We start from the raw sequence: 72089 nt of genomic DNA, 5'->3' as shown, positions 1-72089 counted from the left end.
AAACTGAAAATGTTAATGCCTTGCAAACTAGTAGGCCTAGTAAAATTTCAGTCCGCATTTATTTTGTTTTCATTGTCAGAATAAAATTAGAAACATATCCAGCAGGCACTGAATATTCTCAAGTTACACGCGTTCCAGAAACTAGAGTTTGTTATCACAATCACTGAGCTATTAACATAATGCTGCCTGTATTTCTGATATCAGAACGTTAAGTTTAACAATACATAGTTAAAAGTTTATGGTCGCAGCTCTACACAGCGTTCTCGTGGACAATCATAATTAAACATCATACGAGTGTGGCTAACTCTGACAAATATGCACTGTAAAACATCAACGTAGTTAGCCTATGCTAATGCGATTATTTCGGGAAGTCCACCATTGGAGTCATTCTAAATATATTTTTGAAGTTTTAGTAATAAGAACGATAATCAACATTATTATTATTATTATTATTATTATTATTATTATTATTATTATTATTATAAGTAATAATAGTATAACAGTGACGGAGATAATACAAAGATAGTAATACAAATTAATTAATTAACAATAAAATAAAAATATTAACAATAATAAAATAATAACTAAGACTGATAAAATAAAACATAAAATCACTTAGCGAGAGTTAACACAACTTATACTGGGTGTTCAGTTCAAAGCGTGTCATGGCTCGCTGTATGTCGTCATATGGCTAGCCGATGAGCCTAGAGAATTCAATCTTCCTACACTTCCCCAGAGGCGTTTTACCTATGTGCTAGAGAAGTTGCCTAGCAAGTACGGCGTTCATTCAGAAGAGAACTTACCGATACGTAGGGTAACGCCGGTAGTGGCAGGAATGTGAACTGTTTGGAAAGACGTACTGAGGTGAGTTTTTTTCTTACTGTCAGGATATGGGGAGAGGGTTAAGACGATTACTTACGTACAGTATTTGTTGACATTAACTTCGACGGTCAACATGGACATGGAGCATTTGATTTGTGTTGTGGAATGTTGCCGTACGCAACCGATGATAACAAATAGCCTGCGTACGACTTGCCCGGGCAAAACACAGTTCGAAAGAGGTTATGGTAACACAGAGACTTTACAGACCGTCATCTGTTGCTACGACGTTCAAGTTATACCATACACGTTCTCAAGTTCAGATTGAACGCCTTGAATAATAGGCAACTTCTCTGACATAAAAGCTGAAATTCGCTTCAAATCGCTGACTTACAACAGTGACGTCACGACCCACTTCGAAATGAACACCCAGTATAAGCATATAATAACCAGAAAAAAAATAACGAACTCGAAATCAACAAAAAAAGTTCGTTGTATCGCAGACGACAGCAACCGCCGTCGTCACTTCTATTATTTATTTAAAAGCAACACATAATTGTATTACATTTTCCTTTAAGTTTGCTTTCGTGAAATAATCGTTCTAGTTTTTTGTGTAAATTTTGATGTCGTCTATAGTTTCTTATGTACTGAGAGATCATGGCTACACAGTCAATGAGGAGGTTTCTGGTCTGCCACAAATGGTAGTACTCCGCGCATAGATATAATTGCGTTTAAACCAAACTCCAAATTCCTCGCTAGTCAGTTTGATCTGTACAAACATCGATTGCAGCGCTTAAATAGCGAACTAAAATCCGTAATCACCCAAGAGGTTAGCCTCTCTGCTTTACACCGTGGCGACCCGGGTCCGTCCCCGTAATCACCTAAGAGGTTAGCCTCTCTGCTTTACACCGTGGAGACCCGGGTCCGTCCCCGTAATCACCTAAGAGGTTAGCCTCTCTGCTTTACACCGTGGCGACCCGGGTCCGATCCCCGTCTAAGTCACGAAGGAAAAGACGAGTGCGAGGCGTTTTCTCGGGAGTCTCCCGTCATCATCCCACCATACTCCACAATCACCCGAACCAGCAGAGTGCACTAGAGATTGCTCTGGTCTTCCTACGGGTTATAACTGAACTTGGTCTTGAGCTGAACTTTCTTTTTACAACATTTGGCACAATTCAATAAACACAAGATACAAAATTATTAATTTAATGTTTAGTCCTATCTACCAATCACCTAACTTCGGAACACTAAATATTTTAAAGGTCGCTTGAAAGGATTGAAGTGAAACTTTATGAACATAAAATAGCAGTAGTTTTATTTTCGTCTCACTGTAGTTACAGTGCGATGTTTTAGTTACTGTATTCAACGATCATCCAGTACGATGCGGTGTTTTACGCGTTAAGTTACACAAAGGATATATCGGTACGACGGTAGGAACAATTTTAGGGATTGCTCGCAGCATAGATAGGGGTTGCTCAGCTGAGCAGCCACTGGAACTCTCCTGATTATCCTGATTACGGCCCTGCGGGCCAGGCCTCCTGAACAAATAAAAATGACTGAAAGTTGTACACATTTCAATCAATGTTGTATACAGGGTGATTCACTAATGTAAGTTTTACCGCCACTAATGGAGGATTTTCCTGAAGTAGTTTGGAACATATTTTCCTAATAAAGTTGTTCCCTATCTCACATAATTCAGAAATAACAATTGAAGATCTCAGTACAATAAGTAGGTTATGAACCAAAAGGCAACTTTTCAGGAGAGCAAAAACAAGGTTTCTATACACTTTATTTTTTGGAACAGCATATTACATGAACTTCAGTTTCCAATACTACAAATGTGTTTATGAGAGAATCAATGACAGATTCTGATTCTATGAGGCGGGAATAGTAAGGAACTTATAAACTGAGGGTGAATCGGGATTTAAACCCGGACTCCCAGAGCGCTACACTGACCCATTGTTTCGAAAAATGCTTGTTTTTCATGTGCACCATTCTCGGATACATAATATAAACTATAGCCAATCAATATTTTAGGAGAAATCGCTGTACACAGAAAGCAGGAGGGCGGGGGAAAGGATGAGGAAAAAAAATTGTTATGAAGGATGCAAAAAAAAAAAAGTATTTCCGCGAAACTCTCAAAGTTGAATTTTTTACACCATCTAAATAATTTGGTGTCGTGGTGGATCTGAGATTCGTAGGTTCAAACTCGAACTAGGACGATGGATTTTACAAGGCGACAAAATTCTTAACATGGTTTTCTCCGATATGGAAGTAACGCTTGAAGGTTCGTGCTTTAGATATAAGAAGGCACTTAAAAGAACCCTGACCCTGATAGACGGCTCCATGCAAATGTTCCGGCCATTTCTCGCTCACGTTCAACTTCGACGGTAAATAATTTCTGTAGCTGAATGCGTCGATAAATAAAATATTACTCGTACTGATAATAATTTCTCAAAATTCTTATTAGGATAAAATAATAATAAAGGTGACAAGCTACTATCTTGTTTAACTGTCGAATGTATTACTGTTTTTACTACTGCTATTTAGTAGTGAGATATAATTAATCTTACATTTATTAAATGTTTGAATCTAAAGAAGTCAAATATTCATTGCGTAAGTACAAAAAACTATTACATTTTCACGCTACATTCAAGCCATAAGATATTCTGATTACGTAATAAGAATAATGAGAAAAGAACATCTGTTACATAGAGATTAATAAAAATATGCGCTATTAAGTTCTTATTAATAAATCAACCATTTAATATGAATTTTTAGTTTAGTGCATGACAGTATTCTCTCATTGCAATACAAAGAAAACTTCTAATAAAATTCAACACGGAAATATTATAATTTTTAATTAGAGCATTAGGAATGGCCAAAGATTTCCTTTTACCAACAGTGGGTACAGTAACAGGCAAATGAAACATAAATTATTATTTCTCAGAGACGATTTGAAATGTGGAAACTCAAAATGAATATTAAACAAATATTTGGTTATAAAAGAATAAAATATTTTTAGACAGCCATTCCTAAAAGTAGATCTTTCAACGCTAGGCAAGCGTGTTAAAAATAGACTATTATAAGGGAACGTGCAAAAAGTACCTTCAAAACTAGTGCGGTGTGGAAGGTGCTTTTAACACTGACTTTCAACTTTTTCCACCAACTGTCTATTGTTTCTCATCCAATGTTACACGACACGACGGCAGCAATCGCAGCCAATTAATAAAGCGGTTCAAAAATAATTGCAGACCTAGTTTGAAACATAACTTTTTGGTTAAGAAATGTACACAAATTAAATAAATTGCTTCAACGACGAATTTATTGTTATCTATATTAAACAAATAATTAACAATTAAATTTAATTACAAACAATCACGTGACACCCGGGTTTAGACGTTTTGATCTTCAGTCCAATGCTCTACCACTGAGCTATGACAACGCCTGGTTATAACGTGTTAAAGTTTCATTATTATAGTGAGCGCAGTGGAGAAGTCGTGTGAATTGTCTCTATGCCAGCACGAACAGCAGTCTAAAAAAATAGTGAATGATACACAAGAAAAACACAAGAAAAAAAATATTTTGTTCGTGGGGTCGCTCCACTCGGCTTACGGTCTCATTTCGCGAACCGAACATCCTAAGTCACAAAATAAAATGTCATTTTCAACAATTGTATCGTAAATAACTTATTATTTCACCATACGAAGTGTACAGAGAGTATTACTCGACCGAGGCCAGCGGAGTTCTGCAGCCCGCAGCGCCACTTGTACTGTTCCTGCGTTCGTATAGCGTCATTGTTATAGTTCACATTACGCCCGCGGCTCCACTCGCCTCGATCGAGTAATATTGCAATATTGCAAAATGTATGTAAACTTCGAGGTTTTCACGAAAACACACATGTATAGCTTTCATTTGTAGATTCTCTTGAAAAGTAGACACATTAATTATAATTATTTTTATTCCAAATAAATATGAGAATATTTGAAACTTTATACCAAAATTGCACTAAACAGTGATCACTTAAAATCGGCCCTTTAATACTTTCTTCTTTATCAGAATTCCAAAAAAATAGTAAATAATTTAATAACAAGAGCAGAAACTCCTTTCAAGCTAAATATATTAACTTGTCATAACGAAAACAGTTAAAATCTTACTTCTGATGTGAAAATTTAGTTAAATAATAACATTATCTTGTCAAGATAAAATTATGCGAAGTATGAAAACAACGCATTGTGATGCTGCAAGTAATCGACTTCGAGATTCTCCCAGCAAAAGTAGGACATAGCATTGCATCGAACATCAACAAATCGGCATTTAACACGAAAAATTATTGCAGTGGCCATAATAAGCACGCATCTTCCTCCATGTTTTTATCACCAGTAACCGAAGAAGAAATTTATAATATTGTTAAATCCTTAAAAAATAATGTCTCACCGGGAATCGACAAAATTACAAATAACACATTAAAGATTATCATTAAACATATATTAAAACCGCTTGTTTATGTATTCAATCTATGTCTCACCCAAGGAGTTTTCCCAGAATCTCTGAAAAATGCTGTAGTTGTACCGGTCCATAAGTCAGGGGAAAGAAAAAGTCTGAATAACTATAGACCTATATCCTTGCTCTCTAGCTTCTCAAAGATATTAGAAAAATGTTTAAAAAACAGATTAGTAAATTACTTAGAGAAAAATGAAATTCTCTCCAAACATCAGTATGGCTTCAGAAATAAATTATCTACGGATGACGCAATTATTGAAGTCACTGGTAAAATTATGCAGGAGTTGGATAACGGTTCTAAATGTTTAGGGATTTTCTTAGATTTAAGGAAAGCTTTTGACACGGTGAACCATCGTTTACTTCTGGACAAATTATTTGATATAGGAGTCAGGGGTATTGCGCATAAGTTATTTCAATCATACTTAAACAAAAGAACTCAGGTAACCAAAATTGATGATAATATCAGTGAAAATGTAAATATTGATATAGGTGTCCCTCAGGGAACAATTTTAGGTCCTATTCTATTTTTAATATATATTAATGATTTATTAAACATTGATTTGAAAGTACATAATGGCTCCTGTTATTCTTACGCTGATGATACGGTGGTGATTTTCAGTGGTTTAACTTGGGAGGACACTTATAAACATGCCAATGTAGGTATAAATTTTATCAAAAACTGGCTTGATGCAAATTTGCTATCTCTAAATATAACTAAAACTACTTTGGTGCCATTTTCTTTAACAGTCTCTGGATTGAACAAATTGAAATCACTTTCTCATTTAAAATTAATAATCCACAACTCATTTTGTAAACTCTCTACAACCTGTAAATGCCCTTGCCTGAAAGAATCTGTAGATGTGAAATACCTGGGAATTATTGTTGATCAGCACTTGAAATGGGATAGACAAATCACCTTTTTATGTAACAGAATACGTAAAACAATTTACAAATTTGTAAACCTTCGCCATTACTTGCCTACTCACGTATTACGTTTGGTTTATTTGGCTCTAGTTGAATCTGTTATCCAATATGGTATAATTGGATGGGGAGGCATTACAAAAACTGCTCTTTTTCCTCTAATTATGTTGCAAAAACGTATAATCAAAATTTGTTTGAAAAGGCGACTGGATTATCCAACAAATTTGATCCATTCTGAATTGAATGTTTTTAGAATTGACCAAATTTATGAATACTCTTTAATGAAATTCTATCATAAAAATAGAACGAAATTTGTAGCTCAGCCACATGCTCATAATACGAGACGAAATGAAATTCTTAAATTAGTTGAACCTAAATATTTCACATCTGCTGCTTTACTACACAGTACAAATTATGGTCCACGGCTATATAATTCGATAATAAAATTTCATCCAGAATTGACTACTTTAAGCAATGAAATTTTCAGATCCAGAATTAAAAAATTTATATGACAGACTTCCCTGTATATATATTATGTACCATGTATTGTAAAACAAGTTTATTTCTATCCTAAGTGTATTTTTCTATTTTATCTTGGTTACTATGTCAACATGACCTGCACTAATTATACTACTAATAATAATTTAATATTAATCCATCAATCTAAACATCGTCTCTTTTTTCACTCAGTTATTATTAGTATTATTATTTACTAATTTTATTACAATCTTTATGTGAGCTTTTTTCTTAAGTATTTTGTCTACAAAGTATGTGTATCTATGTAACGGAACTGTCCCCGAACACGAGCTTTGCTCTTTCGGGGTATTTTAATGTAACGTTTTTATGTATATGTTATTATTAAATAAATAAATAAATAAAAATAAAAAAATAAAAAAAATAATTGCAAAATAGTGGTCTATCTGTCTATGAAGGCCTACAACGGCTATTGGTCAGACTTTTTTAGTTATTTAATGATTCTGTATAAACTACTAAATACTTAGCGACGATGGCATGATGACAGCGAGATGTTATTTGGCAAGATGAGGCTGAGGATCCGCCATGGAATTACCTGACATTGGTCTTAGTTGGGGAAAACCTAGGAAAGAACCCAACCAGGTAATCGGTCCAAGCGGGAATCGAACCCAAGTTCGAGCGTAGTTAAATCAGTGTTCTGTGTTTCACATTAAAAATACACAATGACGAGTTAGTCCCAATTAAATCTATATAATTTCGTGATTTTTTGTATTACATAGAATAAACTGACAAATAAGACGGTGAAGTTAGTATCTACGAAAAAAAAAAAGTCAGAGAAACTGACTTTTGTGAAAATAATTATTTCTACTTTGTCACTCTGAAGTTTGTCTTTCGTGTTCGTAACTAAATAGGTACGTGAAGAATGTGTCTGTCAACAATGCCAACATAATAAATGTCCGCACATAATTCCATCTCCATTTAGATCGTTTCCAATTCACAGATTCTGCTTTTTAATCCTCTCTTGAATCCTTAGGCGTTTTGTTTTGAAGCCATGCTGCAAAAACATTTATTTAATTAATTTATTTATTTATTTATTCATTCATTCATATACATTAAAAAGAAAACACAATACTGTACTGATTTCTTATGCCCAACCTAATAGTTTCTAGTCCTTTCCTGTTTTATCATTTCATCTTAGAAATACAGTCTATAAACAGTCTTTAAGATTCGCAAGCTAGACGGCCGGAAGTCAACAAACCTACGTTCTCAGCTACAACAAAGGTGGATCGATTGCAAAAGAAGGAAACAACGTACAGTAGAGGAGGAAAGACCTGTCGTGTGACCTTATCATGCGCCGTGGCTGTATCACCAATGAGTGTGGAAGGGGAAGATAAGGCTTTAGTCAGAACTGAACTTTCGTATCTGTAGATTTGTGCAATATTATCGTTAACCGTCATGAAATAAACTCTCTTTCGGATCGTCCATTCTTTCCTCTCTCGCGCAATTCACATGCCAGGTCTCGTCTCCTGATCTGTACCGGCTTATCCTTTCAATAACTATAATGAATAATTACACTGAATAACAAAATAACACTTTCAGTGGACATCTTGGTATCCAACAAGCGATCTAAGACAACTGGAACATGCTGATTCCGAATATGCAAACCATTTGCCTCTATTACCCACCGTTCTTGAGATATACGACATCAACCATTATGTTTAAGAACTCACAGACAGGAATTTCAGTAGAGCATTTATTGCTACACGGAGTAATAATGAACATGGCTTTAGCTAAGAAAATGATGGAAATGTGCCACATGGCACATAATTATAATAATAACATAGTTGAAGGTATAATACACGTGTAAAATACATATGTATATATATATATATATATATATATATATATATATATATATATATATATATATATATACTTCATTTGTGCTGATCTTTGTCATGTCGCACTCAAGCGTCCAGCAGTAGTCAGCCAACATCGCTGCACTTCCATCGACCCTGATAGCGTGACTCCATCACCGAGATGTCTTAATGAAAACGTTCATCATGTTCGTCGCTGACTAAATCTAGGTTCTCGGGGAAGAAATCAAGATGTGAGTCGAGGAGATGCATTTTGAGGGACATGTTGCAACCTAGTTGTCTGTACGCACTGATGCACTTTTGGACAACATTCACATAGTCAGTCGATTTATTATTTGCAAGGAAATTGTCTACGACTGACTTCAATGCCACCCTTGCATCTCTTTGCGTATCATCCAGTAAGTCTTGGAAGTGGCTGTCAGCAATGATCTTCCTTATTTGTGGACCTATGAACACACCTTCTTTCATTTTCTCGTAACTCAACTTCGGAAGCTTGTTACACAGGTACCCAAAAGCATCTGAGTCATTGTCTAGTGCCTTCATGAAAGTCTTCGTGAGCTCCAGCTTTATATGAAGCTGTGGCATAATAACTTTGTCATGCTCAACCAACAGCACACGAAGGATTTTATTTCCTGTCTGCATTCTATCTCTGACTGGCCAATTTTTCTTTATATAGCGGTTCTTTCTGTCTCTGCTGTCCCACACGCAGATGAATTAGCTGTACTTGGTGTACCCTGTCTGCATTCCCATGAGAATTGTGATAACTTTTAAATCACCACAGATACGCCAATTGTACTTGCGATAGCGTATTTTTTTAAGAAGTAGAGATATAGTTTCGTACGTCCCTTTCAGTTGCGTAGAATATGCAACCGGTACTGAAGCATTTCTGTTTCCGTTGTGTAATAATACTGCCTTCAAACTTGTCCTATATGAGTCTATGAATAGTCGCCATGCTTCAATGCTGTGTTCCACCCCGAGACTTGACATAAAACCTTGAACGTCCATGGAGTAGCAAATAGTGTCACTCATTGCAAAGAACTTCACAAGTTTTTTGTGTCTGTGCCGAAACTGTGACTTCGTTGTGCAAGGAAATTAAATTGTTTAAGACGTACCGAGCAGTTCAGCTTGACCTTTCGTTAGTGCCAGGTCCCGTATGAGATCGCATGATCCCATATGAGTGTAACATTATTCATAAAATAAATATCTTCTCCAGGTTGGTAGTAATCAGAGTCTGAGTCGTTGGCAGGAGATGAAAGAGGACATTCTTCTTGCATTTCTTCAGTAACTGTGTATTCTCCAGATGCTGTTGGTATTGGACAAGTGACGGGATCATATGGAATTGGTTTAGAAACTGAAGAAACGTCAGGTTACTTTACAGATGCACGAGTTTTGGAGGAGAAGTGACGTTTGCCAAACAGAAATAACAGTCTGTGATGTGGTTGCTTCATTCACGCCATATCATAGGAACTCCAAATACCAGATGGTTGATCTTCTTTTCCTTACTTAACCAACCGCGCAAGTTGCATACACAGGTCGAACAGATGAACTGTGGTGCCTACGACTTACTACTATCCACCTTCTAATCAAAGTATAGTTCATGTGCTTTCTTCGCAAACGGCGTAAAAGTCTTCCGATGGGATTTGTCTATTACATAGCCGCACACGTAGAAAAACACTTCTCTTGAATTTCTACAACCTCTGGATGCCGTAATATCCACCGTCCACTGTCATTGTCAATGAAAATAAGTAAAAAAGATACAAATGAAAGTATATTAATGCAACAGAACACAAACGACGAAATTTTCAGCATTGCATTAAGAATAACGAAAAAGACAAAGAAATTCGACTGCGTTCCATATAAAAATCAAATTTCGTCGGTAATTTCAAAACCTGACGTGATAGAGCAAAACGGTTTTCAGATTTGAAATCAGCATGAAAAACTACATTAGAAACAGTAAACATCACTTCAGATATCTACCACTTGTTTATCAGTGTTATTGTAATTTGTGTTACGTATGAAGCATACATATAAATAAACAAATGAGTTTTTTTTAACTTCCCCCTGTTGTAGGACTCACATAATAATGTCTGTAGGAGAGGAGACGATTTTATGGACCACACACACTAGACTCCGACACATTATGTGAGCCTCCTCTACTCTCGGGTCAGCAGGGCGTAGGGAACATGAACGAATGACATCCATCCATGCTCGAGGAGGGATTTGGACCCACTAACCTTCGAACTGCATCGCATCGGTAGTTTAGATCGCAATTCAATAATATATTGCAATGAACTGATTTTGATTAGTTAATTCATTTTATGTAATTAAGATCATTGTTACAATTTTAGGTCATTTTCAATAATTTAAGTAAATTTATCTTACCCTACTTGGTTTGGGAGCATATCGAAATTTTACCAAAAATTAAAATGTAATAACAATAAAATTAGTATTCTATGTGGACCAAATTGATTTATTGATTTATTTATTACTAGCCGTACCCGTGCGCTCCGCTGCACCTGTTAGAAATAAATATAAAGTAATTACATAATTAAAATAGGACGTTTGATCCAGGGAACAGCTTTTACAACAGCGCAAAATAATCTGCTTCGCTCATTAACCAATTTTTTTGCATTGCATTTATTGCATATATATTTTATGTATTTTAACACGATTCAATTGAGCATAGTTAAAATTTGAATTATAAAATAATGGATTGCTAAGCTAACGTACTATTACTGCATACTAAATCAATACACTCTCGTTGTTCGTTAATTCTCTGAGATAAAAATGAATGTATACATAAAAATTATTTTAGGAAATACATGAAACGAATGTACACAATAGCCTATCAAATTTTCTGTGCATAAGAAGCTATTTTAATCTTACCTGTCCTCGATTTACTCAGACGTTACTGTAATAACATTATAGCATTATGTCCATCTAGAGAAACTACACTTTCCAATGGTGAAATAATAATTAATTATACAAATCGGTTAATTTAGCTTCTGATATTACTTCATACAAACACAGAAACATTCTCTGTAGGCTATGTTTAATAGCTTTCGATTGTTGATGTCCAAGGCCCCTGTTTCGATTGTTGTTGTCCAAGGCCCCTTATAGACGAAGTCATTTGTTTTTTATTTCATTACACCACCTTAGATGGCAGTTATTTTAATTTTAAAACTCATTTATCTCATTAAATATCAGTCTTATCAAAATTTTTCAAAGAATAAAACGTATCGGAAATGATTTTTAAAGAAACTTTTATTATGTAACATTTTTCACAAAAATCAATAATAAGCGAGATATTTCGATTTATTTAATTCGGGGCCCCTTATAACCCCCCTTTTTAATAAAGTATTTTGAATGCCATATAGCCTAAAATCTAAGTTACAATGGACTTAATTTATATTCCAATTTTCATATAAATCGGTTCAGCCATTATCGCGTGAAAAGGTAACAAACATACAGACAGACATACAAACAAAAATTTCAAAAATGCGATTTTCGGTTTCAGGTTGGTTAATTATATATGTTAGGACCAATTATTTTTGGAAAATCGAAAATTACCAGAAAAATTTCGGCTACAGATTTATTATTAGTATTATTTGCTAATAATTATTACATAACCTATAATATATATAGAAAAAACTTTAGCTCGCCCCTGAAAGAGGAGAACTCGTGCTCAGGGGCGGATTCCTGAATTGAAATTAATAAGTATACAATGTGTCTTATGTCTACTATGCAATTATAGTGTATAAATTTAAATTTACAATTTTTCAATTTTTATAAAATTCATACATAACTTTTTAAATTTAAAATAATTAATGACAATGTGTACTTTATGAAATATTTAATGTGTGCTGCGTATAATTTGTAAAATTATTCCATCTCTCACTTTCACTTGATCAACGCAATCAGACATCAGTCTCGTGTGTGGTGTGGGAGGATAACAAAGTTCCATTTTTTTCCTTCGTCCATGAAACATAACCGTATTTTTAAGAGTACTTTCGTAAATGACGAATATTTTTTTCTGAACCAAAAATAAAATACAAATGGAGTAAAAATTACTATTTTACCGTAGAGTTCACTAAAGGTTTTCATTTCCATTGTCTTAGATATCCGAGTCATATTACAAAGTGCGAAGTGCACGAAATGAATTTCCCATGATTACAATTTGCCCATATTTGTTCCCTGTGTTTCTTAAAATAATATTTATGTATGTATGTATTTATTTACACTGCAAGTGGGCATGCACCCGGTGGCAGTGGTATACGCAATATAAACAATACACAATAAAGAAATGATAAACAATATTTACAATACACAATACAATTATACAACACACAATAAGCCTACAATTTTATACACAATACAATAAGAATACACAATATAATTTAACACAATAATAAAAAAAACATAAATAAAATACCTAATTTTACATTACAACCTACATTATTATGTACAGGCCCTACATAAGTTTCAATAGTCTTTCACTTTATTCTCATCTCACTCACTGTAGTGGCACTATGACGCATTTCACTGACACTTTAGCACACATTTCACTGACACTATAGAACACATTTCATTGACGCTATAAATTATCACTGATCGGAACTATTCACTGCACTGTAAAACCATAACTTCACTGACTCACCTCGCTTCACTGATACAATAGTTCAAATAAGTCAAATAATTACACCCTTATGCATACTGTACTTATAAACAGAACTACATTTAAACTAAACATTTCTAGTCTAAGACCCACTTACACGCTATTTTTAAATAATTTACAATTCAAACCAAGGAAGTAACTCGTCAGGCTAATTAAATACATGTCACCTTAAAAAATGAAATGTTAAATGTCGCCTTAATTTTAATTTGCACTTTATACACAACTTTTTAAATTATTCTTGAATCTCCTTGAGGAAGGACAGCCCTCAAAGACCGCTGCAGGTAGGTCATTCCAATCATTTATAGTTCTATTTAAAAATGAGAATTTATCTACATCCGTTTTCTGTTTCCTACATTTGATTTTAAAATCATGATCGTTCCTACCATAGTACGTTGGCTTTTCTAACCGAGCCGTTATGTCTACCCATGCTTTCTGACCTAGATGTGCTCTATACAATGATTTTATTCTAGTTTTCCTACGTCTGTTTTCCAAAGTTTCCCATTTAAGTTCTTTTATCGTATCGTTCCCATCTTCTCTTTTACCTTTAACAAATTTAGCTGCCCTATACTGGATTCTTTCTAAGAAGTTTATCTGATATATTCTATAGGGATCCCAACATGTAGTTCCGTATTCCATTAACGGTCGCACTAACGTTAGATATGCTATTTCCCTCGATTTAGGGCTAGCCTTTCTCAAGATTCTCATAATAAAGTGAAGTACCCTCCATGCTTTACCCGTAACATTATCAACATGCTCTCCCCAAGAAAGTTTGGAGTTTAAATACACTCCTAGGTATTTACAACATTGTTCTTGCGGAATTACAACACCACTGAATTCGTAATTAAGACTAGTTTCCTCTCGGGTTTTACAAAATGTTATAGATTTACTTTTAGAACCATTTACTTTCATCCTATGCATTAACGCCCAGTTATAAATTTTATTCAAGTCTGTTTGAATAGCATCTACATCTGAATTATTTCTAATCTTTCTATAGATAATGCAGTCATCTGCAAATAGCCTCACATTTGATGTAATATTCTGGCATAGGTCATTTACGTATATTATAAAGAGTAATGGACCCAGAACGCTGCCCTGTGGCACCCCCGAACTTATATTTCCAATTTCCGATATGTCATGACCTACTCTAACTCTCTGGGTTCTACCTTTTAAGAATGCTTGGATCCATAGCACCACTCTTTTATCTATTCCTAGCCTACTTACCTTATCTATTAATATGTCATGTGGCACCAAATCAAATGCTTTCGAAAAATCAATCACAACTGCATCGATTCTTCCGCCTCTATCTACCTCTTCAGCTAGATCCTGAACCAGCGACGTAATTTGACTATCACATGAGAAGCCTTCCCTAAAACCATGCTGGCGGTTGTAAAACCAGTCTTTCGCATTTAGAACATGACGAATGTAATCCGATATCAAATGCTCCATGACTTTACATACGACAGATGTAAGCCTAATCGGTCTGTAGTTTCCGACATCTAATTTATTTCCACCTTTATGTATGGGTACCACTATAGCTGATTTCCAGTCACATGGAATAGCTGCATTGTTTATGGAAACATGACATATACGCATTAAGTATGGAATTATGGCCTCGGAACCTAATTTAAGAATCTCTGTAGCAATATTATCTGGTCCTCTAGACTTCCGACTTTTTAATTTCGTTAATCACTCCCTAACCCCTTTGGAAGTTATTTTGAATGTCGAATTTGATTCACATTCACGGTCTGTGACACAACCACTCCTGTCAGCGGGATTATTATTATTATTATTATTATTATTATTATTATTATTATTATTATTATTATTATTATTATTATTATTATTATTATTGAAAACCGAAATGAAATAGGAATTTAATAAGTCGGCCTTTTCTTTGTCATTAGTTATACTTTCTCCGTTTTGATTTCGTAAAAGCACTACTCCTTCATTTTTTCCTTTTCTCCTGCGTACATAATTATAAAACTGTCTCCAATTGTTACTTTCATCTTCTTTTAAAATGGTTTTTAGAAAATTTTCCTGAGCTATCCTTTTTTCACACTCAAGTTTCTTAATTAATTCGACATATTTTTCCCAATGCTCATGGCTTCGTTTACGTTTACTAAATGCGCGCCTTGTCTTTTTCTTTAAGTAGCGAATATAATTAGTGTAACATTCAGGGTCCGGATTTTTCTTAATTATTTTAGAAGGTACACATTTTACTATAATGCCTCGAAAATTATGCTCTTAAATTTATGCCATACATTTTCCATATTTCCTTCAGTCCTTAGAAAGTCATCATGCCTTTGTCGTAGAAACGTTTGTAATTCATGGACATCGGTTTTGTTGAAGTTCCAGACAGTCACTGGACTTGACCTCGGATTTACTGTGTTTTCCCAGAAGATTTCTAATAAGACGCTATTGTGATCACTTATTTTATGAAGACTTTCAGAGTTGACAAAGAGAGAGACAGGTCTTACTAGGTAAACATCTAAGATGGCATTGTCACGCGTCGGACCATTTACTACCTGCGTGAAATCTTTACGCCAGATAAATTCATTAACAAGAGTCTGTGCATCTGAGTTCGTACCTGAAATCCCGTTCCAGTTAATTTTCGGGAGGTTTAGATCCCCAGCAATTACTACGTTTCGGTCTTTGATATTGTATTAAGTTATTCATTTAGTTTGTGCAAAGTTAAATTGTTTAATTCACTGGGTGGTCTGTAACATGCTATTACATCTAAGGTTTCCCGCCCAAAGTTAATTTTCATTTGTTTTTATTTATTTACCAGAGCTTACTCAAATTAGAGGCTGCCATTAGACAAAGCATACAAAACAAAAAGAATAAATAGATGGTGAAAGATAACAGAGTAAAAAAATGACATACAAACAAACAAACAAACAAACAATGGCAGTTTACAGAATAAGAAAAGTTACAAGTAAAGAAGTAATGAAAGCTAATAAGAAAAAGAAAAATGATAATGGTGAGTCAGTTTTTTCAGTACACTGAATTAGAGTCCATATACTGTCTTCGCGCTACGAGTTGGCGCGGGGAGTAGATAGGCGGGACGGGGGAACTTTACGCTACACTCTGACCTGAAAACTTCAGTCCACTTAGGCTACTTGGCTACAAGGGAACGGAGTCAGACATAAAAGATTCCGCATCTTCGGTGTTGTCGCTATGACTATCATTATCACATTTTTCAAAATTGCTGGAGTATGATCTGTCCATGATAATCATCTGTTTATGTTCCAGCCGTGTATATTAATTCGAATCTCTCAACAAAGACATTAGCCCCATCCTGATGGACAACAATAAGTGTTCTGGACACATTTATGGTAGTCAAAACTCCCGTAACATTTTTATCGTGCCAGCACTTGGGAAACGTTAAATTGGTAGGCCTATCTATCCGCATCTCGTCAAGATACAAAATCGGTTTTTCCACTTTCCTAAGCTTTCTTATTTGCTGTAGATATCTTCACGTATTCTAATTTACAGTATTTTTCTCATTTTTTTTTTTTTTGCTGCACACTTCTTCCACCTGAAATCCTTTTTCTTCAGTATTCGTCTTAATGTTGTCTTTCATTTCAAATCAATTTTCCCTTGTGAAAGGGTAGAAGCTCGTTGCAGCTTGGTATTTTTTTTACTTGTTATTTAACGACACTGAAATAACTAATAGCTTCTTCAGTGTCGATTGAATTGATGATGGCGAGATGGTATTTGCCGAAATGAAACCAAGGATTCGCCATAGATTACCTGACATTCGCCTTCCGCTTGGGAAAACTTCGGAAAAAACCCAACCAGGTAGTCAGCGAAGCGGGAATCGAACTCACTCCCGAGCGCAACTGCAGGTCAGCAGGCAAACGCGCAACGTCCTGAGCTACGCCGGTGGCCCTCTTTCTTTTTCAAATAAAAATTCTCAATTATACCTTTTTTGTCAATCTCCCGTCGAAGTCCTCTACATTTGCGTTTTGGTAGTCGGGACGTTTCCGCTTTTTTTCTCCCTCAGGTGTCGACAACGCACTTTCTTCTGTGCAGTCTTTCATTTCATTCCTTATACGCCGTATTGATCTTGTGGATAGGTTAGAGTAATTTTCTACCTTTGCTGTAGGTTTCGTAAGAGGAATGCAAAGGCACTGTTGTTCTTTTTCTTCATCACATAATTATTTTGCACTTCTAATAATATTCCTTTCTTCGCTATAGATTGTCAATCCTTGTTTCCTCTTTGTCGACATATTTACAATAAACAAAAAACTGCTATAAACCTAAATAACAGTATACAATAATATAAATTCTATTAACTATATTATTATCAACACTATTGACACGAAAAGCAAAGGATAACTAAAGCAATACAAAGATTTGCGGTATACTGAAAACAATTGTCGTGTTGAAACTAATAAAACACTACAATAAAAACCCCACTATTATTTTCACAAAGTCGCAAAGACTCATAGACACGTGTAGTAGATGTTTGTGAAACAGGAATATTGCAGTGAACAGCGCGGTGCGCATGTGCGACTGTTTCCCCTGCGCCCCGTCTAAGTACTTCTGGCGACTTCTCCTGGCGTGACAACAGTAGGTGGTTCCGTAAGAGTTTGACTGACTCTCTAATAAAATTATGATGGTGCACAATGGGGCCAACATAGCCAGCCTGGGTGCGCATGCGGTAGAGGAACGGAAGGTCCGAAGGGTTGTGGGTTCGAGTCCCAGCTTGGACATGGGTGTTGTGTTCGTATTGGTTTAAGAAAAAGAAAAACAGAAAAAAGGAAAACAAAGAAAAAAACTTTGCGAACACGGCCTCTGCCGGTAAAATTAAATAAAAAAAAAAACACACACACAAAATAATTTTTGTACACAATCCATGCTATATTGACATTTGTTTGGTGTGAGTTATTAAATAATGTATTCAAGACTAATTCATAAACTTGTTAAATGAATTATCCTTGCACCAAAAACAGATGCTCTCTGAACCAAATTATAGTATTTAAATTGTTTTGATAAAGTAGCAATTAAGAAACATTTTAAAGGAATTATCCTTGCACCAAATGTATGCTCCCTGGACCAAAAATATTCAAATATCTTGGAGCAACAGTAACAAATATAAATGACACTCGGGAGGAAATTAAACGCAGAATAAATATGGGATATGCATGTAGTTATTCGGTTGAGAAGTTTTTATCATCTAGTCTTCTCTCGAAAAAGCTGAAAGTTAGAATTTATAGAACAGTTTTATTACTGATTTTTCTGTATGATTGTGAAACTTGGACCCTCACTTTGAAAGGACAGAGTTTAAGGATGTTTGAGAATAAGGTGCTTAGGAAAATATTTGGGGTTAAGAGGGATGAAGTTACAGGAGAAGTGAGAAAGTTATACAACGCAGAACTGCATACATTGTATTCTTCATCTTACATAATTGAAGAGTCCACTGCAAGAATGATGGATGTCACTTTCTTGTCGAAAATGAACCAAGACTGTCAATGCATAGCTTAAGATATATAGAATGTACATACAGAGTTATATAGCATTAAGACTGATAGTCATTGTCCAACAGGGGCGGACGCAGGATTTTTTTTCGGGGAGGGATTTGAGGAGATAGTAAAAATGGAGTAATGAGAAATAAGTTTATATACTCACAATTTGTTTCCGAGTTAAAACATTTACAAGTTGGCCTGAGTAGCGTAGTCGGTATAGCCTTCTGTGCTCGAAGTTGCGGGTTCTATCCCAACCCAGCTCGATGACATTTAAGTGTGTTTAAATGCGACAGGCCTCATATCAATCAATTTATTGGCATGTAAAAGAAGTCCTGAGGGAAAAAATTCCGGCACACCGGCGACGCTGATAAACCTCGGCAATTGCGAGCGTTGTTAAATAAACCATAATTTTTTAGAATAACTCTTCTCGGGTTCTCAGCCAGGTGAGTTGGAGATTAGCTTCCAAGCTTTCGACGGCTAGCTCTGCCATTTCTTCAGGGACGAAAGCTTGGAAGCTAATCTCCAACTCACCTGGCTGAGAACCCGAGAAGAGTTATTCTACATCAAACGCCGGGAAAGCCTCAAGTCATACATAATTTTTTAATTTTAGCATTTACAATGACTCCAATACAAAAACAATGACAGAATGACATTTACAGAAGAAGGGGACGAGGATTTTTAGACATTTCATCCAGTAGACTACTTCATGAGCTTTTACTTCTACATTTTTATGTATACACATCAAGGCCAGTCCATTTAATCTGCCTGCTCTCATCGTACTCCTCAAGTAAGTCTTCAAATACCGCAAAGTTGAGAACGACCGTTCTGGTGTTGCTGTAGTTACAGGCAACGTGCAGAAAAGTTTCAGTGCCTTGTGAGTGCAGGGAAAAATAATTTCATTGCACCTGTTCAAAGATGATATAAAATCAGTAGGTATTAGGTGAAGATTTTTCTGATCAAGGAAATTTCTTCTCCACATCTTCAATTCATTGAAGAAAGACTTTGGTGATGCATCAACATCATTGGGCCACTGATTTACTATAGCCTCAACAGCAGTTTCTAAATCTTCATCTGATGCTCGCACTATGTTTTTAGGCAACAAAGTTTGTATGGACTTTAGGATTCCCTTATGATTTAAAAACCTGTCCTTGAGCTGACTAATGAAATAGTCTAAGAAGAGAAGGAAAATTAAGAGCCTAAAATACTCTTCATGACTCTCTGTCTTGAAGTAAGAACGCTGTGTTTGTCTTCCTGCAGTTCTTGGAATTTAACATTTTAGCAAAGAGAATTTACGTGGAAAACTTTCTAATTCCTATGCACATTCACGAATTAAAATTAATATTATTTTTGTTCCTTGTTTCGTATTTTTCTCAAAATTTCGGGAGGGGATATATCCCCTTAATCCCCCCCTTGCATCCGCCCCTGTAATGTCCAGTAATGATCGGAAAATCACAGTTAAACTTTGAGCGCTAAGCATTTCAAACTTTCAATTGCTTCTCCTGCAAAATGTATTCCAAATGACATCCATCATTCTTGCAGTGTACTCTTCAATTAGGAGCATTAAATCCAGACGTTTGAGATGGGCAGGGCATGTAACATGTATGGACGAATCCAGAAATGCATATTGCGTGTTAGCTGGGAGGTCGGAAGAAAAACGATCTTTGGGGAGGCCGAGATGTAGATGGGAGGATGATATTACAATGGATTTGAGGGAGGTGGGATATAATGATAGAGACTGGATTAATCTTACTCAGGATAGGAATCGACGGCGAGCTTATGTGAGGGCGGTAATAAAACTCCTGGGTCTCTAAAAGCCATCTGTAAGTACTGTATTATAAATCATGTATGCGAATGGTATCATAGCCAAGTGTCAGAGCAGTACAGATCAACCATAAAACATGTAAGGACGTCACTTTGTAGAACTCAAAATTGGTAGGGGACCCACCTTAAAACATTTCCAGGGGCCTCTAGTTATGAACGCTAAAAGCGTGTCTGTGAATTCGAAGAATTATGCTACCAACAATTTAAATTTAAATATGGCAACTCTGTACGAATGAATTCGTTTTCATTCCCCTCAGTAACATGATGCCGCTACATAATGCTACTACGATCCTCCGCCATATTGCTTTCCGACTGCACCAATAAAAACACAGGGACGGTTTATTGTTTCAGTGTCGCAGAAATATGTTTATGGCGTCATGTATGCAAACTATAAAAAAACAAAACAAGAACGCTGCAAGAGACGCAAGGAACTGGCTCTCGTTTTATTACATTATCCGTACGTGCTTTCTAAGCAAGTTATTGTTTTCTACGATCAAATTACTAATCCACGGTTCACAGCAAATGTCACTTAAACATTGCCTTTGTCTCAAGATTAAGGCTTTATGCTTTTCATTTCATTAAGTATAGGTCTATTAAAAATGTCCTAATAACAAAATATGGATCTTACAAACAATGATATGAGTTTTCATTAAGTATTAATATTGATTATACAGTCGTCGTATGTGGTCCAATAGTTATTTATCATGCTCGTCAGTGGAAAAGAGGAATTCGTATGCATGCATTGTATGTATGTATGTATGTATGTATGTATGTATGTATGTATGTATGTATGTAGGCCTATGTATGTATGTATGTATGTATGTATGTAGGCCTATGTATGTATGTATGCAGTGGTTTACGCAGAATTTTGTCAAAGGGGAAGTCATTATTAAAATTGTTTACAATGCACATCGTCGGTATTTTAAATGCTGTGCATTATTATTATTATTATTATTATTATTATTATTATTATTATTATTATTATTATTATAGGAACTATAAAAATTGGAGATTTATCCTTCGAAGAGGTGGAAAAATTCAAATATCTTGGAGCAACAGTAACAAACATAAATGACACTCAGGAGGAAATTAAACGCAGAATAAATATGGGAAATGCCTGCTATTATTCGGTTGAGAAGCTTTTGTCATCTAGTCTTCTGTCAAAAAATCTGAAAGTTATAATTTATAAAACAGTTATATTACCGATTGTTCTGCATGGTTGTGAAACTTGGACTCTCACTTTGATAGAGGAACAGAGATTAAAGGTGTTTGAGAATAAGATTCTTAGGAAAATATTTGGGGCTAAGAGGGATGAAGTTACAGGAGAATGGAGAAAGTTACACAACACAGAGCTGCACGCATAGTATACTTCACCTGACATAATCAGGACCATAAAATCCAGACGTTTGAAATTGGCAAGGCATGTAGCACGTATGGGCAAATCCAGAAATGCATATAGAGTGTTAGTTGGGAGGCCGGAGGGCAAAAGACCTTTGGGGAGGCCGAGACATAGATGGGAAGATAATATTAAAATGGATTTGAGGGAGGTAGGATATGATGGTAGAGACTGGATTAATCTTGCTCAGGATAGGGACCGCTGGCGGGCTTATGTGAGGGCGGCAATGAACCTCCGGGTTCCTTAAAAGCCAGTAAGTAAGGAAGTATTATTATTATTATTATTATTATTATTATTATTATTTTACGGTATATTTATGAATATTATACTATGTAGTAATAGAACATATTTATGAATATCCTTATAAAATCTTTGAAAAGTAATTTGTTCACAGGCATCCAATTTTTAACAAGTTTTAACTTCTGTTTAATTTTTTTATAATAAAAGATGCTTGTGTCATTATTACACTTACAGTTATTTGTATACTCGTATTATAGGTAAATGATTATGGGTAAAAAAAATGCTGGTCTAAATATGCCATTTTTTTAGTTCGAGGATGGGGGTTCAAACCCGGTAACCTCCCCTTGCGTACATGCATGCATGCATTTATATATGCATGTATGAAAACATGGCCCTCGCCGCGCCGTGGCGTCGTGGTCTGTCTGTCTGTCTGTCTGTCTGTCTGTCTAATCCCTTAAAGAGCCGTAGTGCCAGGCATTATTATTATTATTATTATTATTATTATTATTATTATTATTATTATTATTATTATTATTATTATTAAAACATCATTTGACACGGTTACTTCAGAAGTGAAGCTGACTTTCCGTGTTGTAGATTGATCTTGTGCATGAATGAGGAGACATCAGATAAAATTTATTGTCCACTTTTCGCCAACGATTATCAAGCCATATTATTTTGATGGAGGGGAAAGGTAATGAATTTCGAAGTGTGTAAATTCCGCCAAGGAAAAATGGGGTATCTACCCGATAACTACATGTGTAAAACCAAAAAGATTTTGAATTGAATTGAATTGAAAGAGAGAGGGAAATGAGAAGAGAAAACTTAAAAGATGCGCGAAAATGAGTCCTGCAATGGAGTTCGGGGCTGAGAAAAACTGAATATGTGAGCTCCAAGCCTGTTGGCCACCTGTCTCACTTCAGGTTTCGCTGCTCCACTGAAAGAGCTCTAGAAAATTTTGGAAGGGTAAAAGCCGAAAATGGACGTAACTTATTGGCCACCACCTACGGGGTGAGGAGGAAGGCATTAGAGGAGCTGACTGCAGGATCGGAAGAAGAAACGCCGGAAGGTGTAAGTCTGCACATTGAAAGATACAATGTCCTTTCGCAGTGCGACTGGAGTCGAGTAATCTCGCTCATGTAACAGGTGTGATGTTCGAAGTCTAAGCTAAGAACGCCGGAAGAGACGCCGGGAGTTGTAAGTCTGCACTTTGAAGGGTACAGTGTCCTTTCGCAGTGCGAGTTAAGTAACCTCGCTCGTGTCACTGGGTAATGTACGAAAACTGAGCCAGGGCATCTACGTATGTCGAAAATTTAAATTTGGAAAAATACCGGAATCTTTCTGGGGAAGGGATGTAGGTCCGTGGCCCATTCTTTAGGGCTTATCCTGATATTTGTCTTAACTCCTTAGGAAAACTACAGAAAAACCTTAGGCAGAATGATAAAACGACTTGCTAAGAGACATAGTTACATATAGGCCAGTTTTACAACAAATCTGAAGTAGTTATTAAGGCAATCAGTCAAAGGTGCTTCTACTTACTGTTTATTATACGCTCACCCGTATATAATTTCTATTTTATACATATTTTGTTATTTTGTATCCCAATATTATTAATATCGGTCAGTATTATTCATGTTTGTTTCCTGCTTTTCATAAAAATATATTTATGTGCAATTTTAACCCATTAGTGCTCAGAACTATTTTCGTTTTAATTTTCTGTATTTTTTCATATATATCTGACCTATGCATCGCTCATGTAATGGAAAAAATACTAAAAAAAATTCTATAAGCATTAGAAGATGATAAAATTCCGTAACAACTTTAGTTGCCACTGAGCACTAGAGAGATAATTTTTATGGAGTTGAAAATCTGGCTCACAGTGAATAAATTATCATCTGACCTATGGAACGAAATGCGCACACTTCTGCGTAATGTAGTACTCACTGGCAACTAAATCTGCCACATGATTTCACAACACTGTAAGTTACTTACTTACTTACAAATGGCTTTTAAGGAACCCGAAGGTTCATTGCCGCCCTCACATAAGCCCACCAGCGGTCCCTATCCTGTGCAAGATTAATCCAGTCTCTATCATCATTCCCCACCTCCCTCAAATCTATTTTAATATTATCCTCCCATTTACGTCTCGGCCTCCCTAAAGGTCTTTTTCCCTCCGGTCTCCCAACTAACACTCTATATGCATTTCTGGATTCGCCCATACGTGCTACATGCCTTGCCAATTTCAAACGTCTGGATTTTATGGTCCTAATTATGTCAGGTGAAGTATACAATGCGTGCAGCTCTGTGTTGTGTAACTTTCTCCATTCTCCTGTAACTTCATCCCTCTTAGCCCCAAATATTTTCCTAAGCACCTTATTCTCAGACACCCTTAACCTATGTTCCTCTCTCAGAGTGAGAGTCCAAGTTTCACAACCATACAGAAGAACCGGTAATATAACTGTTTTATAAATTCTAACTTTCAGATTTTTGGACAGCAGACTGGATGATAGAGCTTCTCAACCGAATAATATCACGCATTTCCCATATTTATTCTGCGTTTAATTTCCTCCCGAGTGTCATTTATATTTGTTATTGTTGCTCCAAGATATTTGAATTTTTCCACCTCTTCGAAGGATAAATCTCCAATTTTTATATTTCCATTTCGTACAATATTCTGGTCACGAGACATAATCATATACTTTGTCTTTTCGGGATTTACTTCTAAAACGATCGCTTTACTTGCTTCAAGTAAAATTTCCGTGTTTTCCCTAATCGTTTGTGGATTTTCACCTAACATATTCACGTCATCCGCATAGACAAGAAGCTGATGTAACCCGTTCAATTCCAAACCCTGCCTGTTATCCTGAACTTTCCTAATGGCATATTCTAGAGCGAAGTTAAAAAGTAAAGGTGATAGTGCATCTCCCTGCTTTAGCCCGCAGTGAATTGGAAAAGCATCAGATAGAAACTGACTTATACGGACTCTGCTGTATGTTTCACTGAGACACATTTTAATTAATCGAACTAGTTTCTTGGGAATACCGAATTCAATAACAATATCATATAATACTTCCCTCTTAACCAGTCATATGCCTTTTTGAAATCTATGAATAACTGATGTACTGTATCCTTATACTCCCATTTTTTCTCCATTATCTGTCGAATACAAAAAATCTTATCAATAGTCGATCTATTACGCCGAAAACCGCACTGATGATCCCCAATAATTTCATCTACGTACGGAGTTAATCTTCTCAAAAGAATATTGGACAAAATTTTGTACGACGTCAACAAAAGTGATAATCCTCGAAAGTTACCACAGTTGGTTTTGTCCCCCTTTTTAAAAATAGGCACAGTTATGGACTCCTTCCATTGATCTGGTACAATTTCCTTTTCCCAAATGGCAAGTACAAGTTTATGAATTTCGCTATATAATGCACTTCCACCCTCTTGTATTAATTCTTCTGGAATTTGGTCGATACCTGGAGACTTGTACTTTTTCAGATTTTCTATCGCAATTTCGACTTCTGAAGGCGTGGGTTCGGGTATAAATGGCTCAGCAGTTTGTATTTCAATTTCGTCCCGATCATTTCTATTTGGCCTATGTACATTTAGTAGTTGCGCAAAAAGTTTTTCCATCTGTTTAGGATTGATGGAGAGTCTGCAAGTACCCCTTAACAATTTTATGGAAACATGTGATAGGAAGTAGGAACATTCTCTGTTTCTTTAACGTAATCTATCGCTGTGAATAGATTACAATCAGGCAAGAATAATTCGTTTAACATGTTTATTAATTGGAAGTGTAATTTAAATAATTAAAATACGATCATTTTGGTGCAAGGATAATACATATTCTTAATTTATAAATTATATCCAAATAATGAAAATATGATCATTTTGTCCAAGAAGTATCCGTTTTTGGTATAAGAATATTTCGTACTTCAAGTCTGTAAGTTACACCCACAATAAAACCCTTGTCATGAATTAGCTTTAAATTATTAAGTAAACATTCTGAAATGTATTTGAGAGAGATGTGAAATAATGAAGTAAAATTTAACAACAATTATTACATGTATATAGACACTCAAAATCAATACAGAATTTTGTCTCTGCACTCCATAACAATTGATTTTGAAATGCAGAATTGTGCCTAAAATGACGGGAACAAACACGTCTAGAAGAGCTTCCGTCACACACACAAAAAAAAAAAGAAATAGTGTCAACCTAATATTATATTCATTACAATTTTTTAAAACAAACGGTAACTGAAATTGTCACTGAGCACTAATAGATTAAAATTTTCATTTATTTTCATTTACGTAAACAATTATGCACAATGCGGCTAACATAAAAAAATTATCTTCGAACACAATCCACGCTATATTCACATTAGTTTGAAGTGATTTATTAAAGAATGTACCGATATTCAAGACTAATTTACAAGTAGAAACATGGTGAAGTACGAAATATTCTTATACCAAAAACGGATACTTCTTGGACAAAATGATCATATTTTCATTATTTGGATATAATTTATAAATTAAGAATATGTATTATCCTTGCACCAAAATGATCGTATTTTAATTATTTAAATTACACTTCCAATTAATAAACATGTTAAACGAATTATTCTTGCCTGATTGTAATCTATTCACAGCGATAGATTACGTTAAAGAAACAGAGAATTTTCCTACTTCCTATCACATGTTTCCATAAAATTGTTAAGGGGGACTTGTAGGTGAACATATGAGAAAGATCATTATATATTTGCTAATGTTTTAACTACAAATGCACAAAAAGTTCACATTATTTTATCTAACTTTTACAGCGTTATATTGGATCATTCAGGAATAGTTTAAAGTGTAAGACAATTTTATATATAGAGTTTTCTCTTTACTATTGCATTGCATATGAAAAAACATTCTGAAATTTTCTGTAGACTTTTAGAACTGAACTACGTTAAAAGTAGACTATTATTATGATACTTATATAAGACTTTCAAGTACTTTTACAGAAATTATGAATTGTAATTAAAATTATTTTTGATAACTAAGGAAAAAATGTTTCCGCGGAACTCTTTTCTCGGATTCCAAACCTAGTTCGCTCAGTAAATATAAGTGATACAATGATTCTCCATCTGTAAGATCCATCATAAAAACCGATAAATCTTTGATCTTTTAAATCACCTGTTACATATCTCAATACGACAGTCAATTGTTAATTATTTGCCACATCTGGAGTTTCATTCACGATTGTATAGATATAGTTGCTTTTCTCAACATTTTCAATTGTACCCATTTTTAACTTTGTACCTATTTTAATTATATGACCTGATAAAAATGTTTTCCCTTTAATAAAAATGTTGTTTAAAACACCTAAATATTCTTAAAAAAAATAACACGAAATCATTTAAAAATAACACCGATTTTCACCGAAAAGTAAAATGAAAAAAAATCCCTATTTATAAGATTTCTTGCGTTACACTATACAGAGTGATTCACGAGGATGTAGGGGCCTACCTCCACTTCAAATTCGTGTAACTCTGAAAATATTGAGATTAGGACACGTGTATATGACATTTTTTGCTCAGAATGTCTTCGGAAATAAGCTCTGTAAGTGGCGGTAAATCCTCATGAATCACTCTGTTTATATATAAGGAAAAAACAAAGAAAATTAAGCCACCGGTGTAGCTCGTCGGCTGAGGCACTTGCCTGCCGATCCCGCCTGCGACCTAACATAGATAAGTTGAAATCGGGAATGTAAATTGCGACTTACACATTAGCTACCCTTTCACGGGAGTATGTAATTTAGGCCTACTACGCCCTCTTGGGGACCATGTTAATTACGACTTGTAGGAAAACAAGTGAGCAAGTTCCTTCCCACTTTCTTCTAGACTCAGGATAGGCAGATTTAAAAAATCTGGTGTGCTTAAAAATGCTATAATCATTTTGTACAATGTCTTTCGCCATAAGGGTGGTATTGTCGCAGAATTACAAATGTCTAGTACATTAGTCTTGTGAGTTCGATCGAAGTAGGAAGCGTATTCACCAGATTCAATCGTGTTATCATTCCACTCCCGCATGAAGTCATTTTTTGTGTCAGGATATTATACCTTTCATCCAACCAGACCTTGACAGAGAGCGCAGAGGATAGATCCGATAGATGGAAAAAGTAAACAAGTCCTTTACAAGAAGCAATAGAAACCATAATCATGAAATCGACATACGTAAGTAGGACCAATAGAAAAATAGTAACAGTGCAAAAAGGAAAGCCGAAGATGACCATCTAAAATAATTCACAAGGCCATTTCAGAAAATCAGGATGTCTTGGGAACAATTTCTGAACGCGACGTTTCTTACATTCGCCGAAATGTTTACAACAGCAAACACAAAATAATGCCTAAGCCCTAAATTGCCTGCAAATTGTGAACAGACAATGGACTGTCTAGAGCAAATGGATTTAAGAACTTGCAGTCGGAACCTCTTATTTTGATAACTGACAGAATATCACACATTGTCATAATATCTTCTGACCTGTTACAGTTTCTGTGCCGGTACGCTAAAATTTATATTGATGGAACATTTGATTATTGCACAAAATTTTGGCTCCAGTTTGTGCACGGTTTAGCTAATGGAAATTATGTTCCGGTTGCGTTACCGCGTTTTCTTTGTCACCTGATAAAAAACAAGCTACGTACGTCAATATATATATATATATATATATATATATATATATATATATAATTTGAACTGGTAATGGAAATTACGGGAAAACGGCTGAACGGATTTTAATAAATGGCCCCTCATTTTGAAGCTTGAAACCCAAAGTTTTTCGGAAAAATAGTAGTTTTCAGTGAAATGTCAATTTTCCTACATAATTTTCCTATTTTCCAAAATCCATCTGTCGCCAGTTTTGAGAACTAGCTAATTGCATTCAGGAGAAGCGAAGCGAGCATCAAGTCAGCCATGTTGCATTTCAGAATAAAACAAAACACACACTACAGTAAACAATATTACACGAAGGCCATGATCTGCAAGAATGCTGACATATTTAGAGCTCAAATTAAATTGGTTATTAAAAACTTAACTTACTAAAACTAATTTACAGGTTCGATTCTGTGGTGTGTAATTTTCTGGGTACAGCTGTGTATTGGATATTAAAAACTACAAAACTTGAGATGGTTTGATGACATTATTACTATTAGAAATGAAATATTATTGTAGTTAATGCCGTGATGTGACTATTTTTCATTAATTATACATATTAATGCTATATTGATGATATCAAAGTGAAACGTTTTGGGGTTATATAAGTAGATGTAGAGAATAACTTAAATTAGATTTTGATTTCTATATTTTACTGAGTGGCGGCTATATAGTATATATAGTATATGTTACTGAAAGCTATAAAACTTACGTAAGATAATAATATTATTAAGAATCGAATATTTTTATAGTTATTAATCAAGTGAGGTTGGGTCTTTTTCATATATTTAATGGCGGTGTAGTCTAGATATTTATATGCGTGGTTCTCTTCAGTATTGGCTCGAGAGAGAGTATCTTTCATTATTATGGAAGCAAATAACTTTCAGAATGTCTGGTATTCTTCATTGAAAATAAATCTGAAAAATGTTTATTTGAACGTCTAATGAACTTAGTCTGCAGCATTTGCTGCACAAGCCACTAGTTTGAACTTATATTGAGAAACGCCATGAATTGTCGTACGAGTATATTTTATTGCCACAGATTGTTACTTTAGGCTATGGACAAGCTGTACACAACGTCATTAAATGCATATGACTGAATGCAACATTAAAAGAGTGTAGGTTCCATTTAGGTCAGGCATGGTATCGCAAACTACACAACTTGGCTTGTGTACAGAATATCAAGACGAAAACAGTGAAATAGGTCGATAGCTGCGCTATTTGTTTGACATAATTATGTTATCTTTCACCCGTAGAAATAGGCGACTGTTATACTACAGATTTCGCTGTTTTTCAACCAAGCGATGAAAGAGTTGTACAATTTTCCGATAAGTTAGTATACAATTACTTTGCAGAGTATTCTACATTTCCTCCGGAAATATGGACTAATGACAGCGAGTAGCCTACATTGAACAAACAACAAATGCTTGTGAGAGTTTTCACTCAAATTTAAATTCGCACTTTTACCATCCTCGCCTCAATTTATATGAATATATTGAAGTAGTGAAAATGTTTCACAGAAATTCAATTATCAAGTTGAATAGCATAACAACACTAAAGTAAGGCAAACTAGAAGAGTGGAGTTTTGTACGTACTAGCATTGAAGCTGAGAGAGTTGGGAGTACGTGAATTCATTGCGATGTCGAAAACGAAATTCAATTGAACAAATTTTTAAATGTACCTACGTTATTAACTTTATTCCACGAAAGAAAAAAATAACACAAGAAGAAATATATATTTTGAAGAGGCAAAATGCGACACAATTGCTGGCAAAAAATACATTCTTAATTATGGATTAAAAATGTATAATGGCATGATTTCGAAGCATTTATTTTTAAAACTCTAACATTTAAATTCAAATTAAAAATAAACTAAATATGTAGAACAGGTACGCTAATTAAATTACTATCATATATTTTTTACTTATATATTTTAACTATCTTATGATTTGATAACATTTCACTTTAATTCAATTTAATCTCAGTTTACTCTTTTATGATCAAGTTTACCTAGAAAACTTTCATTCAGGCTTCTTACTAATAATAAATTTGTATTAAATACAATACTCGAGTTATTTTCATTTTAAGTATAATATTACCTTTCTTTCTTGGAAATAATTAAGCTACTAAGTTTTACTCGTACGGGGGGTTAGATCTATATTAAATGGAACATATTGCTATCTAAAAGTTGTTTCGTTAATATTAATCATGTTATTTTAAGATAAGTTTTCTCTCAATCCATTAAGAGCAAATGCTGGTAACTTTCGGCGCTGAACCCTGGACTCATTTCGCTGGCATTATCACCTTCATATTAGTCATATGCTAGATAATCATAGCAGTTCATAAAGCTTGGTAAAATAACCCAATTAAAAAAAGACAATTTTATTTCTGTGACTTATACTTTATAATCACCAGACATAACATCTTGGGGACCGATGAGTTAAGTTGACTGCAATACGGAGTCTACACTGAGGCTTCGTTGCTAGTGGCAGAAGATGGAGATATACAGAAACATCAAAACTCAAGGAGCGTTGTTTACTGCTGAATGTGCGTTTAACTTGTAGTTCAGAATCAGGCTTTGGATTTTAATATTATACAGCTATGTTGGTCGTCTAATGAACATAAACACTGCTTGCAAGAAACGATGGGTTATATAAGAACATTTATAGAAAATTAAATAAATAATATATTAAACATTATACGTCTTGATTACACAACTTTTAACACTATATCACTTTGGAAAAGGTATTATATATCTTTCACGTGTTAAATTTTATAACACATGAAAGATATACTCGTATAATACGTTTTAACACGTGAAAGATATATAATACGTTTTCCAAAATATATTAAAAACGAAAATAACCTAAATACATCTGTCTTATTTAATATAATGTGTTATCGTAACATATTTTAAAATAATTTTGCCTTAATGTTATAGAGACTGGCAACTTTTTATTTGTGTATTTTTCAATAAAGACTTTAAAATTGAGATTTTGTAGTTCAAAGAACGGGATGCCAGCCATTACCATAATCTCACACAAATCCAGTTAAAATTGTGATTGTGTTTTGAAATGGAATTACCTGTTGGCAGATCTTCACTTTCGTTTTTTTTTTCTATTTTATGTGTGTTTTTTGGTGTTACAATGTCTCTGTACACATTGACGTTTGTCATCCCACATGTTTACGCTACACAGTTTGCAAGTAACATATTCCCTATACACTTCAAAACACTCGCCTCCAAATTCTGTCACAAATTGATGTTTCTTAGATCCCTTTTTCTTCCTCATAATGTACTACAGATGCACTATCTATGCAGATAAGTGCGTACTGACGGGTAGTTACAAACTATAAGTGTATCATAGTGCAAGTTTCACAACCATACAGAACAACCGGTAATATAACTGTTTTATAAATTCTAACTTTTAGCTGTCAAAAAATCTAAAAGTTAGAATTTATAAAACAGTTATATTACCGGTTGTTCTATATGGTTGTGAAACTTGGACTCTCACTTTGAGAGAGGAACAGAGATTAAGGGTGTTTGAGAATAAGGTTCTTAGGAAAATATTTGGGGCTAAGAGGGATGAAGTTACAGGAGAATGGAGAAAGTTACACAACGCAGAGCTGCACACATTGTATTCTTCACCTGACATAATTAGAAACATTAAATCCAGACGTTTGAGATGGGCAGGGCATGTAGCACGTATGGGCGAATCCAGAAATGCATATAGAGTGTTAGTTGGGAGGCCGGAGGGAAAAAGACCTTTGGGGAGGCCGAGACGTAGATGGGAAGATAATATTAAAATGGATTTGAGGGAGGTGGGATATGATGATAGAGACTGGATTAATCTTGCTCAGGATAGGGATCAATGGCGGGCTTATGTGAGGGCGGCAATGAACCTCCGGGTTCCTTAAAAGCCAATAAGTAAGTAAGTAAGTGTATCATAATGAACAAACAGTTGTTTATTTCATAGTGTTCCTCCCTACATACAGTAGTCTGTTGTGTACATGTGCCGCTCTTGCAGCAATACACAAGCTTACGCTCCAGCATTCAACTTGCATACTCAGTGTTCCCTCAATCGGTGCCTAAGATGCTATGCCTGATAATTACTGTATTTATGTCGCTTCTTTTCCTTATACTGTAATTCACGTGCATTTACAAATGCATGTTCTGATATTTGATAATAAATTATTATTATTATTATTATTATTATTATTATTATTATTATTATTATTATTATTATTATTATTATTATTATTATAAAATACTTTTGTAAATAGTATTGGTCTAAAAAAACTGTTTGTATTCTATCCAACATAATATTTACGTTTGTCCTTCAAGCGAAGATTTATTATTTTTTCTCTTGCTGGACCTATATTACGTATTACAACTCCATTCGACTGGCATGGTATGTGTATGAGGACAGGGACCTATATTACCAGTTGCTTTGTAAACACTGTTCTATCTTGTATGCACATAACTTAAGAGATACTGTGCCTCAACTTTGAACTCTATCACCATGTCATTTTCCCTCTCGGATGTCCCTCTCCTAAGTTTCATGTTCCGGCCCTATTAGAAGGTATAACAGGCGCTGTATTTTATATTATATAGGCCTAGGTATCTTATGTCATGTCATGTCATGTCATGTCATCATACTCACAGTACACGCACCGATCAAGCTTATGGTAATTCGTTGATAGATTAAACTGCCGCGCCGACTCGATGTAGGATAAAGTTGCCTAATGCTGTGATATCCCTAATCCTGTGATACTTTTTTTAAACTGAATGTCAGTCAAAGCTTTGCAGTTCGATCATTGCGCCAGACATTCTTCTCGAAAGAGTGCATCTTTCAGCTACTTTTGAGACATCGGTGAACTTTCAAGCAAGATACCCAATCCCGTGATAGCCAGTGAAAAAACCGTATCATGGAATTAGGGGTATCACGGCATTAGGCAACTTTACCCTACTTCAACCTTTCCATCTGTTAATGTTTTTACAGGGTACGTTCAGTCGCAATATACATGCAACAACAACGGCTCCACAGGGCGCGTTCAGTCGCAGTTTGCATGCTATTTCTTCGAATAACAACATCGAGGTAGTCGGAGATAATAATTTAAGTCGCAATCCTCGGCCTCATCTCGCCAAATACCATCCCGCTATCACCAATTCAATCGATGCTAAATAACCTAGTAGTTGACACAGCGTCGTTAAATAACTAAAAAAATAGTCTATTTGCGACATATTTACTGGTATCTCGTGGAACACTAGTGTGCCGCGACAGGCGGGTTGGGAATCAATAGCCTATCCCCACATGCTTAGCGACGTTCACAAAAAAATTGTATTAAAATAGTTCCAAACCTGATTAGTGTAATGTGTTACTAATCAGCTATGTATGAAATGGAGGGGGAAAGGAACCGACCACCCTACCCCATTATGTCCTGACTTAGTTGCCTCATAAGTGATGTCTAATTGGTGTCGCTTAAAATGAGGTTCAAACTTATCTTCGGACAAATGACTAAACCACCTCTATATCTAGCACACTGTAACAATTCATCTTCAAAGCCTACTTCACATCCACCATAAATTGAACGCAATTCAGACGTTGATTGCATATTTTTTATACTTACTTAACTTAACGACTCTGTATCAACTACTAGGATATTTAGCGTCGATGAGGGTGGTAATATTGAGATGGTATTTGCGAGATGAGGGCGAGAATTTGCCATAGATCACTTAATATTTTCCTTACGGTTGGGGAAACTCTGGAAGAAAAAACCCAACCAGGTAATCAGTTCAAGCGGGGATCAAATCCACGCTCGCACGCAACTCCGGATCGGCAGACAAGTGCCTTAGCTGACTGAGCTACGCCGGTGACTTTGATTGCATATTCTGAGATTTTCTAAGCAAATGTAATTTTCTTAACAGTCTTTGTTTTCCTTTCTCAAAATTTCCTTCCCATTTTCAATTTATTCTTTCATCGTCATTATATTCTTAAATGACGAAGCGAACAGGATTTCAGACTTCTATATCGAATTCTCCCTTCCCGTTCTCCATAAACTGATTTTCGGACAAAAAAAAAAAAAAAAAAAACATGTCACTGTATGTTTACCATCTCCATTTGCAGGACGTAACTATTCGTTAGAATTCACTTGAATAAGAATAAAGATGACAAGGTGCGTAGTAATCCAGAATCAATAACATCGGATGCTCTTTCGACTGGTTGCTATGGTGCGCGAAAATATGTGGCTACTCAACTAAAAGTTAAGAATTCAAGTTTCAACGCCCTGATAATAATAATAATGATAATAATATTGTCATCAACACCTGTAACAGTTATGGTGTACCATCACATTTCTGTATACAGGTTCCATTATTTCTTTCTATTACATTTTCCTACAATTAATATGAAAACCCGACAGTCTGTTTAACTAATAACTTCACTAATCCTGATATTAACTTAACTCCAAACAGTCCATTTCTCTTTACTGATCTTCAATATCCACCATCTGTTATTCCTCCCCGATCACATTCCACTCATGTTCCTTCCTACATTACCGTATATTCTTCCTAACATAATTTATCTATAATTACGGTCTTCCTACATGCCATCTTACTCTTCCTACTTTAGCCTTTTACATTTTATACGTATCAAGTCATTGCAACAATCTACTATTTTTCATACAGTACATTCTATTGTTCATTATTACTAGACTTCGTGGAATTGCCACGAGAATCGCAAGGTTTACTGCGCACGCGGTATAGACTGTATGAGAAGGGAGCGTGCAACGGATCGAGTATGCCTCTGATGTAAACACTGAGCAGTATACTGCGGTTACAATAAAACCTGTATCCTGTATTCAAGAAATATAATGAATTATCATTGAAGTAGGAACTATCTAAATATGTAAATACACAATTATTTCATAGTGAGATATATTAACTCTTAAAATTTAATGTAAGATACTCACATCATCCTTGAATATGTGCATTGCAGTGAAGAGTTACGTACATTTTGAGCGACTGCAAAGTAACCTCCTCCGATGGTCACTTAAACAGTTTTTATTTTGGGAAAATGTACGTTCAACATCACACGATGTAATACTGTAGGTGCATATTTGAAGAACGGGAAGTCGCTACTTTTTAGTACACCAACTTCAGACGTCTTGTCGTGACCTCATGGTACATCAGTTATAATACGAAGTTGTGAATAGGCAGAATTTTTAGCAATAACGTTTCTCAACTTACATTTCACTTTTTCTGAAATTAGTGAATTCTTATTTTGGATCACGGTTTGTGTTACTTTATCCACTATATTACGGGCTTCTGAGAATTGTAGTTTAGACGATTCTAACAGGATGATGCTTTTGGACAAGACTTTAAAATTAGAATCAATGAACAGAATATCTTCCAATAGCTGTTCAGAAGGTAATGATTTTACAGCTGCAATAGCGTAACTGTCTGAGCTATCCAATTCATCAATTACCTCCTTTATTTTGCCGTAATGTTCTGCATAATAATTAACAGCATTCAACTACGTTCCCCAATGGGTCAAGACTGGCTGCGAGGGTAAGGGTATTCCAGGGGAAATTATTTGGAACAGCAACACACTCATTGTAGTATGTTTGATTGAATTTTTGTCTGCACTGAACAAATGTTAAGCTTTGACTATTCCAACCACAGTAATGCAAAAACAAGTGCTTACATAGGTATACATTAGCTGTAGCTGCTCTATCTATTTGGACCGGTCTCAGCTCTTAACATGAACTGCTTATACTACGAGACCGGGCGGTCGCTCACCTCCTCTATACTACCGTACATCGGTAACCTGATTGCATGCTGCGTGTGGCAATTCAACGAAGTCTAATTATTACTTACTTACAAATGGCTTTTAAGGAACCCGAAGGTTCATTGCCGTCCTCACATAAGCCCGCCATCGGTCCCTATCCTGTGCAAGATTTTGCTGTGGTCGTGCCAGGAATCAGTCCCATTCTGAGGCTTATTGTAGGGATTCTAACAAGCTGTTTTTTACGGTGATGGGTTGTTAGCCCTTCGCCCAACCCCCAAGCTGGAGGATCACCCCTTATCGGCTGTCCACGACTGCTTATTCAATATATTCGCAGCTACCTCCATATCTGAAGGCCCGTCTCCTCTATCCGCAACCTGAGGACGCGCCATGCCGTGGTGATAGGGACCCACAATACATGGTTTGTTCATTAGGCCTATTACTCTTTCAAAATATCGTTCGTAGCCTAAATTTTAACTATATATCCTATTTAAAATCAGTGTAGGCCTACTAACATTTTCCTAATTCCCCTTCCTAACTACAAAAAAAGACAAAAAAATCGCTTTACCTATTTAACACTCAACCTTCACACGGTTTTGCCACTGGCATCCTCTTCTTAACACACACAATTTCAATAATCTAGTAAATCTTGACAGTCCGCCTCCTTGATCTTGAGATGGCCCGGATTCGATTCCCGGTCGTGAAGTCAGGGGGATTTAATTCGGACCTCTTCACGGGGACTGGTTGTCTGTCCATTGTCCCAGTGTGTGTGGTGTCTCGCAGTAGCCCCCAGCTATCCTGACCCAGTAAATGGGGGAGTGTGTGCACGTGTTCAATAGAGTTATGGGTCTAGGCACAATAAGCCTGAGGCTGCGATGCCGAAATTAGTAAAAAAAAATCTTGACATGATCTTCAAATTCACTTTATTTTGATCATCCATTACTTAACCTCAAGCAATACTCATAACAAACTATAAAAAAATGTAACTTCACTCACTAATATCATCTTTCAGAACTTCCCTACATACATTTTCTAAGATTTACTTCTTTACCATAAACTTCTACCGATATCTATATTACTTAACTAGCCGCCGTTATAAAATTTCTCATACGTTTCAATTCTTAAACTTCCTAACTGATCTCTATACGAAAGTTCTTCTAAACATACTTTCATCACACTAAACACGATTTACCATCATTACATCACCAAATTATTATATTACAATACGTTAATTTTATGTGTCTTTTAATTTATGACATTTTTATTACTTATGCCGCTCATGCACCAACTTCTTAGATGTTAACTTTATTGGCCCTTAATTATACCCGTTAGCGATAAAAGACTGCCTTATGGTGAAGAAGAAGAAAGCATTATTTCTTCTTTCCTCCTTCTTGTCGTATCCTGACGTCTTCTCTGAAAATTATCCGCACCTTCCCTTGACATCACTTATTCTTGCTTCGTGGCTTGTGCTTCCCACGGACTAATGTTGTCTCTTTCACCATATTATGTTGCTGCGTTGTCCAGTTCGGTCGACTACTCCACTTGGCTCAGCAGATTTCTGACTCGGTCCTGCTCGGTCGAGCATTTGTTCATCATCTGTCTGGTCTCAGAACACTCTGATATCAATAGAGTCTCTATCAGAGCATAGCTGTAAAGTTCTTTTCATTTTTTGAGAGACACATCAAATTATTGACGAAAGTCGCTTTCACTGTTCTAAAGTAACTTTGAAACCATTTTTTCCCCTCTTAACGTAAAAACTTAACAGCAACTGTGGAGATTACAGATATTTGTCCATATTGCATATCGCATAATGTGATAATTTCTCCTCTGTATAACGGTATTCCGAACTTCAAATAAATATAAATCCTGAAATTTAATTCATTTACACATCTAGGACATTAATTTTCTGATAGGCCTATATTTAGAGAAAAATATCTATCTTCAAGAAGGATCGAACCCAGTTTTTGACAGCTGCTTTAGATTCCTAGCCGAATGTGAACAATTAATGCCATTAACTTCTACAAATCGAAATAGGCCTACTAGGTGCATTATGTTATTTCTTGTAAGTCCATACAATCTGGAATAAAATCCACAACAGTAAGTTAACATTGCTGTTGTCCCGTCTCTTTGGTAAAAAAATCTCCATAAATCAACCTAATGATGCTTGAGTAGTGTCCGATAAAGTATAACAAAAAGTCTTAACGCTACTTTAATAATAATAATAATAATAATAATAATAATAATAATAATAATAACTATAAGCAGTAACATGGGCTGATGCCAGGAAGTCAAAAAGAGGATAGCAATGACAAAAGAAGTTTTTAATAGAAAAAGAAACATCATCTGCGGACATCTGGAAAGAGAACTAAGGAAGAGAATAGTGAAGTGCTTTGCGTGGAGTGTGGCATTGTATGGGGGAGAAACATGGACATTACGACGAAATGAAGAGAAATGGATAGAATCATTAGAAATGTAGATATGGAATAGAATAGAGCGTGTGAAGTGGACAGACAGAATAAGAAATGAAGTTGTGTTGGAAAGAGTGGGTGAAGAAAGAATGATACTGAAAACTGATCAGAAAGAGAAAAAGGAATTGGTTGGGTCACTGGCTGAGAAGAAACTGCCTACTGAAGGATGCACTGGAAGGCATGGTGAACGGGAGAAGAGTTCGGGGCAGAAGAAGATATCAGATGATAGACGACATCAAGATATGTGGATCAAATGCTGAGATTAAGAGGAAAGCAGAAAATAGGAAAGATTAGAGAATGCTGAGTTTGCAGTGAAAGGCCTGCCCATGGGCAAAACACTATGTAATAATAATAATAATAATAATAATAATAATAATAATAATAATAATAATAATAATAATAATAATAATTCACCCAGTAGTACTCTTAACAAATAGGATCATACCAAAGACATGTCCAGCAGTTGCACTCTCTACATATGAAACATATTTTACCAAAAATCAGTAATTTTGGACGTATGTCACATAGTCCGACGTCCCCAAATGCTCAATAATTTGTGATACTTGATATAAATCCGTATCATTAAGCCAAGTATAATTTTTTTCTTGCAGAAAAATTAGAAAAGGAAATTCACATAATAATAATAATAATAATAATAATAATAATAATAATAATAATAATAATAATAATAATAATAATAATAATATGCAATTTTCTGAGATAGCTTATAATTAATTTCTTTACAATTCATTGCATTATTATTATTATTATTATTATTATTATTATTATTATTATTATTATTAATTTATTATCATAATCAACATCATTATCACGTTAAAATGTAAAGAAGAGAAACGGTATCATCCGTAATAAAGTATCTATATCTATATCATTATTATTATTATTATTATTATTATTATTATTATTATTATTATTATTATTATTATTATTATTAGTCCTACATGAGTCAGCGATCGAGATATACGTGTGTGAAGCAGTTCTCTGGTCGTGTGAAGTTAATGCACTGAGGTCTCTGACAGACTAGTAATAAAACTCGTGAACAATGGAATTAGAAAACATCAAAATGGAAATGAAAGCTAACATCGAGGAAGTTAATAAGATGGAAGTGTTGCAGGAGGAAAACGAGCAAATAAAGAGTACATTAAAATATAACTAGTGGCTTGTGCAGCAAATGCTGCTGCAAACTAAGTTCGTTAGACGTTCAAATAAAAATTTTTCAGATTTATTTTCAATGAAGAATACTTGTCTTTTTAATAGTTATTTGCTTCCATAATGATGAAACCACAGTCTAGTATATACAGTCGCGAAGCTCAATACGTAGTAAATATGCAAACATTAGATAGTTGCTCACCACTAGGATCGCTAATATCGCCTCATTACAGGCAATGCAAAATAATACCGTCACAGTCTATTGTTTCTAGCACCCTCAAAACTCAAGCTTCGAGACTGTATATAGTAAACTGTGATGAAACATACTCCCTCTGAATGGATTTTTTTAGGCCAAATACTTTCTCTTGAACCAATCCAACTTCAGTTTTTGAGTTTCAACGCGAAAATGCAAGTATCAATTTCAGGACGATAGCAGTAGCTATTTCAGGTTATTGTGGATTGTAGGCGAAAGTTAAAAAAAGTCAGGTTTGCTAAGCTTTCGAACAATAGCATTTTCGTATAGCTGCTGCATGTAGAACTTGAAATGTAGAGCGTAAAATCATTTTAACCTACTAAGAGATCTTGCTGAAATGATCTGGAGACTACAAAATTTTCTATGCCTCTTATTTTATCAGTAAGTAATACCTTTTTATCTTTCCTTAGGAACTGTAATTTTTGCGCTCTCTCGAGCCGATACTGAAGACAATGACACATATCAATATCTACACTACACCGCCATTAAGTATATGAAAAAGACCAAACCCCACTGGACTAATAAGTATAAAAATATTTGATTTTTAATAACAATATTATTATCTTACTTAAGTTTTGTAGTTATGTATAGCAGCCACTCAGTAAATTATAGAAATGAAGATCTAAATTAAGATATTCTCTACATTTACTTACATAACCTCAAAACGTTTCACTTTAATGTCATCAATATAGCATCAATATTATGTACAATTAATGAAAAATAGATGCATCATGATATTAACTATAATAATATTTAATTTCTAATGATAATAATGTCATCAAACCACCTCAAGTTTCGTAGTTTTGAATATCCAATACACATCTGTACTCAGAAAATTATTATACCCTGCAGAATCAGTTTTTAATAACAAATTGAATTGAGCTCTAAATATGTTAGCAATCCTGCAGGTCATGGCCTTCGTGTAATAGCCTATTGTTTATTGTAGTGTGTGTTTTATTCTGAAATTCAATGAAGTCGGCCGTGATTCGATAAAATTAGTTCTCAAAACTGACAACAGATGGATTTTGGAAAATAGGAAAATAATGTAGGAAAATTGACATTTCACTGAAAACTACTACTTTTCCGAAAAACTTTGGGTTCCAAGCTTCAAAATGAGGGGCCATTTATTAAAATCCGTTCAGCCGTTTTCTCGTAATTTCCATTACCAGTTCAAATTATATATATAGATATGAAAGTGAATCAGAGGAAAAAGAACTTGGTAGTTTTTGGCATAACGGAAACAGGACTAGGACGAGAACAAGAGCTAGAAACATACGAGACAATGTATAAGTTGTGTTGGGAGATGTTTCATTTGGATGTGAGTCATGCTCAAATAGAAGAAGCTTATAGAATTGGAAAGGGGATTAACAGACCAATATTGGTAAGATGTAAAAACATGCTAACGAAGGAAAGTATTTTCAACAAACGAATAAACCTAAGAAATTAAAAAATAATACTAGAAATGGATTAAGACTACGAAATAAGATGTATAAGAAAACTATTGTGAAAACTATTATGTGAACAGCTAGAAATAACGGGCATTTTGCTAGACTGTACCAAGATTTGTCCAATTTGGAATTCTGTCTAGAGAACTTTAACAGTGCAGACTTGGACAGGAGATATTGATGTAGAATATAAACTATAACATTTTGCACTATTTACACTTTAAACATAATAGGCCAAAAACCATATATCAGTACTTATGAATATTATTTATATGAGTAGCCACCATGATGGTCTAGTGGCTAGAGTGCTTGACTTATAAGCCTGTGGACCCAGGTTCGATCCCTGGTGTGCCCCCGATTTATAACTTGTATTGGACAAGCCCATGGTCCAGATAACACGGGGGTTTTTTCCAGGAGCTCTGGTTCATCTGTGGCATCCCAACAAATCTCTATCAACATCTCTTCTCATCACAGGTGTAGCATAGACCAGACTCCTATGGTGCACCCTGAGCAATGACTCTGTCTAATGAAGGATGGATAGAACAGAGAAAAATTCTCTCTGGCACCAGGACTTGAACCCGAGTTTTCAGTTCTACATGCTGACGCTTTATCCACTAAGCCACACTGGATTCCAGTTCCGATGCCGGATAGAATTCCCTCAGTTTAAGTTCTACCTCTCAGTTTTCCCTTTGGTGGCCTATCCTCATGTACTGTGTCACATAATATGTGACAATGGCACAATGTCCAACGTACTGTGTACAGAAGTGTACTCATGACGAGTGACTAAGTGGCCGGGATCTGATGGTATGAGCGCCGTCTTGAATCACTAAGTGATTACTTACGCATATCATGTTATAATGATGTACCGAAGTACATATGATATTTCCGTGCAAGAATTCTGTTCTATCCATCCTTCATTATTTGGTAATGCAGAATTGTGAATAGTTAATTGTGAATGCTCACATTTAAATACAGTTATTTTAACATTATTTCCATTCTCGTTCTCTTTGTAGTTTCCATTCCCGGTTTATTGTGAACCAGCCTTTACCTGGTTGAGGTTTTTTCCAGGATTTTCCCTCAACCTAATTTGAGCAAATGCGGTGAACTTTCGGTGTTGGACCCCAGACTCATTCCACCAGCATTATTACCTTCATTTCATTCAGACGCAAAATATCCTAAGATGTTGATAAAGCGTCATAAAGTAACCTACTAATAAAAAAAAATAGAGCTCACTTGCACACAGTTCTACAGCAAAATAAAAAAACAACACAGTTGTTAAAGAAGGTTCAATCAAGTGGTATACTAAAGCCATTAAGGCAAAAAGGAATAAAGACAGTGCAGTAACATATTATGAAAATTGTTTAAAATAATTCTAACCTTTATCATAGAAAGTAAAAAAAATTTAAAGTTTAGCTGTTTTATTCTAAAAAACTAAATAAACATTACAAAATTAGTACATAATTCATAAAATACTTTCAATTTTTTAAGTTAACAACATACCTTGGGAGAGCCTGCTTAAATGTACAATTATTTTGATGTCTATCAGTCACTTAAAATTTAATAGAAATATATTTTTCATAAACTGGGCAGTTATGACTTGTACAGAATTGTTAAGCTTAGCAACCTGAACCCGTGAAATATTGGTCTGAAAGATAAATATTTATAGCCTATTCAGTCAGCGTTCGAGTTTGGAGAAATCAAGATATGGTCAACTTAATAATAAATGTTACTACACTTCTGATTAAGATTCTGGCTGATGTGTAGCTACAGTCTTAGAAAAAGGGTTTTGTCGCACAGATACTTTGTAAGTCTCAGAAAGGAGGCAGTACACATGATCAGACATATAACGAAACAAAACTAATTTTATTATTGTATTGTATTTATTTATTCCTTGTTCAATCTGTTCGTCATTACGCACGCGCACGCATGCACACACACTTACACACAAAAAATAAAATTTCTAGAATTTAATTTAAACATACTTAAGTTCTTCAAAGAAATAGTAAAACTACCAAAAGATACAATAAATAAGAATACATATAATAAATTTTAAGTTTACAAAGATATTAAAATAAATAGAATAATTAACATAGACTAAACAAGACAAGATACATAAAGAGATTACATGAAACAAAGTTATCATCTGAGGTGATTTATTAGGAGAGTGATTGGTCCTTTAAGAGCCAAGAGACTTCATCTTATTGATTATTCTATATATTTATTATTAATACTTTTAGGGGGAAAATTATGTGCAACAGTAATGAAGATATAGGTATTCCATTTTGTGGCTTTAATGTAAAAAATCAGTAATTTTGAAAGGCATGGACTTCAGCAAAATAGTTTTTACTCTGGTTCTGAAGCATTTATAATTTAAATGTTTAATATCTCAGGTATCTTGTTACATAATAAGATAATAAACTTAGTATGACAATATTTATATGCAAGTTGTTGGCAGCTCTAGTATTATGGTCATGAATTTCAGTATTCCTTTTAAAATAGTTGAGATTTTTATGATTTACCTCAACTAGTTGTTGTGAACCAAGTCGCTTGTACTCCGATCATGCGCACTGCCTTCTTTCTGGGACTTGTAAAGTATCTGTGCGACAAAACTTTTATCTAAGACTGTACACCTACTGTCATTGAAGAAAATTAGCAACAATGATAAGCACGGCATTTTAGTAAAGCCAGGAACATTTGGGACTCCCTCAACACATTTTATGAACCTTTCCTATTATCTCCTGGCTTGGTTGCTTTATAGGCGATGCCTTATTGGTGTCACTTATGAGGCTGAAACCTGTCTTTGGGTAGTTTAGATAGATAGATAGATAGATAGATAGATAGATAGATAGATAGATAGATAGATAGATAGATAGATAGATAGATAGATAGATAGATAGATAGATAGATAGATAGATAGATTTATTTGTTCCATAATATTCTTACATTTGCTTTACAGCATAGAATAAAGAACATGTCCAATTCTTACGTTTAACAATAAAATGCAATACATATAAAATGCAAATATGAAATATGTACTGAATTAATACCTTAATAACAATAATATTTTATACAATGTAATATGTTTACCATTTAATATTATTATAATATTTACACAGTAGGCCTACTGTGAAATGTCAAGAATTCATCTACAGAATAGAAATTGTGAGATATTAAGTAATTTTTTAGTTTTGTCTTAAATAATGCAGGGTTTTGGCTATGATTCTTAATGTCTTCAGGAAGACTATTGAACAATTTTATCGCCATGTAACGTACTCCCCTTTGAAAGCATGATAAATTTGATGATGGTGTATGAAAATCATTCCTTTTGCGGGTATTTATACTATGTACGGTTGAGTTAGTTGGAAAATTTTCTTTATTACTTAAGAGGAAATTTATTGTAGAGTATATGTATTGATTTGTTAAGGTTAGAATCTCTAATTTTTTTAATAATAATCTACATGATTCTCTAGCCTTTGCTCCAACTATTATTCTAATGGCTCTTTTTTGTAATAAGAATATATTTTTACTATCTACAGAATTTCCCCAAAATATTATTCCGTAGGACATAATGGAATGAAAATAGGCAAAATATATTGTCTTTAAGATACTGTTGTTTAGAAATTGTTGTAACGACCTAATTGCGAAGCATGCAGAGCTAAGTTTGGGGGTTATTTCTTTGATATGATTTTTCCAATTTATTGTATTATTAATATGCAAACCAAGAAATTTGGTTGTTGATGTTTCTAGTAGAGGTATATTGTTGATAGTTGTGTCCAATGTTTCAGAGACAACAACAACAATACATTTTAATTAACCTAGAAATTTTCATTTCAATCTACAGGAAAAGAATAGCCTCTATACCGGTACTAGTGATTTTCAGAATATAACAGTTGGCGACACTGGAGAAGAGATAAACAGTATGAGAATGACATTTACATATGGATTTTAGCGTCTATTATGTTACATTTGTAATCGTATAATTTTTGGAAAGTAATCAAATTGTATTATCTTTAACGAATGTTAATATTGTAATTCAACCTATACATCAATCACAGTTTGAAGGTACTCGTCAAGCCTGAAGACAGTGAATTGTACTTAAAAATTATAAGGTAAGGTTAAACACGATCATATCTTTCCATTTACATATCTGGCTCTTCGCATATCTAATGGATTGTTTTGTTGTTAAAATATTTAATTACTTCTAGCACCTTGGTATTTGTTCAAGCATAAATTAACTGCTTTTTCTTGTAAGTTTACAAACTGCAATCAAATTATAGGGCCTAGTTCTATTACATTTATAAAGAACAGTTTACGGTTACCACAATTAAAAATGGTTTGAATGGCCAAATTAAAGAATTTGAAAAAAAAAAAAATATATATATATATATATATATATATATATACACACACACACACACACACACACAGTGATTTTGTATTGTGCAAGAAATTAGCTGGAAATATTGGTAATGCCTTAGAGAGAGCCTTTTTCCACATAATGTTGTTTATGCACCTACCTCAGACAGATGGAGTCTTCTATTGTGCACTTAAGTCAATAATTCTTAAAATTTGTTCAGTGGGTAACTTTGTAGGCCTATAGCTGAACTATGTATTAACAAGTACAGCTTTTAAACCGTGAACACGCTGAAACAGTACGTATAATACCCGAATATTCCTTTTTCTGATGTTTCTTTGTCACCGAATTTTGCTACAGATTGAGAATTTAGCGGTAGCCTAAACTTCTTTTTCCCTCTTTATTAGGAATTAATCCTATCGTAATACAAAAATCTAAAGAACTGTTTTTACTGGTTAGAATCATGGACAACTTATTCAAATTTACTAGTTTGATTTGACATGTCGTAAAACTGTATATGATAAAAGAAACTGTCGCAATCACTTCTTAAATACTACTGGAGTAGGCCTATATTATGTTTCTGCTGTTCTGTTTCTGTAGTGGCGCCATTGCTCTTATTTGTGTGTGTTGTTAGATACAAAATTTACCAAAAGCTTAGGTAGACCTGTCCTAGAAAATTACCGGTACCTAAAGGTTTAGACAGTGACACCCACCGAAGAATTTTGTTTGGAAATAAAGGTTTTCGGGGGATGGAATGATGAAATAAACTGGTAATAAAATAAAATTTCAGAAAAGCGATAAAATTAATTAAAACTATGACCTCCCTTTTGACACTTTTATTTTGTGCGTATCCTCCTTATTCACTTCGTAGATATTAACGACTATCACGATTACATTACGTATGAAACTCAAACGCAGTTCATAGTTCTGCTATAATAAACGTGCAACCTGTATACAAACTTAACCTGACCTAATATAGTTTAATATGAAATGAATTCGTGAACACTTCGAAATTCCGTCTTTCGCAGATAAGCTGCCATGTAGAGTACGATTCAACTTACACGCTGATGAATGCATGCCAGGAATCCACAGTAAAACAGGTAATCATATTGTGCTTGAGAACAAGATCCACGGGTTTACTTTAATTGTAAAGAAGTAGACATTAAAACAGTGATTAAGTGGATCATATTACGTTAATCTGACGAAAACGGAACATACATTTTGGGCCACATGCATGATAAAAATTAATCTTAAAATGGAGCAGCGCTATTTTTAATTGAAATTGAAACTTTTTACAGGCACATCTGCAGTGATGTCTTTGAACTTCAGCCATATATGTCGACTGTGTATGGAGCGAGATGACTCATTTGTGCCTCTTTTTGAAAAGGGAGAATATCTGCTATTCAGAATCAAGACTCTTTCTCCAAAGTTAGAGGTTCATCTTCGTTCCTTTTTTATCTGACTCTTCTGGCAAGCAGTAGTTTGTGTCTTTACCTAGTTTACATTGTATTTTTGGTCAATCAGATTGAATAATGTTTTTATATTCATTTATTCATCATATTCTTCCACAAGTTCCCATCTTCTTTCACATGTAAGTTGCAATTTACTTGTCAGAGATGATGGTTACCTTTTGATAATTTCATTCGAAAACATTTGAGTGTTCACCTTCACCCCTAAAAATGCATCTACATGGTTCAACTTCTCTTTCAACTTTACGCATTCAAAGCAAGACATGCAAGATTTATATTTAATATTAATTTATATATGTAGCCTAGTGAAGATGACGTTCAAAACGGCGCACCATGTAGACACAAAATATTCATGCATCTTAATAATTGAATGCGCGTTTTGAACTTCATTCTTTCAATATTCTTCCCAGATTGCATGCCTACATGCATGGAAAATTTAACCATGTAGATGCAGCTGTAAGGTGCATATAAGGTTTCATATAACAGCATCATTAAAATTAACAAATGTATTAACTTTCAGTTGTCGTCTGATGATGGTCTGCCAGCTCAAGTCTGCCAACAATGTGCACAGCAGGTCACTACATCATATGACTTTAAGCTACGCTGTGAGAACACTGATGCAATGCTGCGACAGTATCTCAGGAAAATGCAGAGTAATCATAAAACGAATATACAGGTAGCACTTCACTTAAACTTCAATGTATCCAGTGAAATTACTTCCGTTCATTTTTCAGTATATGTTCTTAACTCGCCGTTGGTCGACGTGTGAGCTCTATGCTCACTTTTAGATTCAAATTATTATAACTCTGTAACAATCAGAGATAAACGTGTGAAATAGAGTTTCAGGAATCGGTCTACAATAATGTGACTTTCAGTTCCCGCCAGACTACCGTAACTTATGTATTGTCGAGGGACTGAGTGCTGCGTTCACAGGTCGACCAAACATGTTACTTTTATTGTTATTACTTAACACCATGATGGAAACTGTTCAGAATTCGAAAATTGGATGACGAAGACAAGAAGAATGATCACCAGGCTAATGATTCTGAACATTCAGATATAGAACTTTTGACGACTATGTTCATGACAGTGCAAGTGAAATTTCTGCAGATGACTCTGGTTCTGAAATTGCTGACTATCGTGGACCACATTAGTATATAGGTCGTGATAATGTAACTAAATGAAACATTCATCCACCTCCACGTAACAGACGAACAAGAAAGGGGAACATAGTAATTCATCCAGCGGGTGTAAAAGGAATCGCTAAAAGTGCTGATACCATTCTTCAATGTTGGGGACTTTTTTTCCCAGAACCTATGATTGAAGACATTGCACAATATACAAATATTTGCTTGCAAAAAGTAAAACCTATTTACACTCGTGAAAGTGAAGTGTTGGACACTTATATGCTTGAAATTAAAGCTCTATTAGGTCTATCGTATTTGGCAGGTGTGATGAAATCAAAATATTGAAGATCTCTGGTCAACTGATGTAACTGCTCCGGAATATTTTCGACTTGTTATGAAATACAACCGGTTTTATATGTTACTGCAAGCACTTAGGTTTGACAATATTAGAACCAGAAGTACAAGAAAGGCCTTAAACAAACTTGCTCCCATTAGAACGCTGTTTGAAGACTTCGTAAAATGACAATAAATACAAAATATTCATACATTATAAATAAATATGTAAATAAAAAATAAATAATGGAAAGCAATTTGTCATATGTTGTATATTAATTGATTGGAATTGTTCTATCATTTGTAAATTGTTGTCACTTCATTAGCTTGTAATGTAAATTGATATGATATTATGCAAAATTGTTCATGTGACAATTAAAATAAACAAAACATACTCATATATTATAAATAAATATGTGAATAAACAAGAAATAATGAAAATATTTCATGTCAAACAAAAAAAAAAAAACTCAGTGAATGCAGCGCTCACACTTCGACCAATGACATTACAAGTATGACATCGACCAACAATGGGTTAAAAGCAAAAGTAATACAAAATCAATGAATTTGGAGCAAAGAAGCAGTGCATTGTGACCAAGAGGAGTAGAAATAGAAGAGAGGGGGTCAATCGTATCTATTCCCTGTTAATCGCTGTTAATTCTATGGCACTGCCACGATGAGCGCTAACATCGCCTCTTACCAACATTCCGTCACTGATTTTAGACTCCTGGAAATGGAGAATGAACTTGCGTGCTCTTGGCTTAAGTTGTTAGTCCTGGAACAATTTCTTGCCGTATTTCAAGAACTGAAGAAGAAGACATATTGAATTTTCTTGCCTAGGCGAGGGAAGGATGGCCGGACGAATTAAATGCGAATATCCGTACTGCGGAAGTAAGAAGAGTAGTCACCACTCGAAATGTTTCTTCAAAATATCTGGGATAGTGACGAGGTGAGTTATCATTTACAATATGTAGCAATGTTATCACTTATAACTAATTTGATTTACTTGTAAATTTTGCTAGCCACGTGCATCATTTTAAATTATATAGGTTAGGTTATCAGATATTAATTCATACACACATATACAGAATTTGTAACATATGGTTACATATTAACAGACTTTTGTTATTATTTCTATTGATAGAAAATATATATATATATATATATATATATATATATATATATATATATATATATATATATATATAGAAGATGCATTTTTGTTTTTATTTTCGAAGCTTTTTATACAGTGCAGGAGAAACTTTGCTGTTTTGCGCACCACACACGGGAGAAAAAAAGTTATTTCAAACACTGAACATAACCAATAAAATTGCAGCAAACCACGTCGTGTCGTGTGCAGCTTGGTACCAGAGTTTCAATATTCCAATAGAAAAAAATTGAGTAATAGACCCTTTCCTTGAATATTCCCCGCGTGGTATTATTACTTGAGACCTTTACATATGTATAACATTTATTATAAAAATGATAGTAATATTTATAATAATAAATTGCAATAATAATAATAATAATAATACAAGTCTATTTATGATATAATTAAATGTTATATAGGCTATACTGTATATGTGTATGAAATTACCGTAAGCACAGGAACGTGACTTCGTGGCACTTTATAAAATCACTCTAATAGCCTATAAAGTGAAAGGGAACAGCTGCAGTGAGCTATGATGATTTAGCTTATACTTAAACCATTTTATGACATATTTTATCCACCTATATTTTATTTTATTTTTTGTTTCGCCTACATTGTATTTTTACAAATGTTGTCTTTAAATATGAATTTTTTCCTGGACCAAAATTAGGCCTACAATAGAAATGATGAGATAATTAGTATTTTAACGTGAAGCTGACTGGAGGAGTTTATTTTAATTTTTCTTGGTTCTCAAAGTGGTTTTATTAAGTGCCATGAAATTGTTTTCCTGTGCTCATAATTTATATTTATTTTACACTTTATTTCAATTTTTTTCAGATGCAAGGCATGCCTAGAAGCATTGGGCATATAAGATCTGATGGTCAAAGAGCCCAACAAACTGCACAACAGCTTTCGGGAGCCATACCTTGCAAAGTTGAAGCTATCTCCAATGGTCAAGGTAACTTACTTAAGTAACTGCAAGTCTTTTATATTATGCAATTTCAGTGCTTCATATCTATACCTATAAATTCTGTCGTAATTGCAAATTGTGAATGAATACATAAAGAAAAGCCATTCACACAAATAGTGAAGTATCAGGCTAAGTAGATCCCATAATTAAAGCTTTGGGGCGAATAATGGTCTGTATTGCAATCTGCTAACTGGGCAGGAGGAACGAAAATGTTACATCGTCATTCCACTCATAAATAACATACACCGTTATTCCATCAATATGTTTTGTACACTAAGCAAAGTATAGATTGTATGTTACTGAAAGTCATATTACACATCGGAGAAGTTTGTAACATTATGAACAGAATAATAATGAAGACAATGACAAACACAGTTTTTAAATGTTGACTATAAGAGAGTAACACATTTTAAACAGTTCCTTTCTGACATCAAGAGCAAGCTGTGAGCACATCTTGAAAGAATTTCCGCAAATCTGTTCCTGAAACGAAATAACTTGATAACATTCTAAGATAAAGTATAATGGCACAAATTGTAACATAAACCATTATTCGGCCCAACGCTTCAATTGTAACCTCTATCCTTGGTAGTACAGGACTACTTACTCTTGCTGTCAGTTCATAATTGTAACCTTTTGGTTGTTTTATTTTGTACGGGAAGAAACAGAGGACCCCCGCCAGAGAGGCTGGTGACCCCCCAAGAGAGGAGAGGCAGTGAGAAGAGGCTGGGGAGCCCCCAAGAATGCAAACCACGGCCACACCGATAGTAACACTGAAGAGGAGGAAAATTTGCAGTCTTCGAGTACAACTGCATCATCTGAGAGGAAGAGTCCTCAAGACCACACAGAGAGATCTGAAGATTGACATTGCCCTTGCAACTTTAAGGAAGAAGGTTCCCGGGCCATTATATGAATTGGTAAAAAATTGTGTCTCCTCAAATGCAAGGTATGTACAGAGAGTTCGGTGGTCACCGGAATTGAAAGCAAAGACTCTTAATATTTATTTACAGAGCCCAAGTGCCTATAGAATGATTAGGAAGTTATTAAATTTCCCTTCTAAGGCTACATTGCTTAGAGTTTTGCGAAAGTATACCACTGATGTTGGTTTTAGTGACAAATTATTCGACATATTAAGGAATGCCTGTAGTAAGATGACTCACACTGACAAAGTAGGTTGCCTTATGTGGGATGAAATATCTTTAAAAGCAGTGTTGACAAGCAATAAATGTCTGCAGCAACTAAATGGTTTAATGTCCGTGTTGCACTATTGAACATATACCAGGAGTAGCAGAATTTGCTAAGAAGTAATTCATTACCTGCTTGTAATAAAGACATAGACTACTCACCATAGACACAAGCATCTGATTTGCAGGTTTACCTGACAAGTGTTTTTCAAATCTTTGAAACCCATCAACAAAATCATCATTATTGTTACAAGCCAAGCTGATTTTAGTGGTATTTCATCGCATATGAGACAGCACAGCTCATCTATGTCATTCATTTTGTCACAAGCATATTTTAGCTTATCCAGTATTTTCTCACAAATCCCAACATCATTTGTATATAAGGCAAACTTTCGTAGAAGAGTGGCTTTACAAGGAATACTCAATAATTTTCTAACAATTCTGTTTCACTTCTACTGTGTAAGTAGATATTAAGGGCTTTACATTTGAATTCTGTTAACCAGGGACATTCCTGTACAAATCATGAACCAGAGGATTGTCTGCAGGATTGTATATGTAAAATAATATTAACATTACTTTTCAAATACAACTTTATCTTCGCTGGCACTCCTCTTCTTCATGTCAACGAGAACTGCAGATGTGAGAAGTTTTGCACCTAATGTGCTTGTGAAACTGGATGCAGAAAAGTGATGTGCACATTTACTGATACTGTGGTATTGTGGCCAAATGAGTATGTTTTCTTTGTGTATTTTTGATTTAAGATTTTGCATGTTTAACTTTAGTTGCTATTTATTGCTATTATTGCAATAATATATTTTTTTTTCTTGAAATAACATCATAATATCAAACACAGGACCGATGTTGTTGGCATATTTCAACAAAGCCTGTGAAATGTACTGTAGACTCTATTTACCATAATCGCAGTGTTAGAACATAAAGTTATTGTATTCTGCACTAGCATTTAGAATATTTTCATATTAAATGACAAATTATGCCATTGAGGAAATAAATACAGTAGTAGGTGCTACATATACGTTGGAATTCTTAAACCTGTACAACTTAACTGAAATCAACAAATGCTGAGTTTTTGGCAATAAACCCATTAACTCTCTTACTCTACTCTCTAATATTCCCCACAGGCAGCTTAAAATTTCATGTTGAAGTTTACATACAAACTGGCATAATGTCATTAAATATTAATTTTTATTGTTTTAATTTTATGTTTATCATGTACTGTGTATGATTTTATTTCTTCAGTTTCTTATATTTGTGTTTCTCAGAGAAATGGAACTTAAATTAACTAACTACAACACTAATGTTCGTAATGTTTGAACACAAAGTTACACTAGTGAATACAATATTTTCCAATATTCCCCACATATAGTCCAAAATGTAATGTAGAAGTTCATGAACAAACTGACATAATGTCATTAAGTGTTAATCTTAAAAAAAATATTTGTGCATGATTGCCTTCAATGTAACCAGAAGACTTTACACATTATAGCTACTTATTTGGAGACAATAAGAACACAGCATTGTAGACTCCAATTTCTACTAAGGGTGATTTGAAATTATTTTCCTTAATAACTAATGGTAGTATATCTGAAAATATCAGAAAATTAAGCGGTTAGCTGACTTCAAAGAGCAGAGATTACTTCATTAATAAATATGTAGAGTGTTAAGAATGTTTAGGTATGATTTTTTTCTTTGTGTAACATTTACTACTATGTTAATATATATATATATATATATATATATATATATATATATATATATAGTACCTATCGTGAGCTCACGATCTTTTCTCTATTACAGTAAAACATCAAACAGTTAATTTCAATAAAGATCTTTGTGTTTATGTACAAAATGAAATATTGTTAATAAATAAATCTGATACATTCCAACATAACAGATTTGCTTGGTCATATCTAAATCATTTCCAATTTCACAGTCCATTTCCTACCTCTACTACTCTACTTCATGAGATATCTCGTTCTGAAAACACTTATGGTATTGTAATTTACAAAAAAGGTTTCTGGCTAAAGATCTTAAAACAAAAAAAAAAAAACAAAAAAAAAAAAAGGAATTGTAATAGGGATGGTTACATTTCAGACATTCATGTTAATATGAATGTAACGGGAATGTGCAAAGAAGTATTTTGAAATTCCCGCTATTTCCGGTGCAGGAAGTCGTTTGAAAATACCGCCATTTTTGTGCATGTGGCGCTCCACTGCTGGTAAAAAGAAGCTTCTTGACAGATTACACTTAATCCGCCTCTTGAGCCCCTCTCTTCTATTCTACTCCTCTTGATTGTGACATACCTATGCAGAAAATGAAAATAAATTGAAGACAAGCTGACTAAATAGATGTACAATTACTTCAATGGCTAGAATTATTGCTTTCCATATCAAAGACCTCAGTTCGAACCTCAATAGGTTCAAATCAAATGAACATTGAATGGCTTCCTCTGAAAAGAATTAAAGCTGTGGGTTCACAGATTTACGGGTGTGTGATTTATTCAAGTATTCGGAAAAATATGGTAATAGTATACAGTGTATTATTATTATTATTATTATTATTATTATTATTATTATAGAATTATTATTTGTGCTTCTCCTAACGTCATACATGAAGAAGAAACCTGTCCACACCTGTGGAGTAATGGTCAGCGCGTCTGGCTGTGAAACCAGGTGGCCCGGGTTCGAATCCCGGTCAGGGCAAGTTACCTGGTTGAGGTTTTTTCCAGGTTTTCCCTCAACCCGATACGAGCAAATGCTGGGTAATTTTCGGTGCTGGAGCCCGGACTCTTTTCACCGGCATTATCACCTTCATTTCATTCAGACGCTAAATAACCTTGTTGTTGATACAGCGTCGTAAAATAACCCAATAAAAAAAAACCTACATAGATGCCAAGTGCTTAACACCAAAGAGCCAATCAGATGACATTATAAGTATACTGTTAACGCTGGTATTGATTGATCAGAAGCTTATTATTCTACATGTTGGAAGTGAGACAGGTTTATTCAAACGCACTGTTATGTTCAAATTTACTGTAAACAGGAAACACGAGATGAAAGTAAGACAATTAGCAATGAAAACTACATCCTCTGGTTACGAAAACTATCTAGCCTACACTAAATTTGCAACCAAAGTGAGTCATTATTGATAATGCTTCATATATTATGTAACACCCCATCACAAAAAAAAAGCACTTTCATTATAACATATCCAAAAATGATATTGTTGCTGATTGCTTTATAGAAATAATACAATACAAATAAAAACGTTTCAGAATGATACAGCAGAAATAAATCAAGGAGTCCGACAAGGGTGCCCCTTATCACTGACACTTTTTAACTTATATTTCGACGAGGTCATAGAAATTTGGCTGAATGATTTAATAGATTTTAAAATAAATGAAATAAGTTTTACAACAGTACTATTTGCTGATGATCAGGTTGTCATTAATGAAAATGAAAATACTTTACAAAAAAACATTTTCAAGTTGAATCAAATAGCGACTAGTTTTAACATGACAATATCTGTAAATAAAAGCAAAATAATGGCTTTTCTTGGACCTCACCCAATTAGAGCAAACTAGTTACAGATAATAAAATAATAGAACAAGTTAATACATTTAAATATTTGGGTTGCTCTATATCTTATGGAACAAAGTTTAAATTGATAATAGTCGATAAAGGTGAAAGAAGTTGGTAGATTGAATCATAACTGTCATTATGCTGGAAATATTATGAAAAGTTATTTTTGAGCTGTAATTCCCATTTGCAAGGGTAAGGCTGTATAAATTGAACATATTATGTCTTATTATTCAACCTAATATTATTCCAATCGTAGCTCAGTCAGCAGTCACTGAAAGGGACCAGAGTTTGATCTGGATCATATGAGAATAGTACCGGTAACTAAGAGACAGAGCTCCTGCAAATATTTTCGTTTCCACAGTGCTCCATTATCATGTTATCAAATAATGTGGAAATAACCTCTGTAGTTGGAAATAAATTTTAATATGGAAATGATAAAGTAATCCAATCTAAAAGTAGTTACAAGATAATATCTCTTAATATTATTCCACAAAAGTCCTTATTTTTTCCTATCTTTCAGTGCGATGAAATAAATTTCAAGATCATGAGGCACTGTTCTCAATATAGAAATTTCGAAAGAAAAATTCCCTTAATTAATATTTAAGTGTATTTCAACTGAAAGACAGGGTCTGAAATATTGATACAATGTTTTAGCTTTCAACATCTCTGGTATTTCATGTAAACCAGTGTCGATATTTAACAATTATTTTCTAAATTATACTTTTTCAGCATAACTTCTCAAGGATTTTGCATACCAACACATTTTTAAGCTGCATTGTTTCTATTGAATTGCAGAGAGACCAAGAAGCAAGCCGACAGTCTACAACACAATCCAACAGTGGAGATGAGGACTGGGAAGCCATGTCTATCAAAGTGGAGGTCAAGGAGTAAGCCTAAGCAGCAGTTAATTCTCTTTCTGTCATCAATTACCTTATAATGTTCTAAATCATCTATATGAGTGCTGGTCTCGCTGTAGATCAGTCCATAAATGTTATCACTTCATATTGCTCATTTGAAAATGTATGTAGTAGGGTCAAACTTCGTCGACTATGACTACTGTGAATATTGACATAATCGTGATCCCTTGTGCACATCCACCTTCAAAATAACCAATCCTTGCTATAATAAACATACGTCAATATTGATACAATTGTTGGAAACAAAACTTTTTTCGGAATTGACTGAAAGACAGTCACTGAAGCTGTGATAACGAGAATCTGCGCCCACAAAGTTGGTCTTTTGAATGGAAGGAACAAGAAGGAAAAAAAATTAAAATGAGCTATTTTGGGAAAGTACTGGAAATGTAGGAACACTTGTATTTTCCGAGTTATTATTTTACTTAACTCTAAACGAAATTTGATATTTACATGCATTCAAATGTTGACTTGACAGACTTATTCAATCACCCATATATTGTATTCGTACTTCATTATCACGCACATAAATTGTTTACTTTTTTTTTTACTTTTTTTTCAGGGTAGTCACAGACGAATATGCTCTATCAGATGATACTTGGAAGAACCCTCAACCAGGTACATCGGTTACATGGAACTCTGATGTCAAAGACCTACAACAAGTAGAACAATCGTCAGAAACCAGACTTGGCCCAAAGGGTCGAGGAAGCAGCAAAAGATTTACATGTCGTGATTGCAACAAAGTGTTCCCAAGGAGACAGAAACTCATCAGACATCTAAGAACTCATACTAATGAGATGCCATATTCGTGTCCAGAATGCGGTAAATCATTCCGACGTAGTAATATGTTCGCTAAACACATGCAGGCACATGCAGCTGGGGAAAAACCGTATAGATGTACAGAATGCGGCAAGAGTTTCTGCCACAGCCATATTCTCAAAGAACATATTCGTATTCATACAGGGGAGAAACCGTACTCCTGCAATAAGTGTGGGAAGAGTTTCGGACAAAGTGGAAATTTGACAAATCACATGCGAAGCCATACTGGAGAAAAACCGTTTTTATGTACAGTGTGTGGTAGGAGCTTTGGTTTCAACTCCACGCTAACAAAACATATGATGACACACACTGGCGACAAACCATATTTGTGCACTGCGTGTGGTAAGAGTTTTAGTCTCACTTGTACTTTGAAGAAACACATGAGAATACACACTGGTGAAAAACCATTTTCGTGTCGCGAGTGTGGGAAGTGTTTCAATCGAAAGGACCATTTGAAATGCCACCTCAAAACTCACACCAACTGTTCAACCATGCCAGGCGTTCCTACTGGTGTGACCCCATCTCTTAAACTCGATTCACATTGAACTACTATCTTTTATCCCACGTCCAAATTTTTATATTTCGTAAATGAAATTGTACATTTATCCATCAGACCTCACAGACAGTGAATACATCTTAGTTTTTCCTCATTCTATAGGACAGTGTAAAATGCTTTTTACCTAAGTGAATCGAAAGCTTTTAAGGTCTATGGCGAAAGTTATGTAAAGTCATGTACATAAGTATTTATACAGAACCAACTTAGAATTAAATATTCTATATCCAAAATAACTTTTAAATAGAGTCTTGGCTAAAGCAGTTGTGTTCCGATATGAGTGAAGAGTATAATCTAACATAACTGAGTACATGTGATTAAAATATTCTCTAAAAATAAGGGACAATATTTTAGTCACACTGATGTTTGACTGAACATAAATATTGATATATCAGGTAACGAACAGAAGAAAGGACGTAGAATCAATCCTTTACATCGTGCAGCAGCTTACAGTTGGTTACAGCATGCTGTATGTGTGTGATGGAATTGTTGGTTTGTTGTTCATGTGCTGCAGAAAATCGGAATGGAGCGCAAAGGAAAGGAAGCCACAGTAGAAGAGAGAGAAATTATTGTATTGTTATTCCACAAGACTAAATAATATTCCGAAATTGCAGACATAGTTCAAAGAAATCTTGCGACTGCAGGATATCAAGTAATATAAAGATACAAAAATCTTCATAAACGTTGAAAGAGTTGTTCATCCTGATAAACTTACTGCTAGAGAAAAAAACAGTAGTAGGACCTACCTAAAATGATTAACAAAAACCCAAAAATGATTAAATGTCAGTGTATGTGCAGATACGAAAATAAAATTTGGAGCTTCCTTATTGTATAAGTTTTGCTTAAAACACACTGCGCATGCCCAGTTCTCCAAAGTGGTAGTCTATATAGCATCGTTTTGTCAGCAATTGATGTCCTTCCATCTACTCGGGAATATTATCCGAAAGGAACATTGTTTCAGCAGGATAACTTTGCTGTACATACAGCGAGAAATGTTCAAGGCTGGTTTGTTGGGAGACCCGAGATCGAAGTGATCATCTAGCCTCCTATGTCGCCAGATTTGAATGTAATAGAGAATATGTGGGTAGAATTAAAAGAGAGAAGATGCAAGAAATTCTGAAACAATCTCCCTCGCAATCAGGATGACCTGTGGAGACAAGTTCTCGAAACTTGGGAAGACCTCGCCATGGATCAAGAACCCTTCTTCCACAGTCTTGTCGATTCCAAGCCTCGCCAGATCAGAGCAGTGGTAGAAGCAGATGACTGATGGACGAAGTATTAGATCCTCCAGTGTTTTTTTTTTATTTATTTTTTTTATTTTTGTTTCTTTATTATGATTAACTTTTTTTTTTTAAGTTTTATTAGGAAGACAAACTGGATCTTATGATATATTTTTTTTCACTGTTCTTTTTGTGGGGTCAAGTTTCGTGGGAAATAATTTATTCCAATAAAGAAAAAAAAACCTAACTGACACATCCGTCGCAATTGTCCAAAATAATTTTATGTTAAGACAAAACAATTCGCCATCCACGGGGACCGAACCCATGATCTTCTGCATGTCACTCAGACGATGCAAACGACTGAGCTGTTACGACGAGACACAAACTCTGTCATCTGCGTGACGTGTTGATGTCCTAAAGATGGTCCGGTTCCAATATTACAGGGATAGGGAACATAGCAATGTGCACCTCGTGCTGTAAGCATCAAGAGTAGCTCGAAATTTTATTTCCATATCTGTACATACACTTCAGAAAACAAGTTTCTCCAATAACTATTTGCAAGCTTTTCAACTGAGCAGGGTACAGAGCCAAGTACCTAGAAGAAAGCCAACAGCAGTAAAAAGAACGAGGGGAACATGAAAATTTGCTGGGGGTATGTAAGTAAAGGAATAGACTTTTGGGATAAGATGTTGTTTACTGATGAGAGTAAATTGAATAGTTTCCATAGCGACAATAGAATTTGGAAGCCCAGTACTGAGTTTGAGTATAAGAACTTCCAAGCAACAGTTCAGCACAGAGGTGGTAGAGTTATGGTCTGGGGCTTTATGACAGTCTCAGAAGTTTGGAAACTAAAATTTATTAAGGAAACCACTGATAGGTTTGTATATTTAGACTTCCTGAGGACACATTTGCAGAAAGAGTTTATGATTTGGGTGATGGAAATTGTAATTACTTTGAGCATGGCAACAATCCAAAACAAGATTGACCAGTTCTTGTTTCTCTGTCACACTCGTTAGACACTGAAAACTCCACTCAGCCCCCAGACTTAAATCCGATGGAACATCTTTGGAGTGAACTGGCTCGTAGAATAAAAAGACATGAAATAATTTGCAAGAATAGTCTGAAAGAAATACTTTTGCAAAAGTGATGCAATATAAAGTCTGAAGTTGCCAAGTCTCTTGTTCATTCCATGCCTAAGCAATTGAGGGCAGTTATAAATAGAAAGGGAATACAAAGTAATGTATTTAGGTAAGAGAATTATGTTCGTTCTCTTCTTAAAATGTACCATTATGTTGCTGTATGAATACATTTGTCCAGCGTAATATGCAAGTGTTGAGAATGCATATTTACTTACTTTTCGAAAAGCAAATTTTTTGTTAATTGATATGGATAATATACCGGTAATTCGATAAAGGGGCAGTAAATGTATAACAAACTTATATGTATATTTATTTTCTAGCAAGAGTTTTAGTTTTTTTAAACTTCAATGTATGAATATTTATGTCCATGACTGTATGTGGTCCTTAAGAGAAAGAAAACTACAATAAATTTTAAGCTGAATCATTGGCATATAATGTAATAGAACATTTGTTGAAGAGTTGTACACTTATAATTTCATCATATTTTTATACATTTGGCATTCCTAAATTCGTTAATAACAGAGTAAACATATTCAGAGTCTTGTATAACATACAAAATTGTCAATTATGATGACTTCAAATGTATTGAGTAAGTTATCAATGTCGGCTTAAAGAAAAGGTTAGTTTTCTTTCCTGAGACAACTTTAGCCAAAACTACACACTAGAATCAAAATTATTATCCATTGTACAATGGCTACGAACGAAAGTGTCTCCATATCTGTCTCTCTGAGATTTCTGAATATAGTTTTAATAAAAGTAAGAAAATTGAGAACTACATACAGCATTTGTTTACAACTACAAAATAAAATCACAAACAGAAAACTTTTTTTTTTCTAAGTAAAAAAGTATTTGCACACTAACATTGTGCCATCTACTGTGTCACTGTGCAATGAAAGCTCCATCGATGTAGCTATGGCAGGTAGAACACGTGTCGCCTTGCTTGCTTACGTTTACTCGTCTTCTCACTGCATAACGTGTAAAAATGGAGCATTCAACTCCAGAAAAGTCTAAACTCGCGGAATTAAGGCCCATTCACAATGAAAATTAAACATAACATAAGCGTTAACTTAAGAATATAAACGTTACGGTAAAATCAAGAAGTCATACCATCATTCACGATGGGAACATAAATATAACAGCAAACATACTTGGTAACCATGGAAACATAACAACGACGCCATTTCCTCATATTCTGTCGTATACTTCAGCGCTCCATGATTGTGTTCTGTTTGCAAATCACGTAAGCATAAGCATGAAAGTTTGGAATTTGCAAACTTTCTTGTTAACATCCTACGGTAATGTTTATGTCAATGCTTATGTGAATCATTGTGAATGATCCCATTTGGTAGCCTGGGCGCAAACTTCTGTGTTTATGTTATGGTTATGTTTAATTTTCATTGTGAATGGTCCTTCAATCTTCAAAACTGAATGGGAACTGCTTCTCTTTTTTATTTCGTATGGTAAGGAGGTGAGATGTTTACTGTGTAACCGGGTCTTGTCTTGTAAGAAAAAATTCACAATAAAAAGACACTACAACACGTTTCACAAGGGTGATTATGAAGTATTTGGTTGGCGACGAATGTCACGCAAAATTATAAGAGTTAAAGAAGTTGCATGTTGAAGAAGAGGAAGATACTTATTTTACTACAAATGAGGTATGTGCATTTTGTTTACAAATGTAATATAGGGGAGACTGCTGTACCTTTAGCATAGTGTACCTTTGAACAATTTTTTTTTTTTTTATTTTTATTTTTTTTTTTTATTTTTGCTGCTACCTAGAGGACTCAAACTGAAGTAGATTGTAGAGGAAGCCGCTAAGTAGCTCTGGTCGTAGTTTCGGTTTGAATTATTGCAAAGTGTGAGGTCTGTGGACAAAACAATTTTTTTTAGTACCAAAAGTAAACTTTTCGTTCATTTATATATGTTTTCTAACTTACTTACAAATGGCTTTTAAGGAACCCTCAGGTTCATTGCCGCCCTCACATAAACCCGCCATCGGTCCCTATCCTGTGTAAGATTAATCCAGTCTCATCATATCCCACCTCCCTCAAATTCATGTTTCCTGACATAAAACAAAATTGTATTTGTTATTATCAAGCACAGTGTGTTCCCTATCATCCGGTGAGCAAAAACATATTTTAATTTCCATGATTTATTCGAATCTCTGGTTTTGGAAGTCATATTTGTTTAAACGTGCGCCCTCTTGTACCTTGAACATAAAACATCTTGTACTATGGAACGTGTTTCGAGGTACATGACAATGTCAGTTTTTTTTTTTTTTTTTCTTTTATTTTAAGATCAAGTCACGAAGTAAGTCTGAAGTTAAGGGGACCCCAATTGATCAGGATGCCTTCAAAAATTATTTCAAGTATTTTTTCCTTTAAAAAATTTAATTTCCTAAAATTAAAAATGAATCAAATGTGAAACGTGTTTCAGTGTACAACAGTCTCAACTCGCTCGGGGAGGGGGGGGGGGTGTGCGCGTGCGTGTGTGTTTTTTATCTTAAATTCATAGTTTCTGGGGATTTCTTGATTTTCTCCTTAAATTAAATATTTTCTTTAATTTCATCCCTTATTTTAATGTTTATATATTATATATTTAAAATTTGAGTTAAATATTTTCTTAGAATGAAGTTTCCTAACAAGAATAAAACTGTGACTTCCCATTTTTTTTTTATTATAATCCTCAATATATATATATATATATATATATATATATATATATATATATATATATTTATTTTAGATTTATTATATGACGATTCTTCCCTGGGTGCTTTACTCATAGCTTTTTATCACAGGAAGTAAGGAAGGTGATTGGATAAGGCAGTCAATGTTGCCAAGTGGTGGTTTTGTCACCAGATTTGGTGTTTTTGGGAAGCCATTTGGTGCCAAAAAATGTCATTTAGTGACATATCGAAATTTTGTGATTTTAAAAGTAATTCTGGTGATAAATCTGTGATATTGGACTCACAAAATTAATATCTGATTTTATTCTGTTTTTAATTTAATTAACCTCAAATCTTAATTGAGTGGGAAAAGGTTGGCATCACTTAGCATTTCAAAAGATGTGTAATGTTCCCACGTGGGGATTCCCCTCCCTATAAACTCACAGAATGGGTTACGAGATCATGGGTATGAGGAAAGAGAAAATAGGAATGAAGTGGTACAGAAGTCAGTGGATCTTTGTTCTGTTTCATTAGCAGTTCGCTTTGTTAATCAGTTGTCGGAATTTTTCTCCACACAACAGACTTTGAAACTTTTATGGTACTTCATAAAGAAGTGCAGTGTGGATTTCAGTGTTACTGCTTGTGAAAATCCCTACACACTTGCTTTAACATTTCTAACTCTACCATACTCAAATTCCAATGTTAAACGCATGTTCAGTGTAGTAAATTTGACAAAATCTAATTTGCGAAATAGAATGAAAATTGAAACACTTCATGCTATTATTGTTGTTGTTTAGCCAATTGTCCGAAGACAGGTTTGAACTTTGTGCCACCAATAAGGCATCACTCATGAGGCAACTAAGCCATGAGATAATTCGACTTGAAAAGAGTCAACAAATGCTGCCATAGCTTCAGTTTACCAGAATATACAGTTAAACAAATTGGTACCCTTCAGTCATCTATGCCTGCAGCAACAACTTCTCGAGAGGAGGATGTCGTCTTTGAAAAGAGAGAAGAGAAAATGTTGTACTCCTTGAGACAGATTCTCCTTTTCTATAGGTACTGCCTTCATTATACACCACCTCATTCTAGTGCCGAGGTCATGGAAAGCATGGGGCTCTACCTCCATGCCCCCCAAGTGCCTTCATGGCATGTTACGGGGATACCTTTACCTTTTACCTTTTACTGCCTTCATTATGAGGAAACTATTTTTTTTATAGTCTGGCATTCAGGCAAAGCGGATTGAGTATGATGAAGTGATTTTGTGACTTCAGCAAATAATATATTTAAAATTAAGTAAGAAAAAGATAGATTTGTATGCATAAGTAGGCCTACTGGGAATTTGCTGACAATTAAATAACCTCCCCTTTAAAACTAAAGCAAATAAATTTTCATATGATTTTTTTTTTTTGTATGAGAAGTTATTAGTGTTTCAGCATTCCAAAAATGTATAGTGATGGGAGGGAGATTAGGAGTACTCATAGAATGAAAAGTTGCAAGTTATCCTTGGGTGGTAATACTTTATGACGGCTAATGAGTGCAAAAATAGTCTATTAAATGCTTACCAGTATATTAACTGTTTGTGTTCCATTTGTTATTATTAGTTATGTTAATGGGGAACAAAGGCTAATTGGAATTTCCTGGTGTCTGATCGGGTCAAAAACTTTGATAGAACTGATATTTAATCCTTGAGGTGAATTTCAGTGAAGTCCGGAGGGCCCAATTAGTCAAATCCACTTTCCTCACCTCCACGTTGGCACTCCCTGGGATTTTTTAAGATGCGAAAGAGAGAGAGGTGTGCGGTAAACAACGAGAAGCTACCCTATTTACCTTTCCCAAGAAAAACTCCATGATGAGTCGTATAAGTTGAGTTAGAAAGAGTGGGTGAAAAAAAGAATGATGCTGAAACTGATCAGAAAGAGAAAAAGAAATTGGTTGGGTCACTGGCTCAGAAGAAACTGCCTACTGGAGGATGCACTGGAAGGAATGGTGAACGAGGGAAGAGTTCGGGGCAGAAGAAGATATCATAATATTATGATAGACGACATTACGATACGTGGATCATATGCGGTGACTAAGAGGAAGGCAGAAAATAGGAAAGATTGGAGAATGCTGGGTTTGCAGTGAAAGACCTGCCCATGGGCAGAACACTTATATATGGGGTTAAAAAAGATTACTACGGTATTCAATCTTAAGCTGAAATTCTATTTTGAAATAGGGATTTTTATTTAAAACTAGGGGGGAAAAGGAGATATTTTAGGGATTTTTATTGTGAAAATTTTGGCGACTCTGGCAGTCATAGTGTAAATCAGCTGGTGTGTGTATATGTGGCGTTATTAGTATTGTCAAATTACTCTTATTAAAATTTCTGTTATATTAAATTGTAGAATGCTGAAACCAAAGGCTTTGACGCAAGTGTTGAGCCAGGCTAATACTGGTGGCGTGGAAAATGCTTTGTAAGTTCATTTTAAAATGCATTTGACCTATTTAGCTACGAAAGAATATCCTACAGTCATGAGACAATTACTGTCACACGGTGAAACATAAGTATAAATAAATAGTTCTTGTATTGTTAAATTAATAATAAAAATGGTGTAAGATAAAATAAATGTAGGATTAGGAAAAACGAGCGTTGAGGTAGTTCCGGTGATTTTGGAAGTGAAAATGGTCAAATTTGTGAGGGATTTGTTGAGGAGATTGATTTAAAAAGTTAAGGGCTGGTTTTATATATTTCAAGGATATAAAATATTGTTCGTAAATGTAGTAAATTACGTGTGAAATGAGAAATGTGTGGTACTGGAAGTGCAAATGTTGTGATTTCTAGTGAAGGAAAGGAACATAAAACACACTATACAATGTAATGTGAAGAACGTAAAACTTGTACCCTATTAATTCAATAATCACTGGAATATAGTGAAGCACAACAAATAATGAAATAGACATACAAATTCTATATTGTAACTTCGGTTCCACGTCGGTCATTACACTGACAACCACTAAAAAAAAAAAACACCAGGCTTTGAAAATCCTGCAGAGATTCGTATATGCAAGGCATAATAAGAGCCTAAACTAACCACAGGCTAAGTTTGGTTAATTTAGGCTATGGTGATCAGATAAAAAAACACTTATTAAAGTTAAAATGAATCAATATTTTATCTAAACATTTATTATTAGAGCCTACTTATGTTTATATAATGTCAGTGAGCAATAAGGTCCAGTTTTATTTATTTTAAAGTAATAAATACTACACTGTTTACAATAACTAGGCTATAATGACTATACAAGTACGTACATAGTAGAGTAGCATGGATACTTGGCTTAAGTCATTGTATTTATATTATTAGTCTGGATTAATTAGGTTAACTTATCTGTTTAAAAATATTTCAGATTAATTGGACCTTATATTATATCCATGTCACTATATTTTGAATTTGTTTCATAACAAAATTTTTTGCCTCTTATTAACTTTTAACTATTTTAACATTCTCCATGAAGATCAACTGTACAATCAGCATCATTATCTTTGATGAGTGAATTTGCTCTAGAAGTGTTAGCCTTTCCTTCAGGAAAATACAGAAGTCCATGCAAAAGACATTTTTGAAATGACATTTTGTGATTAACATGGCCTTTATTGAATTCATGACGGTGACATCTGATGGAAACAGTATAGAATTAAACACTGTTTTTACACGATTATTAAATAAAATAAAAGAAAAATAATAATTTTAACAATAATTTAGAGAAACAGAATGCAATTTAAAAAAACGGGGCAGCTGGCATCCCAAGCATACTTTTCTCAGGACAGGTGACAAGAGGCTGAAAAAAGGACAATCCCATTAAAAACGAGACGTCTGGCCATCCTAGTTTAGGCTTTTGTTGTGCCTTGCATATGCGATCAACTGCATATCTCCAAAAAAAATCCCTTATAAATTGAGAAATTTTCACTTCCAAAATCACCGGAATTACCCTCACTGCCAGTTTCACCAAATGTAACTCATGTGTTATTTATTATATTATTTTAGAAGTACTGTTAAACTTTTAACCTTAATCTTTTAAAATTCGTCTTGTATTTTGTAGGTTACTTAATCATGAAGGAGCCTTACTGGCATACAGTGGATATGGAGATAGAGATGCAAGAGTAACTGCTGCAATTGCAAGTAATATATGGACAGCATATGAAAAGAATGGGAGAAATGCTTTTAAAGAAGATAGACTGCAGTTGGTTTTGATGGAGTGTATGGTGTGTAATTATTAAAATATATTTCCTAGTGTACTGTATTATATTAAGTATTATTTTGTATGCACATACGGTATCTGTTTTATAACCCATAGAAGTGTAAGAGAGATTTTATGTGCGGTATTGAAAAGTACTCACATATTTGTATTTTCTTCTAGGATGGAAAAGTTGCTATAACGCAAGTTGCCAACCTATTGCTATGTCTTTATGCCAAACAAAATGTCGGATTTGGTCTTCTTAAGCAAAAAGCGCAAGCTCTGGCAGAATACTTGGATGGACCATTGAAACAAGTTGCAACATCATGATTGGTGATTTTAAGTGCTACTGTGATTTGAATTCGATAAACACTCAAATATAAACATTTAAGAAGTACTATGGATGTGATACATAAAACATTTGTCATTAATGTTAATCTCCTGTTATTGGTTATTATATATTTTTTGTAGCCAAAGTATTAAAATATTAAGTAAATGAAAGCCATGAACACTAATTTGAACACATATATCGCAACCCCAGTGCTCGAATTCAAAACTAAACACGCGAGGTAATTTGAGAAGATCTCTATGATTGCGTGTAACATTTATACAGGAAATAAATAAAAATTGCTGTAAGTTTTAAGCATGTCTAATGAACAAAATGAAATGAGTTTCCGCTCAGCTAAACTGGAGAATTTATGTAGAGCCATTGAACCATGCTATTAAGATAACTGAGTACACAATCTCAACATATACGTCGCCCTTATAATATTGCTTACAGCCACTACTACTGTTCTTGTAAAAGACGAACAATTGGAGAATGTACAGATACAAAAATACAATAATTATTTACCACCAAATTTGCCTTCATCAATTTAAATGGTAATCCCTGGACCACATTAGATTTCTTAATTTCACTGTAATAACATAATATAGATTTCAAAATCTGTATTTTTTTAGTACATTTAAAACACCGCCACTATACTCGCTAAACCTTGTACTCGACTGGGAGAGCATAGCATATGAAGGTTGTTGCTATTGTTTAGAATAAGATAATTACTCCTATGGATCGGGTATGAAAAAATGTATATGAACCATAATATGTTCCTCGTCCAATATGCAAATAAATACCGTACAAATGAATGTTGATGCTCCTTCTGCAGTTAATCCTTCAAAGATTATAGTTATGAATTTTATTAGCAACATACCACTTCTCTTTTATTTCACATGGCTTGGTGACGGTACAGCCCAATCACTAATAGTGAGCATAATTGGCGGTGGTGTACCTATACGTACATTCTCGAATTGTTCCATAAGCTTTGAAGAAGTTAACAGTCCAATAATAATAATACCGGTAATAATAATAATGCATTAAACCAGAATGTATTACGGTCGAGCCTCTATACAAGAATTTTCTTGGGACTATAAAAATAGTATTGTTAAATCAGGGTTTTGTCCTGAAAGAGAATATAGCAGAAATAAGTATAAAACAACATTACAAACTTACTATGAAATTAATAAGATGTATGCCTACTCACCACTTGATTTTCCTTCTCCAGCTATCACTTTATCGTTCTTTAAAATGTTGCAGCCAACCATTGGTTGCTTTGAAGTTCAAATCACTGAGTGCACTGGCAAAATTAAATCCTTTTTGACATGCAATAAGAGTCTGTTATAGAAATGTTAAATGCTCTTATTTCATTAAACCACTTCAAGGTAGCAATGTCAAGGTCTTCTACTGCAGATGTTTTTGAACACCTATGTTCAGGATTAATTTTACCACTTGCGGCACTGTTCTCTATTTCCTTGTGTTTGTTTATGAATGCTGCGAGTGTTGATTGTGCCAACGCATACATTTTAGTCACTTCAGTCTGCTTCAATCCTCTATCTTAATTTATTAAATGCATGTAATTTAGCTTCCATATATTCCAAGTGAGGAACATTGTGTTTTCCACAGTTACTGACAGAAAGAATATTGTTTGTATGTACAAATTAAAAAAAAACACTTGGATGAAAAAGTACCAGAACTTAACACATGAAGCCTTGTTTGGTCCACATAAAATACTCTAATTTTATACACTTCAGTTTCTTTTTGTCCACAGAACATAATAGTATTTTTAAGAGTTTTGTCGTAAAGATGAATATTTTCCTGGGACCAAAAATATAGCACATAATAGAGTAAAAATTAGTATTTTATCCTTGAGCTCACTGGAGCCGAGTTATTTTTACTAAGTGTAACTAAATAGTGTTCCTGCGCTCATAATTTGCCCATATTCGTTTCCTGTGTTTCTTAAAATAATATTTATGTGCTATATTAATTTTAATCTTGGAGAATTAACGAACGAGAGTGTATTGATTTAGTATGTAGTAATAGTACATTAGCTTAGCATTCCATTATTTAATAATCCAAATATTAACTATGCTCATTTGAATTGTGTTAAAATAGATAAAATGAATAAACTATGCAATAAATGCAATGCAAAAAAATGAGAATGAGCCAAATGAATTATGTTGCGCTGTTGTAAAAGTTGTTCCTCCTGAGATTCAAGAGTACCCACAACCAATAAAAAACTTACTTATCAGAGTACATCCATTATCAACACACTTTTTAAATAATACCTAGGTATAAGACAGTAGAACACCTTATTTCAAGTTGCATCGTTTGGTGCAAAACAAATACATAAATTCAATTCTACGCCATCATTTAAAGTTTAAGCATAGGCTTATCATTTAATTGGAAATCTTCCAGCTGAGAGTAAGAGCCTTCAGTTCTTAGAAGTATATTTCATTTCAGACGCTGACCAATTGTCTATTAGGTCTGATATAATATCAATCTTAAAAGAGAATGACTGAACAACTCCAGGAAGTATTGCATGACAGTAACAGTTAAATTCATAATTTTAAGTACAACTTTCAAAATAATTCAGGAGCAAACGACTTACAACACACAAAAAGCTATTATTCACTAAATAATTACAAAACTGCATTTAGATTTAAGTCATTTATTTCTAACAAGTGCAGTGAAGTGCATGGGTATGGCTAGTTTTTAATATGGTATTTAGTATCAAAATATATTTTGTCTGGGCCTATAATAATTAATACTGGAGTACCAACACGGCAATGCTGCATGCCACTGCAGAAATCTGACTGCCTAATTTGAGGCTTCTCAAATCGAAATTGAAGCAGGGAAGTCATTCAGTGTACTTTATAATGAACGTCAGCAGTTTTGTACCATAAAAATATTAGTTAATTCATTCAATGGAAATGGGATTTGCAAGATCAGTTACAGACTGCAATATACAAAACAGAATGAAGATATCACGGGGGAAACTAAATTTTTATATGAAAACAAAATCACTCTATAGGATGCGTGGTAGAATACTGAAAAATATATCAGAAACACAGTTATCTGAGAAGAATTCAAACTAACTTAAAAGAGCATAGAGATAATTAGTTATGCGAACTTGCAGCGAAAATTCTCAGTTAAGCTGGCCTTCTATGCTCAAGGTTGCGGGTTCGATCCCAGGCCAGGTCTATGGCATTTAAGTGTGCTTAAATGCGACAGGCTCATGTCAGTAGATTTACTGGCATGTAAAAGAACTCCTGTGGAACAAAATTCCGGCACATCCGGCGACTCTGATATAACCTCTGCAGTTGCGAGCGTCGTTAAATAAAACATAACATTTTTCTCAGTTAATTCAACAGTTTGAAAATTGTAAATGGAACATTAAAAGAGACATCGCATTTCCAAATAAACGCTGAAATGAGCAGATGTAGATTGCTACAGGAAATAAAATGCAGTGAAGGATGGAGATGACACAACGATAAAATTAAAAATTAACAAATAAAAATGACTAGCCTTTGTAAACAGACGACTACAAACAGAATTTAATTCAGAGTACTACCATATAAACGAGAAAAAAAAAACTGTAGATCTCGTAAGAGATCCTGGAATCATAAAGCATGGGACAGAATCCTACTGATCTGTATGAGAAAGAAGGAGAAATTAAAGAGTTCGGAAAGGCAATTTGATTCATTCACTTTTCTCTATTCTGAACTACTTTATAAAGTGTAGAATACTGAATAAAATCTGTAATCTTACGGCATATATTTTTAGAAGAAACTTCCATTGGACTTCTACCATTATTTATTTATTCTAATAGAGTTAAGGCCATCAGGCCTTCTCTTCCACACTACCAGAGGTGAAATACACAATGAAACAATGACAATGCTGGGAGAAAAAAATGCTATGGAAAATGCCCATCTATACCTCTTCAGAACAATTCACCATTGCTTTCTTCTTCATCTAGACCAAGCCTTATTTCTGTCATTGAGACTTCATTTAACAGGAAGAAATTTCAT

General features: G+C 34.5%; 2 protein-coding genes and 1 long non-coding RNA gene across 4 annotated transcripts; all 3 read left to right on the top strand.

The window, feature by feature from the left end:
* Window positions 1–45926: 45926 nt before the first annotated feature.
* On the top strand, window positions 45927–63049 carry LOC138706185 (zinc finger protein OZF-like). 2 transcript variants are annotated; one of them, XM_069835204.1, is made up of 6 exons: window positions 45927–46128; window positions 47402–47473; window positions 47672–47808; window positions 48363–48518; window positions 56998–57089; window positions 57679–63048. In XM_069835204.1, the coding sequence occupies exons 2-6, from the start codon at window positions 47449–47451 to the stop codon at window positions 58478–58480; spliced, it is 1212 nt and encodes a 403-aa protein (XP_069691305.1). In that variant the 5' UTR covers window positions 45927–46128; window positions 47402–47448; the 3' UTR covers window positions 58481–63048. The 2 variants fall into 2 exon arrangements, with proteins under 2 accessions (XP_069691305.1, XP_069691306.1); XM_069835205.1 differs by lacking the exon at window positions 47402–47473 and having other exon boundaries at window positions 57679–63049.
* LOC138706186 (uncharacterized) lies at window positions 49893–54044 on the top strand. Its single transcript, XR_011333924.1, has 3 exons — window positions 49893–50251; window positions 51290–51410; window positions 52082–54044. It is a non-coding gene; the product is annotated as an uncharacterized lncRNA (long non-coding RNA).
* A 2763-nt stretch (window positions 63050–65812) lies between the features above and the next one.
* On the top strand, window positions 65813–68228 carry Lamtor2 (Late endosomal/lysosomal adaptor, MAPK and MTOR activator 2). Its single transcript, XM_069835203.1, has 3 exons — window positions 65813–65971; window positions 67593–67755; window positions 67911–68228. The coding sequence occupies exons 1-3, from the start codon at window positions 65904–65906 to the stop codon at window positions 68055–68057; spliced, it is 378 nt and encodes a 125-aa protein (XP_069691304.1). The 5' UTR covers window positions 65813–65903; the 3' UTR covers window positions 68058–68228.
* The last annotated feature ends 3861 nt before the right edge of the window (window positions 68229–72089 follow it).

Source organism: Periplaneta americana, chromosome 9, assembly GCF_040183065.1.
Source record: "Periplaneta americana isolate PAMFEO1 chromosome 9, P.americana_PAMFEO1_priV1, whole genome shotgun sequence".
Lineage (NCBI taxonomy): Eukaryota > Metazoa > Arthropoda > Insecta > Blattodea > Blattidae > Periplaneta > Periplaneta americana.
Note: the sequence above shows the minus strand (reverse complement) of the source record. Positions and strands in the feature narration are given on the sequence as shown.

Excerpts from the sequence above, each read along its gene's own strand:
- LOC138706185 (XM_069835204.1), top strand. The coding sequence starts at position 47,449 with ATGCCAGGAATCCACAGTAAAACAG. Across the intron at positions 47,474-47,671 it reads AGGAATCCACAGTAAAACAG|GCACATCTGCAGTGATGTCT; the intron begins GTAATCATATTG and ends AACTTTTTACAG. Across the intron at positions 47,809-48,362 it reads CTCTTTCTCCAAAGTTAGAG|TTGTCGTCTGATGATGGTCT; the intron begins GTTCATCTTCGT and ends ATTAACTTTCAG.
- Lamtor2 (XM_069835203.1), top strand. The coding sequence starts at position 65,904 with ATGCTGAAACCAAAGGCTTTGACGCAAGTGTTGAGCCAGGCTAATACT. Across the intron at positions 65,972-67,592 it reads GGTGGCGTGGAAAATGCTTT|GTTACTTAATCATGAAGGAG; the intron begins GTAAGTTCATTT and ends TGTATTTTGTAG. Across the intron at positions 67,756-67,910 it reads TGGTTTTGATGGAGTGTATG|GATGGAAAAGTTGCTATAAC; the intron begins GTGTGTAATTAT and ends ATTTTCTTCTAG.